This window comes from Silene latifolia, chromosome 10 (genome assembly GCF_048544455.1).
Source record: "Silene latifolia isolate original U9 population chromosome 10, ASM4854445v1, whole genome shotgun sequence".
NCBI classification, from domain to species: Eukaryota; Viridiplantae; Streptophyta; class Magnoliopsida; order Caryophyllales; family Caryophyllaceae; genus Silene; species Silene latifolia.
The window spans coordinates 74239957-74312045 of NC_133535.1; the positions used below are offsets into that span (position 1 = coordinate 74239957).

The 72089-nt window shown below is 40.0% G+C and overlaps 2 protein-coding genes and 1 non-coding gene across 3 annotated transcripts; 1 reads left to right on the plus strand and 2 right to left on the minus strand.

Moving 5' to 3' along the window:
* The first annotated feature begins 10593 nt into the window (after positions 1–10593).
* LOC141609653 (small nucleolar RNA R71) lies at positions 10594–10700 on the plus strand. The gene has a single exon (XR_012527575.1). It is a non-coding gene; the product is annotated as a small nucleolar RNA R71 (small nucleolar RNA).
* A 41221-nt stretch (positions 10701–51921) lies between these two features.
* LOC141607779 (uncharacterized) lies at positions 51922–52737 on the minus strand. Its single transcript, XM_074427129.1, has one exon. It carries the CDS (start codon positions 52735–52737, stop codon positions 51922–51924), a length of 816 nt encoding a protein of 271 aa, XP_074283230.1.
* A 22-nt stretch (positions 52738–52759) lies between these two features.
* LOC141607780 (uncharacterized) lies at positions 52760–55082 on the minus strand. Its single transcript, XM_074427130.1, has 2 exons — positions 54971–55082; positions 52760–54381 (listed from the first exon to the last, which is right to left on the minus strand). Exons 1-2 carry the CDS (start codon positions 55080–55082, stop codon positions 52760–52762), a joined length of 1734 nt encoding a protein of 577 aa, XP_074283231.1.
* Between the last annotated feature and the right edge of the window lie 17007 nt (positions 55083–72089).

Sequence of the window (72089 nt, forward strand, 5' to 3'; positions counted from 1 at the left end):
CCGTTCAATAGCGTGGCCTATGGACGGCAGCGGTTGATCTACAAAAAATTCAATTAAAGCATCCGTGTCAACATACATGGACATACCAGAGAGCCTATCATCAGGAACGCCTAATGAACCGGCTAAATCTGAGCCACAGGATAGATCTGTACCATGCTTGGCTTTCTTGCTCGGAGGACGCATTTCCTTGCCGGCAGCAGTTGCAGCAGTAGCAGCGGAAGCATCAGCAGCAGGGGTGGGCTCTTTTCTTTTACGGACAAGAGGAGACCCCTCCGCATCGGAGTCCTCTCCATTGGTAATGTCAACGATCACCACCATCTCCTTCTGGACTGAAGGGATGGGAGGTGGAACTGATGTGGACGCCGTCGCCGCCGAAGACTTTGTTTTCCGCGTTCGGCGCGGCATGTTACTAGCAACCTTCGCCTGGGCCGCCTCCACATTCAAGCCTTTCAGCTGCTGATCCATGAGATCATTCGGCGACGTTCTGCGATCACGGGCCAGAGCCTTAGGGTGCAAATCAGCAACGGTCTTATCCTTGTGCAGCCCCATTCTCCGGAGGATATCCTCGAGCAGTGTCCGGTCCAAAGTGGTCTGCAAAGGAAACAAAGCAAGAGTTAAGTAGAAGAAATAAATCAAAGTTCAAGAAACAGAAACATTAAGAGCAGAGATGGGCCTCACACCGACCCCACTCACCCTGTGCTAGGGCCGGTATGAGGCCGACATGGCAGAGCAGCTCATCCTGAAGAATGATCTGCGTCGGGGGAATCCATCTTTTCGACACCCCACTCTTGTCCGCCTCAAAAAGCCTCATCGCCAGCTTCTCATCCGCATTAAGAGGGACCTTGCTGGCGTCCATCTTAAGCTTACTCCGGGTGACCCATTTGTCATGCTCCGCCTTAGTCTCGCACCGCAAATTAACTTGGTGCTGGAAGGACCGGGGCAGCGGATAGTCATCCGGCACCTCAACATACACCCACCGATCTTTCCAGTCCTTGCAGGAGGAAAGCTTATCAACTGAGACGTAACCCGGCTCCATTTGCACGTTATACCATCCGACGCGGCCAGGAAACGACGGCCGAAGGTGGTGAAGCCGACGGAATAAATTAACCGTTGGGACCTCCCCCTTGAAGAGACAGAGCCAGACAAAGCCGACTATGGTTCTAATGGCCAACGGGTGCAAACTGGCCACGACGACGTTCATGGCTCTAATGATGGCCATAACGTAATCATTCAGCGAAACCGAGCCCGTACTCCAGGTGCCGGATGTATACGCCGGTGCAACCCGGGGGAGGGCAACAGACGGCCTGACCCTCCTCAGGGATAACAATTTTGTACCCCCTGCCGAAGTAGAAATGGCCCTCGAAAAGTGTTTCGCCGGAACAGCTGGCAAACTTATGGGTCAAAGCACGGTCAGGGCAGACCTTACAAGGGTCGCCGTGATCCATGATGAATTGCCTCCCCTCATTAGGACGAGCCCTTTCAGCATCATCATCGTCATCATCAACATCATCATCATCCTCCCAACCCTCCAAAGCTTCTGGATCAACTTCGGGAGAAGGAGACCTAGGACCCCCGGACCTTAGCGGGACGGCGGCCAGAGCCTCCTCTTCATCAAGACGCGACGAGGAACCCCCCGGCGCACGGTTACTAGGCCCGGCATCAGCAGAAGACATGGTAGAAACAATCAATTAACAAAATAAGAGATTAAGAATTTGTTTGTTTACCTTGAAGAAAAGCACTAGCCGAAGTAACGACTCTGAAGATTAGAAGAGAAAGAAGCCCTTGAAAGTTTAGAGAGGAAAATTTTAGAGAGAATGAACTTGGTGGCCAATTTCAGGGACTAACTGCCCTATTTATAGGGGAAAGCCCATGAAGAAGGACCAATCAGGGCATAGCCCATGAGACGTCAGCCAATCAGCGAACAGACACGTGTCAGACATGCAACCACGGAATGTCAATCGCTGCAACAGTTGAACGTCAATCAATGCAACAGTGACCAAGCGTCTTCAACACGCCCCTTCATATCTCTCTGCCTATTCATCTTCCTCAACAAATTCCTAAAGCGTCTGTTCTCCGCCGGCCACATGATCAACCAAGCTAGGTAGCACCGGCCAGGGGCAATCAAAAACAACCGGCACTCTCAACCCTGGTCTCGGCTAGCGTCACTTTCTTTTCCACATCGGATGCCCTTTACACATCCATGCGGAGGGGGGATAGGGTACAGCCTAAGCAGAACCAAGCCGAGGTAGAAGAAGCCGGGGCAGAAAATTTTGTCTTAAGCACAATATACGCTCAACACACATCGGAGCCCATACCACGGCATAGACTACGCTGGGGGCAAATTGATGGGGCATATTATGCACCCGCTGACCGAGTCAACACATTGAGCAAGGTCAAAGATATCCACAACAAGTCAACGACTTAGACAGCCTAACCGACGCAGCCTGTCGGCCTGTCTCTTGTGCCTCGGCTGGGACAACTAGCCAGCCGGGGCACATATCCGCGAACTCATATCCAAGACCCCTCGGCGGCGAGTCATCAGGGCCCGCCGGCCTGCCATGGGTCCCTCGGCCGAGGGTACATCAGTCTTTCCACCTGCTAGCCACTTGGCCACTTGGCCACTACGTGACAAAAGGTGAAAGTCTATAAATACTCCTCAACCCTCATTGAGGAAAGGATCCACAATTTAACCTAAGAATCACTATTCATCTGGTAATATCTTCCTTATCTCTCTACAATATATACTTCACCAAGTAACAACAACTTATCCCTTTAAGTTTACTGACTTGAGCGTCGGAGTGAGTTCGCTCGGTCCAAAGCCGAGCCCTCAGTTTGTTCATCGTTTCAGGAGACCGCGAGGAGGATTCAACCAAAGACGTCATTCTACAAGCACGGGTGGTAACAAATAACTGCTCTGGAATTACACCCGGAACAAAGAGATTTAGAAGGATATTAGGACTTGATTCTAAGATTGATGATCATCTAGGTAATACAATAGGGTATTTATACTAAAATTAAGAAAAGGGATTAGGGTTACTAAGGGCTTAAATGACGATTAAGACCCTAAGAGAAGCTTGATGATTTGTAAATCCCGAGGGACACGCGCGGGCCGAGTAGCTAGTCCTCAGGGACACGCGCGTCCTGGCCTTGAGTATGCTCGGGACTATAAGGGAATCCGCCCGAGCTTAGCCTTGGGATGCCCGGATCCTGAGCTTGGACGCTCGTCCTGAGGTCGGGATGCTCGTCCTGAGGTCGGGACGCCCGGATCCTGGGACAGGGTTCTTCCTCTTATTATTGGCTGCCTAACAATCTGTGGGGACTATCTTAGGGCTGCGGGGATCTTCATCATTGCCCAATTCACTTGATTTATTTTCTTAGGCCTTTAGTATTGGTCTCCTTATCGATGCTTGGTCATTACATGTGATTCATTTAGCTCCATAAATGCAAGGCTAACAATCCTCTCCTACCAAGGATACAAAATCTCAAAGAATATGCAAAATAGGGAACTAACGATAAGAATTGACCCTAATAGTTGCTAGAAAGCATGGGAACGAGGCTAATTCGGGGACTAAATGTGCAAAAATATGAGTCATATCAAACATCCCCAAACTGAACCTTTGCTCGTCCCGAGTAAAGAGGTGACTAAAACTATGACCTTTATTTAAACTAGCCTACTAATATAGCCGATGTGAGACAATTAGCGGGTCTCACTCTGCCCTTCAAGTCACAACAAGACATCCATGAGGTAAGATGCCTTCTTGCAAGGCAAGGCGGGGCTTGCCAAAATGGCGATACATCCAATCATTAAGCACACAAAACAAGTAATGGATGCATCTACAAAAAGAAATAGCCACTTTTCTCATCTAAGTGGCAGATATTATCCAAAAGGGAAGAAATCTAAGGGTACAAACTCTATTATAGATACGGTTTCTTCAAGTTACTAAGCCTAAGAGGATACCAACAAATCACCTCTAAGTTGTGTCAAGCTAGGGTACCTTTGTCCACAATATTTAAATGCTTTTGTCAAGAGTAGACTCCCTATGGTGTTAGAAATACTGTAGGATCGCGGAATACCCCTTCTTGCCTAGACAAGAAGAAGGGTCGTCCCCTCTCCACCATGCAAAAAAGTGGAATCAATGGATAAAGGGATCAATATGATTTTGATTTTCATAATGGGAGTTTACTTTCGATTTGTTATTCCCCCCATTATTGTGGAATTTGACATTTTGAGAACAATTTCTTACCATTTCTTTGATGTTTGGCATTTTGGTACTTGGCAAAATTTTCAATTTCCATTGTTTGAACATTTTTAAAGTCACCCTAATCTGTAACGAGGGTGCTTTTATTGAAGCATAGAAGTTTTTATTTTTGTACTCCTCTTTTCTTTGATGTAATTTGTGCAAACTTTTTTATTTTCATTTTGGTGCTTGATCTCAAATTGAGAATTTTTGTGCCCATTCCCTTTTTGTGTGAAAGATATGATAGAAGTGGAAGATGGTTGCATGGTTTCAAGAGTCACCTTGGAATAAACGGTAGCCAAGGAGTTATCACACCACAAGGTACTCTTGACTAGGCCTTAGTCCATGGGTCAAAGGATACTAGCATGACACATCCTAGGGTGTTTTGTAGGTATTCTAATGAGCAAAGTCTCAAGAAGAAAAATAGATGACTACATGACATGATGCAACTACATGACATGATGCGGTACAAACCAATGTCTAGCTTCTCAAATAGATGTTTTAACAAAAAATTTCCTAGAATGCAACTACATGACATGATGCAACTAACATATATACAACCTAATGCAGATGCTTCTATCAACTAGTATTCCATATAAACTAAATGCAAGTTCTTAACAACACATTGGTTTGTACCGCATCAACCAAAATAAAGCCACATTGTCATTAACATATAAAAGGAAGAAGGAGATTTGGAAAGATCATACCATGCGGTCTTCTATTTCCTTCATGTCTCGAATGTGGCGTAATTGGTCCAATGTGATAAGAGTGACAAACAAACACAAATATATACACAATATACAATTCTACACTACAAATGAATGAACATGTTTTTGGATTTTTGAGAATTTTTCAATTTTTATCATTTTTCGATTCTTGAAAGGTTAGATTTTCCCATCCCCACACTAGTATGGGCATTATCGTCAATGGTCAATACGATAGGAAATTATGCAATACAAGCTATATGAAAATGCATGATTTCTAAACTAGTATGCAAACTATATGAAATATATAACAAGTGATGCAATCTAATCTATCCTATATGATGAATGCTTTCGATTAGTTGGAGAGCCAATTTGAATTCACTCGCATTCCTTATGAGTGAACTTCCTCAAACCGAACAAAACATTATTTCTAGTGTAGAAAAGAGGGGAAGTTCATGCACAGGGCAAGAATACAATGCATGAATTCTAGTTTGTCATTTTGAATTTTGCAAATGGGAACAAAATAGGAAACACCTCAATGGGACCGAAGTGGGAGTCCTTTGAATGGTGCTAGGACTCCAAACTCAAAATTAACAAGAGCAAAAAAATGACTCTATAAATGATCAAGATTAAAATTAAAGACAAGAGATATAAAGAAAGCTAAAGTAAGGGTAGGAGACTCACAATGGAATAGGTCGATGCCAAACAATCAACCCCGCACTTGTGGTATCCTCCATAAGCATTGTCATCCTTCAATTGTCGCTCATCGCCACATCATCATCATTGGCCTCATTACTGGCATTATCATCATCGGAATTATTATCATAATCATCAACTTCATCATTATCCACCTCCATTGGACCAGAGGATTCACCAACTTCATCATCATCGAAACTCAGACCTTTCTCTTCTTCATGGCATGAACCAATACCTTCCTCATCTTCCTCAACAACAATCTCCCCTCCATGAACCACCTGGCTATCCTTGTCGGCATCTTAAGAAAAAGTAGGGAAGAACACTTTCTTATCCGCCCAAATAGGCAAAGGACATGAAGAATAAAGAAGTCCTTGATTAGCAAGATCTAGTAGCGGTGGATATTGGGCGTGATAAGCATTCACCCAGTCTTTATAAGCTTCTCTATACAGATGCACATCAATTGGGTCAAGTAATCTTTGCCCACCTCAACATTAGAGCCACTTGGTTGAAACCGTTGGTAGGTAAAAGGATAGGGTGGAGTAACAATGGTAGAAGAGGAGGGCTTTGCAATCAGATCTCTTTGTTGATTGATTATCAATTCGGCTTCTTTGGAGACAGGAATGAGGTAGTTGGTTCGAAGGGTGGAGATACGGCAAATCTTGGTTGGCAGGACAATGGACTTGGCTTCCTTGATGAGCCATTCAAATTTATGATCAAGATTGTCATTTTTGACCCAATGAAACTTGTTGATCAAATTACTCATGTCAAGAAGGTTGCTTCCCTTAACCGGTTTGTAAGTATTATCCTTGTTGAACTCCAGGTTAAAGTGTTTAGCGAACCTTGTTACCAAGCTCCCATTTACAATAAAGGCCCCTCCCTCTTTCCCATTATCAATCTCTAACCACTGCTCAATCAATAATGAAGGATGTTGTACTTTCGAGTGGACTTTCCATTAACATTCAAGAAGGACTTAAGGTAGACAAAGTCAAGTTCGGTGAAGTGGTTGGCTCCTTTCCTAGCGATTAAAGTATTAGCCACAAACTTTTGCCAAATCCTTATACCCGGATGGTGAACATACAAGGCATGGCTCTTCCAGAAGGAATCGAATTTACGACCGGTTATAGCCTCCCATAGGGGTGCGGCATCATACTTTAAAGGCTTCTTTTCAAAATGATCATATTTCCAAACACTTTACCAAATTCACCCTTAAGCATTCTTCTATTCTCGTTTTCAAGTCGGAACTCAACATAACTCCGAGTCTCTACCTTGTACTCCCTCCAGGAGCTTATGAACTCCATGGTCAATGAGGGATAAGTCAATTCATTCATTTCAAAGAGGGTTTTCAACCCCATGGACTCGAAAAAATGCTCTAGATTGCTCAAGTACACCCAATTTTTTCAAAGTATCTTGGCAAATAAACTTGGTAGCTAAAACTTTCTTTTTGGTAAGGGATAGAAATGCAATCCTATGTTTATCGGATAAGAAAGTTACCCCCGGATAGTTTGGCAATTGTTCCACAACCGGAATAGAAGGGGTAGCTTCCTCAATGGGATTGACGATTTCTTGTGCTTGCTCCCTTAGTTGAGCTACTACCAAAGCTTTTGATGCTAGAAGAGCTTGTTGCCTTTTTGACAAATTTGGGGTTTTGGGTGCCTTAATTACGCCTTTAGTCCTTGCCATTGTATGCTCCTTATCAATTTGGTATCAACAAACCAAGATTATTCTTGAATGCTCCTTGATTCATCAAATTTCAATCAATTCCTCAATCAATTAGAGATTTTCGGAATTTGCCCCAAACCCTCAAAAAATTGACTCAATTTGTGAGGAAATTGATGATTAAATGGTCTTTTGTTGACGAAGGAGTAATTTAAATTTGTTTTGAGCAAGTTTTAATTTGATTGTGGTGAATTTTGGTGAGAAATTGATGTTTTTGGATGAGGGGATTGAAGGTTCAAGTGAGGAAAAATGTATGTGTTTGTGTTTGAAAGGGGTAAATGAATTGCAAAGAAGGGAAAAAATCCCGTGTTTTTCTATGTACCAGGTCTGAGACGGGCGGCTTGAGCGTAGGACGCGCTGATTTTCTTACAGGAAATTCTGAAAGGGGCAAAGCAGGTTTGGGACGGGCGTCTTGACTTCGGTTCGAGCGGATTATGGATGAGACACTCGGTTCAACTTCGGGACGGTCAGATTTTCTTACAGGAAAATCTCTAAAAGTTGTAGCTTCTCAGGACCCATAGCTCGAGTATAGGACGGGCTTTCTGAGGTTGGAGGACCCGCGTCCTGAAGACAGCTCATGCGGATTTTCTAACAGGAATTTTACCAAAACTTGAAGTTTCTTAACTTGCACGACCCAAAGCCAGGACGGGCGTCCTGACGTTGGAGACGCTCGTCTTACTTTCACCTCCCACGAGCTCAAGTCTGCTCGTGGGGATCCTCTTCCCATGTCATTCCTTCTTCCTTTTCTTGTTAATTGTTCTGGGTCGTATTACAAAGGCTTGATTAGGCTAGGTATGTGCTATCCCCACACTTGATCAAACACTACACATTAAGACAAATTAAAATCCCTCCCTCACTTGCTCTCATGTCAAAACTCTTGTAACAAAGCATAAAAATACAAATCCAAAAATGACAAAGATGCAATAAAGGAAAGGAAATGCTAGTTAAGGGTTAGAATATTTATAAATGGTGGTTTGGGGAGGACTCCACCAAACTCTCCTTTCTTTGATGAGATGTCAAGGGGGCAAAGACAAAGTGTTATTGATGTTGCTCAACACTTTGTAGAAGTAGTCGAAGGCTTGCTCATTCTCATGATAAAGGTCTTGCATAGACCTTTGTGCATTATTTTCTTCATTATTGTAGTCCGAGTCAAAGTGATGACAATGATCCACAAAGCCTTGGTCTAAGGTCATAGCATTTCCAATATAAGGATTGACCAATCCTTCAAATTCATCATCCCATAGACCATAAACTTCGCTTGATTGTTCCCCAATGAGTCATGAGTTGGCAAGAGCAACTCTCCTTTCTTTTGGCCAATGAGGCCTTCTTCATTACTTGTCATGATGGGTGAGCTATTCAAGCTCTCATTATTGTTGTTGAAAATTCTATGCTCTCCGAATATAGCTACTTGAATGTCATCTACTTTCTTCTTCCATATGGGTGATGTTTCGTTACCCTTAGCTTGATCTTTGCATAGAGATTCCAACTTCTTCCTATCACTTTTTCGGCTATAGTGATCGACCATGAAGCATGGCTCATGTAATCGGGGAGCTCTCATGGTTTTGTCATAAGTGAAAGTAATCATCTCATCCCCTACTTCAAGTGTGAGCTCTCCATGTTTCACATCGATTACCGCTCCCGTGGTATGCAAGAAAGGTCTTCCTAAGATGATAGGAATGTTGGAATCTTCCTCCATGTCTACATTGACAAAGTCTACCGGTATGAAGAATTTGCCAATTCTCACGGGCACATCCTCCCATACCCTTAGAGGTATCTTTGTTGATCGATCCAGCATTTGAAGAGTAATGTTGGTGCATTTGAGCTCTCCCATTCCTAGTCTCTTACATACCGAGTATGGCATGACACTTACACTTGCTCCAAGATCACACAATGCCTTGTTGATTGTAGTGTCGCCAATGGTACATGGGATAGAAAAAATTCCCAAATCTTTGAGCTTTGGAGGGGAATTCCCTTGAGGAATAGCACTAGGGGTTTGGTAAAGGCAATAGTTTCCAACTTTTAGATGGATTTCTTCTTGGTAAGAATATCTTTCATGTACTTTTCTATAAGCCGGAACATGATTGATCAATTCCGTGAATGGGATTGAGACTTCTAAGTTCTTCACGATTTCCATGAACTTTCCAAGTTGCTCATCAAGCATAGGCTTAGCTTTGCGACTTGGGAATGGAAGTCTAATCACAATAGGCTCTTTCTCAATTTCCTTAGCCTTCTCCTCATTTCTCTTCTTTGAAAGTTCATTGATAGTAGGCTCGACTTCCTTAGAGTTCTCCACAACTCTTTGCTTGCTACTATCATCCACAATATCTTCATCAATTGGCCTCTTCGGCCTCTCATATCTTGTACCACTCAACAAATGGATGGCGCTAACCGTTTCTTGTCTTGGGGGGTTACCTTGAGGAGGTAATTGCCCCTTTTGTCTTTGGGAGCTAGAAGATGATAGTTGAGTCATTTGAGTCTCTAACATTTTGGCGTGGGTAAGTATGTTGTTGATGGTGGTTTATTTAGCTTGGCTATCTTTTTGCATTTGGCTGAACAATTCTTGTTGGTTTTGTTGCATTTGGAGAACCGCTTTGTGAACATCAAAGCTTTGGTCATTCGATTGGTTGTAGGAAGATTCATTTTGATATCCTTGGCTTTGGTTGAAAAAGGGTCTTCGAGTTGGATTTCTCATTGGAGGTGGGTTGTATGTTGGTTAAGGATTTTGAACATTTTGGCTCTTCTATGAGAGATTTGGATGGAATTTGGTATTCTCATTATAGTAGTTTGAATAAGGAGTGCCATTCTTATATTCTTAGAAAGCATTCACTTGTTCATTTGTTCCCCTACATTCGTTTTGATCATGTCCCATGGTTCCACAACTTTCACATACTCCATTTGGGATTGAGGATGATGCCATCATAGCATTGACATGTTGTTTGGGTGATTTGGAAGTTTCATCGAGCTTAGCCATGGCCTTGTCAAACTTCAAGTTGATGGTGTCGATATGAGCACTTAGTTGAGCACCCAATTGTGTGATGGAATCTACCTCAAGCTTTTCTCCTCTAGTGGCCTTTCGAGGCCTACTATATTGGGAATTCTGAACCGTCATTTCTTCGATTTTGGCCCATGTTTGGTTGTCATCAACTTCCGTAAACCTCCCATTAGACCCCATATTAAGAACATTGCGTGAGTCTTCATATAAGTCATTCCAAAACTGTTGAAAAAGGAATCACTCAACAAGTCCATGGTGGGGCCAAGAACGACAAGTGTCTTTAAATCTCTCCCATGCTTCATATAATGATTCCTCATCCCTTTGCTTGAACCCGGTGATTTGGTCTCTCAACATGTTAGTCTTCTCCGGAGGATAGAATTTCCTGTAGAAAGCAAGTGCTAACTTCTTCCATGAATCAATACCAAGGGTAGCGTTATCTAGGCTTTTTAACCATTGCTTTGCGGTACTGATCAAGGAAAAACGAAATAATACCCATCGGATTTGGTCTTGAGTAACTCCAGTTTGAGAAATTGCATCACAATAGTCACAAAAAGTCTCCATATGTAAATAACTTCACTAGGCATCCCTCCAAATTGACTTCTCTCAACTAATTGTATGGATGTGAATTTGGCAATGAAATTACCGGTTAGATGTGGTGGTGTAGGAGTACCATTTGGTATGTTCTCCTCGGTTGGCACGGAATGAGATGAAAATTTAGGTATTGTGGGTTGATTTTGTGGTTTGTTTGGAATTAGGTTATCCTCTCCTCTTTAAAAAGGGTTGACAAACTCAATGTTATTTGGTTGAATGTCCACAATTTCACCAATACCCACAACTCTTGAAGTACCTCTAGCAACTCTTCTATAGTTGGTTAAGGTCCTTTCAATCTCGAAATCAATAGGTAATGGATTACCTTGTGATCTCTGAGTCATGCAAAATATCAAACAACTAGAAACAAATTAGAACAACCTTGAGGAGATTGACTTCCCTAAGGTAAAGAAAGACAACTAAAAACAATTAACGAAAATCAAATCAAATTGAACACCGTCCCTGGCAACGGCGCCATTTTTGGTGTGTAGTCGTTATTGCTCGTTAAAGCTTTCAACCAAAAAAAATTTATATCTTTACAAACTGCTCTTAGTAGAGCCATAATCAAAGGTTGGATCCCAAGGGACGGGTATCGATTTAAGATTTCAATTGCAAGTAGTTATGTCTTAAGGTGTCACAAATTTGGGTTGAGAAGAGATGTAGTCTAAACTAAGCAACAAGATGAATGTAAATTAATGAAAACAAAGTAAAGCAATCAAAGGGGTTTGTAAACTATTGATTAAGGGGACTAGGGTGTCATGGTTTTATAAGGGAATCATGGAAATAGATCATACAAACATGTTCTCAAATAGAAGCAAGCAACTTATTGTTGTGATGGAATCGAGTTAGTGTATGTCTTACAATTCCTAGGAAGATTTAGGTCCCGGTGCCGAGTCGATCAAGACTTTACAACACCTACAAGTCGACTTAGTCACTTCCTATTCAACTCTATGTATGCTCTAACAAGGCTTGAGTTGGCTTATATCTTACAAGCCTCATTGAAAAGATAAGAGATGTATAAATGCAAGGTTTCATAGTCTAGCATTTCATCAAACATAACATGTGCATAACTTGAAATCACAACAAGCAAGCGTTGAATTATGAAAGCATATTAAATTAAGCATAGATCTAATCCCATGATTGATTCCCCTAATTCCCCATTTAACCTAGCTAAAAGACTACTCACTCATGATCATGTTTAACATGCTAATAAGGATGTCAATCATATTAACAAAGCAAATCATGATGAATAAGTGATGGAAATAATAATAATTAAGTAAAGGTAAAAAGGGATTATACCAACTTGAGATGATCCAAATAATAAAGCAAAGAATAATAGAAGGAAACTTGATGATTGATGGAGAGTTGTCAATCCTCCAATAAACCCCAAATAATCTTCTAATTACCCAACTAAAACTAAGAACAATTTAGAGATTAAGGAAAGATTAATATGTGATTAATATTGAAATGTGTATTACTACTTGGATTAAGACTAAATTAAGAGATTTAGAAGGAGATTAGGACGTGATTCTAAGATTGATGATCATCTAGGTAATACAATAGGGTATTTATACTAAAATTAAGTAAAACGATTAGGGTTACTAAGGGCTTAAATGCCGATTAAGACCCTAAGAGAAGCTTGATGATTTATAAATCCCGAGGGACACGCGCGGGCTAAGTAGCTAGTCCTCAGGGACACGCGCGTTCTGGCCTTGAGTATGCTCGGGACTATAAGGTAATCCGCCCGAGCTTAGCCTTGGGATGCCCGGATCCTGAGCTTGGACGCTCGTCCTGAGCTCGGGACGTCCGGATCTTGGGATAGGGTTTTTCCTCTTATTCTTGGCTGCCTAACAATCCGTGGGGACTGTCTTAGGGCCGCGGGGATCTTCATCATTGCCCAATTCACTTGATTTATTTGCTTAGGCCTTTAGTATTGGTCTCCTCTTTGATGCTTGGTGATTAGATGCGATCTATTTCTCTCCATTTTGCTCCATAAATGCATGGCTAGCAATCCTCTCCTACCAAGGACACAAAACCTCAAAGAATATGCAAAATAGGGAACTAACGATAAGAAATGGCCCTAATAGTTGCTAGAAAGCATGGGAACGAGGCTAATTTGGGGACTAAATATGCACAAATATGACTCACATTAGGTTAAGATAAGATAGCCTGCCACCAAAACCAAAGCACTTATTGTTGACAAGGGTAAAGCAACTGATTTGAGTTAAAGAAAAACCATCCCCCGAAATAAATGTTTCCAGTGTCAAGGCTATGGACACTTTGCTTTGGAGTATCCTACTAAGAGAGCATTGAGTACTTTAGAAGTACTGAAATGGGCAGGAGATAAGATACTGGTTTGTGATAAGGAAGAGGAACCTGAGGTTGAGGAAACAAAGATGGTAGTGATGCCTAACTCAGGCTTGAACTTGGTGACTTTGAAAGTCATGCATATATAGCCACAACCATTAGAGGTGGATCAAAGGCAGCAAATTTTCAGAACCAGATGTACCATCAAGTAAATGGTTTGTAATTTGATAATTTATGGGGGTAGTTGTACCAAGGTTGCTTATACAATCTTAATTAACAAGTCGAGCTTACCTACACAGGACCATCCTCAACCCTGAAAACTGAGGTGGTTGGACAAAGAAGTTGAAGTGAAAGTGGATAATAAACAATGTCTAGTACCCTTCTCCATTGGGAAGGATTACTCTGTTGCAGTGCTATGTGATTTGTTGCATATGGTTACCTACCATCTGCTGTTAGGAAGGCCATGAGATTTTGATAGGGATTGTATGAAACAGCGAAGGAATAACACTTATTATTTCGAGATGGGAATGAAAAATATCACCTTAACCCCCTTAGCATCAACACTAAAGTACACTGTACCCCTTTCTATGGTTGAGCCATCTAAAAAAGTGTTACTAATTGGAGAGTTTGAGGTTGTCGAAGAACTAAATGACATGGGAGTTGTGATAATTCTCCTTGCCAATGGAGTACTAGAGATAATAGAACCTCCCATACCTATGGAGGCCAGAGAGTTGGTAAGGAGTTATAGAGATGTGTTCCTTGATGAGCTCCTTAGTGGACTACCATCATTGAGAGGGCATTAAGCATCACATTGATCTTATCCCAGGAGCAGTACTACCTAACAAGGAGGTCTACATGATTAATCCCAAGGCCATAAGAGATTTGCAGAAGCAAGTAGGTGAGCTGATGGGCATGGGAATTATAAGGGAGTCCCTGAGTCCTTGTGCAGTGCCTGCACTATTGGTATCAATGGAAGATGGGACATGGAGGATGTGTACTAACAATAGTGCAACTAACAACATTATTGTTAAGTACAAGTTCCCTATTTCAAGGCTAGATTACATCTTAGATGAGCTTAGTAGGGCTAAGATCTTTTAAAATATTGATTTGAGATAGGGTTATCATCAGGCCAGGATCAGAGAGAGAGAGATGAGTGGAAGACAACATTTAAAACCAAACTTGCGCTCTATGAATGGCTGGTCATCCCATATAAATTATCCAATGCATCAAGCACCTTCATGAGACTAATGACCGAGGTGCTAAAGCGCCACTTGGGAAAATTTATTGTGGTTTATTTTCATGATATCCTGGTTTATAGTTCCTCAAAGGGTGATCATCTGCAATATTTGAAATTATTGTTTGATACACTTAGAGAAAGCAAGTTGTAATTTTGATAGGTGATGTCGTCGGGTCACATCCAATCAAACACATTTATAATACTCAACAAACAACTAGTTAGTGGTAAGTCGAGGTCGATCCATGGGACGGTGTGCTTTGGGTTCTAAATCTATCTATCTCAATTTATGCTAGTGTCACAATTGATTTGGGTTTGTAGTTGTGTTCTAGACTAATAAAAGCAATAAAGTAAAACAAGCAATAAAAGGAAAGATGTAAACAAATGATAAAAAGTGCTAGGATATCATGGGGTCATAGGGGATTCATGGTGTTGATCATACAAACATGTTTACAAGGTTGCAAGCAATTAATGTTGTGGAGGAACCGAGTTGGTTTATGTCTTACCGTTCATAGGAAGAGTTGGATCCCGGAGCCGAATCGATTAGATTGTACAACACCTACAAGTCGACTTACTTTCCTCCTATTCAACTTCTATGCATGGTCTAACAAGACTCGAGTTGGTTTATATCTTACAAGTCAAGTTGAGTAGATAAGAGATGGTTGTAAATGCAAGGATTCATAGGCTTGGCATTTCATCAAACATAACATGTGCATAAAGTTGACATCACAACAAGCAAGCAATTTAATCATGTGAACATATTAGATTAAGCATGAATCAATCCCATGTTGGTTTCCCTTAATTACCCACTAATCCTAGCTAAGAGACTACTCATTCATTATCACGTTTAACATGCTAACAAGGTTGTCAATCATATTAACAAGGTAAAACATGATGAACAAGTAAGAAAGATTAACAATAATTAAAACAAGGATTAAGAGGATTATACCTATGGAGATTCCAAAACAATAATGCAAAGAATAATAGAAGAAACTCGATGATTGATGGAAGGTTGTCAATCTCCCAATAATAACCCAATAATCTTCAATTACCCAATAATAAACTTGAATAATAAACTTGAACAATAATTATGGAAAGATTAATGTGTAATTTGTGGAAAGAGTAATCTATTCTAATCTACTCCTAATCGAATCTAAGAGAAGGATTGATTTAACCTAATGAAAACTTGATAAAAGGACCCCCCCTTTGATTATTTACAAGTGGGGTATTTATAGTAGAAATTAGGTGGATGCATTAGGGTTAACTAAGGGCTAAACTAGTAATTACACTTTTGAGTTTAGAGCAGGGAGACGCCGGTATTTTTCGAAGGAAGGGCGTCTTTCTTTGAGGCTTGAAGAAGACGAAAATGCGCTGGGCTGGAATCCGAGCGTCTTTGGGAGAATCCGGGAGGATTGGTGAAGAGGAAAAGCGGGCGGATTGGGGAGAAGACGCACGGGTTCCGTGTATTGTGGACGGCCGAATTTCAGAGAATCCGCTCGGGTTGGTCTTCAGTTTACGTTTTCTTTTCTATTCTTCCCTTTCCTTCACTTCCATTTTATTATTGTAGGTTTGGTCTTCAGTTCTTGCTTCCTCCTCATACTAATCCATCAAATGTCGTCAAATAGCTTCCGAATATGCACGAAAGACGGGAATTTCCGCCTTATTCTCTTCTTTCCTACAAAACTTATAGAATGCGATAGAAAAGCAAATAGGAAGGTTTTGACGGATAAAATGGCCAAAGAATGCTATAATAGTATGCAAAATGGGCTCAATTAGGGGACTAAATGTGCGCAAATAATGGTCACATCACTAGGTTTGTAGTGACCAACATGACAGTACAGATGGCTGATCGCTCTGCGGTCCAGCCAATAGGAGTCTTAGAGGACATTCCCGTGCAAATAGGGAAGTTCTTCTTCCCTGTTGACTTCGTGGTACTAGATATGCCTGAAGATGCCCACATTCCTATTATTTTAGGTAGACCATTCCTGCACACTGCTGGTGCAGTTATTGATGTTGGTTTGGGTACTTTGACCTTTAAGGTAGGGAAGCACTCCATTGTCTTTGCCCAGACAGCTAGGAAGAAAGACCTCATGTGGCCTGTCACTTGCAATACGGTTTCTGAAAAGAAATCTTATTTTATACTTCCTGATATGCCTATCTCTACCCCTACTCCTGTTGTGACACCTCCGCCCCAGACTGGGAGCAAAGTGGAGGAAGATTCTTCTGTTTTAGATATTGCAGGACCTGGTTTGGGGAAGGAAGAGCTACATGTTGCTCCAACTGTGAAGGAGGCAGTAGTTCAAAGAGGCGGTCTAGGATGCCTTAGCTATGGCACGGATAAGGAGCCCGAATATGAGCCAGTGAAAACAACGGAGTCTGATCTGGATTCTGACGAGTCCGAAGAGGTCATTGAATAGGAAGAGGTCCGACATGTTGATCCGTTGAGTTCTGCGGATGCTGGAGCTGAGAAGAGTGCAGCTGAGAAGATGAGCATTATTGAGGCTACCTCTTGTAACCAGAAGCCGACCAAGTGGGCCATCCCGTGGCCGTTCTTGATCAACTACTAGTTGATCAAATGCTCTCTCAAAACATTGTTTTTATTGTTTTTTTGTTAAACATTCTATTTTATTGCTTTTGTGTGCGCGAGACTTCGCTCTTTTAAGTTTGTTTGGGATTTTTAAACACTTTAGACTATTGCTTTGGGTTTTGCGCAATTTTGGGCGCGGTATTATGTGCATTTGCAGGTTTGTAGACCATATTAGCTCAAGTTCTCGAGCTAATTCGAAGAAATCAGAAAATTACAATATTTCCATCGATCGACCGCCTACCCTGGTCGATCGACGAGGTGCGACTTCCAGGAGCTTCGTTCTGTTCATTCCATCGATCGATCGCTCGCTATGGTCGATCGACCGTTGTTGCTGTTGTACCTGTTCACGACCTTTCCCCTGCTGTGTTTGGTCGTTTTGCGGAATTGAGGGAGTCTTTCCTCCTCTTTATTTTCCGACATAATTCTGTTTTCTTCCATTTCTTTATCTTTTGCACACAATTACCGTTTCCACATTGCTTTCTTGGTTTTATGCGTGGTATATGTTGTCTTTTCAGGTACTTATTGGTAGCACTGCTGGCTACCGAAACCTCCTAGCTCACGCTGGTTTGGGGAGGTTTCCTTTTGCTGCGCTTAAAGTCTTGTGAGTCTCCTTGTCTTCACTTCATGTCTTGTTTACTTAATTTTCTCGCAAACTCCCATTTTCCTTTTCTTCATTACATGATTTTGCACAATGGGGACATTGTGCGATTTGGTTTGGGGAAGGGTTTTGCGTTGCATTTCATTTGTTTGCATTCACGTTTACATTTTGTCTTGCATTGTTGTTTATTTTCCTTTATATATACAAAATTTCAAAAAAAAAACAAAAAAAAAAAAAAAAAATTGAAAAATTTCAAAAATTTCAAAAAAATGCACGTTTATTTTAGCATATACGTTGAGTCGGAACGGTAGTATTTCAATGATGACATTGCATTTGCATCTGTTTTTGCCTAAGCCTTGCTGATTGACATGTTATTAGTAGAATCATTTGCATAGTCTACGAGTTTTCGTTAATTTATCTTGCTGGACTTGAAACTTGACTTTGATTTTTGGCAAACTACTTATATTTTCTGAGTTTTAGAGCCTATAACTGTTGTCATCCATGACCAGTTCATCTAGGATTGTGAGTAGTACTCCTTATGAGACATGTTACATAAATGTGCATAAATGTGAACTTAATCTGCTTAATACCTGTATACATTCGGTTTGTGGTTAGTTGACACATGTGGTAGAGGTTTCCCTTTATTCATTTTACCCATAAGCTCCACACTGCCAAAAACAGCCTTTTTGTCCCATTACTACATCCTACACTTAGTCTGCCTTTGTCAAGCTAGTAGTTTACGTTCTTGGGGTTGTTACTTCGTTTTTGGTGGCATATGCTCATTTTGAGATGAAGTTGGGAAGTTGGAAAAAGGTAAGAAAGAAAGGAACAAAGAAAGAGAAAAAAAAATGATTCAAAAAAGAAAAAAAAAAGAGTGCTGTACTGTTTAATGCATTCGATCGACCGCTCTACTTGGTCGATCGACTGCAGCTCGAGGAAGAAAAGAGAAGGATCAATTCGCATGATTTAAAGTGTTATTTTATGGCGATTTTTGCTCCCATGTTGCATTTATATCTTATGGGGAGTTGATTGATTATAATTATTTCGAAAATTGTGAGTTTTGTTCTTGCTATAGCACCGTGTGGATTGAAGTTTGAGCAAGAAGTGGATATTGTCATATGGTTTTGTTACGGTACTAGCTTGATCACCTGTACCCCCACATTCCCATAAATGTTTTGCCTTTCCTGCTCATTACCTCACATATCCCATATATATCTCGGCATGTGTCATGGTCATTTGTTCGGTTGGAATGCATATGTACGGTTGTAGAGATTACTTTCATATTATATTGCAGGCATGTTCATATAGGTCGTAGTTAGGTGAGTGTCACTAACAAAATGAATTCTTTCTATCTTTCACATATATTCACCTTGTGCTTATTTGAGTGATTTGAGCGACCCGTGAGAGTCCAATTTAAAAAGTCTCTATAGTTGACGGTTCAGCAGTTTTTGACGACTACATAACTCGTTTGCATGATTCATATTACTAATTGATTGTTAGTTGTGCATTAAATTAGTTTAGGCTATTCAGTTTGCATTTCGCTCTGAGATTGAACTCGTTCCATTAGGTTTTAGGATTGAGTCTAGTTCTTGCTTGGGGACAAGCAAGGGTTTGGTTTGGGGAAGTTTGATGCGTGTCCTAAATATGATGTTTTACACCCCATTTTACACGCATTTCAGAGCTCAATTGTGTAGTTTTATGCTACTATTTGCCCAATTTCGTCTAATTTCGTATTTTATTGTAATATTGCAGAATTATGCGGAAATGAGTAGATATTGAGCCAAATCCGTCCCCGAGTACCTTGCGCTGCATTTGACGTAAAGTATTCACTCAAGGAACGAGCTTGGTGCACATTTCGAGGCCCAAAAGACAAATCCACGAGAAGTTAAAAGCGGTATCATTTCCATACATGGCGATCGATCGACGCCCTTAGTTAGTCGATCGACCAATGCACGACAACTAGACGCTACTGTTTAGAGCTTACCAGTCGATCGACTGCCTATCCTAGTCGATCGACCACACCGCTATTCTGACGAGAATTAAAAGATCGAGATTTCCAAAGCCCATTATATTTATGTTTTAGAAATAAGTGTTACGTATATTTCTATATAACGTAACTGACTTTATCAAGCTTTAATCAAGTCTTTTACCAGAAACTTTAGGGAGATAATTAGGGTTCGTAGATTATTGCTCTTTCATTAATAAAGTTCGTTTTGCAGTCTGTTTTTGATCTCTCTTCTGCAATTCCTCTACACGGTATTCATCTGTTTCAATATTCAGTTTGTTTGCTTTCATTCGTAGTATAGAATTGCTAGGATTAGATCTCCCGAAACCGATTTATCGTTTATGTTATTTGTTTGTTTATTTAATTCAAGCATGAATTAAGTAGTCTATTTAGTTAATTTAGTTGTTGTTTTCATCAATATCATGAGTAGCTAAATTATTCGTGCTAGGATGTAGGGAACCTATAGTTAGGCGGCATTAGAATTAATATGGCCTGAAATCGCGTGTTGTTCGATCAACCGCCATACCTGGTCGATCGACTGGCCACGTGAGGTGTTACCTTCGTTTTAATTTATTTAATTCTATATTTGATGAATCGAGTGCACGCGACTAGTTGAATGTTTAGGTTTTGACTGACCCAATAGATCGAAAGATAGGGGAAGTTACTAGACCACCAATTAAAATGACTAGATTAGCGAGATCGAAAGATATGCTAGTTTAGCCCTTTGAGTCACTTTTCAGGACGAAAGTCAGTATTAGTGATATTAGGGACCTGTAGCGAGATCAAAATATGCTACCTGTTAAGAGTGGACCGAGAGGACCTCTTGTTTTCCCGCCTCACGTGTTTGATTTAGACCTACTTAGTATGCTGCCGCCGAAACTATAATGAACCGACCATCCTAGTACCCTTCTTTATATTTGATTTAATACATTTCTTTAGTTTAATTTATATTCATTGCCTTTAGTTATAGACCAAATCACAGCAAACCTCCACACTCTGTTACGTTAAGACCGAAATTAAGACAACTAATAATTACATCTGCCTCTCTGTGGTTCGACCCTGTTACCACTAGCTTCTATTAGTTTTAATAGGTTTATAAATATTATTTTTGGTACTCACAACGACGGGTATCAGCATCTGAGGATTGTGTTGCAAACCTTGAGGGAGCATGAGTTATATGCTAAGCTGTCCAAGTGTGAGTTCTGGTTACAGAGAGTTGCTTTTCTGGGGCATGTGATCTCTAAGGATGGGGTAGCTATGGATCTGGCAAAGATTGAGGCAGTGACAAAGTGGGAAGCACCAAAGAATGTTGCTGAGATCAGGAGTTTCTTGGGTTTAGCTGGATACTACAGACGGTTCGTGAAGGATTTCTCCAAGATTGCTACACCTATGACAACTTTGATGAGGAAAGATAACAGGTTTCGTTGGGATGAGAGTTGTGAGACGGCGTTCCAAACATTAAAAGAGCGTTTGACCATAGCTCTTATCTTAGCATTGCCTGAAGGGATCGAGAACTTTGAGGTTTATACAGATGACTCAAAGAATGGGTTGGGATGTGTGTTGATGCAGAACGGTAAAGTGATTGCCTATGCTTCTAGGCAATTGAAGCCTTATGAGGAGAAAAATCCTACAAACGATCTAGAGTTGGGTGCGATGGTGTTTGCTCTCAAGATTTGGAGACATTACCTTTATGGGGCGACCTTTAAGGTATTTTCTGATCACAACAGTCTCAAGTACATCTTCACTCAAAAGGAGTTGAACATGAGACAAAGGAGGTGGATGGAGCTGATTGGCGATTATGACATGGATATTATCTACCATGAAGGGAAAGCCAATGTTGTTGCACATGCTTTGAGTAGTAAGAGTGTACATTCTTTGTGTACAGCTTTATCTTTGATGAGGTTGAGAGATGAGGTGGGGAGGTTTGGGATACATATGATGCAGAGAGGGGATGCCATAGGAGATTTGACAATGAAGCCTGATCTTTATGATGATATTCGAGGTAAACAGGTGTTGGATCCTAAGATAGTTGAGTGGAGAGCTGGAGTAGAGAAAGGGACAGTGTCTCGATTCTCTATTCATTCTGATGGTAGTTTGAGGTTTGATGGTAGGTGGTGTGTCCCTAATGATGAGGAGCTACAAAAGACAATCATGACAGAGGCACATTGTACACCATATTCAGTACATCCAGGTGGTGACAAGCTATACAAGGATTTAAATAACACGTTGTGGTTTCCTGGGATGAAGAAAGAAACAACTGAGTTTGTGGCCGTTGTTTGACATGCCAGAGAGTTAAAGGGGAACAACGACGACCACAAGGTAAGATTCAGTCTTTAGAGGTACCTGAGTAGAAGTGGGAATCCATTTCCATGGATTTTATTGAGGGTTTGCCGAAGAGTCAACAGGGTAACAATATGATATGGGTAATAGTGGATCGACTGGCCAAGTCAGCTCATTTTGTGCCAATAAAAGATACATGGACTAAGGCACAATTAGCTATGGCTTATTGGAAGAATGTACTAAAGTTGCATGGAGTCCCTAAGGACATAGTATCTGACAAAGATGCGAGATTTATCTCAAAGTTTTGGAAAGAGTTGCAGGAATCTTTGAGAACGACTTTGAAGATGAGTACAGCATTTCATCCTGCGACAGACGGTCAGACTGAGAGAACGATCAAGACTCTTGAGGATATGTTACGAGCTTGTGTGATGGACTTTGGTGGTAGCTGGGAACAGAGGTTGGATTTGATAGAGTTTTCTTACAACAATAACTATCACACTAGTATTGGCATGGCACCGTTTGAGGCCTTATATGGGAGGAGATGTAGGAGTCCAATTTGTTGGGACGACAGTGTTGAGGCAGTGGTTCTAGGACCAAAAATGGTACATGAGATGGTTGAGCAGATTAAGATGATCAGGGAAAGGTTGAGAGCGGCTCAGGATAGGCAAAAGAGTTATGCAGATCTACATCGCCGGGATATATAGTTTCAGGTTGGGGACAAGGTTCTTCTGAAAGTGTCTCCTATGCGTGTGGTTATGAGATTTGGGAAGAAAGGCAAGTTGAGTCAGAAGTTCATAGGGCCTTATGAGATCTTAGAGCGGGTTGGAGAGGTTGCTTATCGTTTGGCTTTGCCAGCTGCGTTAGAGAGGGTCCATAATGTGTTTCATGTATCTCAGATGCGGAAGTATGTGAGTGATCCGTCACATGTGTTAGAGGCAGAGAGCTTAGAGCTAGATGAGTCCTTGTCATACCTTGAGGTGCCTAAGCAGATTCTTGACCGGAAGGTTAGGAAGACTAGGAGTGGAGAGACAGTTTTGCTCAAAATCCTATGGTCTAACCACGAGACTGAAGAAGCTACATGGGAGGCAGAGGAGGCTATGAGAGAGCGTTACCCTTTCCTTTTTGATCAGGTATGTATGGTTACGGGGACGTAACCTTGTTTCTTTTAGGGGGGTAGGAGATGATCGCAAAGAGTTTTTAGGAGTTTTTACATCTTTTTGGTGTTGTGTCAGTATGGTTAGTAATGGTTTGAGTCGGGTTGAGTTTTGTTAGTAGCATGTTTTTATGTTGAGTTTTGTTATGGTTGTTGTGTCGCGAGTGTAGTAGCATGTCTTTGTTTTGTTGTGGCTTGAACTTCAGGGACGAAGTTCTTTTTAAGGAGGGAAGACTGTATTACTACGGTTTTATGAGTCTCTGGGTACTCTATCAAGTGGGCCTTACTCTGTCGAGTAAGGGTGTTTTGTGATTTAAAATAGTTTCTGACCTGTTGGGTACTCGATCGAGTAGCCTTGATACTCGATCGAGTAGGCGGCACTCGATCGAGTACGCGCTACTCGATCGAGTTGCTTGGTTTACGGGGATGATTTGTCGGGTTTTGTTAATAATGCAAATTAATATTTAAACACTTCCGTCACTTTCATAATACACTTTTACAAACCTAATTACTTTCAAAAGAGAAATCAATCTACGTACTTCGCATTCATCGCATTATTGGCAAATCCCGGAGATTGGAAGGTCGGAATTCACCTTTCTTTACATCTTTGTGATCCTTGCGTCGAGGGTAAGATCTACGTACTGTATTTATGGTATTTTGTTAAAGTTAGTTAAACCCTAATTTGGGGATTTGGGGGTTTTGTTGTCTTTCTTGATTGGTAGTAATTGTATGATCATATGTTAGGAGGAGGATTCGTAGAAGAGGCCTTTTGATAACAGCTGTTGAGATCGTCTGACTGTATTGCATTCCAGGTAAGGTTTCCCTACTTAGTATTAGTCTCATAATGTGTTGGTGGTGATTTGTGTTTGTTGATTGTTATCATACGAGTATTGTGACGGTTGTTGGTTTTGATTGCTGTTTAGTAGTTGTGATTGTTTGTATCTGTCTGTGTTCTTCGGGGCACGTCCCTGGCTGAGTGGAGTCACTTGCGGGAGTGGCTTCACGCCCATTATTCGCCTTCTGTGGAACCCACTACAGAAGGGATGTGCACATTAATGGATTTGGGTTTATCGCTCGACGGATATGAGCGGGGATTAGGTGGGAACGGTTGCGGTCCCTCACTGGCAGCGTGTAGTGACATGTTGCGATGGACACTCTGGCAGGGCTACACACTTTAGTGTGTAGTCAGTATTGTGGAGTTGGTGATGGAGTTCGGAGTATATCTGTGACGAGTGAGCTGTATTGTTTGTTGTGTTGTTGGATTATATAAATTGTGTGATTAGTACTGATCCCGTTTATTGTTTTAAAAACTGTGGTGATCCATTCGGGGATGGTGAGCAGTTGTTGAGCAGGTATGAGTAGAGATACATGGGCTAGCTGGGATGAGTCATCACTGCAGTTAGAAGAGTCTTCCGCTGTTGTCAGACATTATGTTTAGCTTTTAGACATTTGATTTTGGAGAACATGTATTCACATTTTATCAGTTTGGTTTCCGGATTGTAATCTTTCTCTTAACCTTATACTATTTAAATACTGTTTCGTTATTGTCTTATGATTATCATTGCCTCGGGCAACCGGGATGGTAACATCTTCAGACCTGAATGGTCCTGGTAAGGCACTTGGAGTATGGGGGTGTTACAATAAAAGCTTGGCAAACAGATATACCCTATATCCATATATTCCAACTCTGTGAATTGTTATTTCCTTTTATTCAATGTTATTTCTAATAGTTTGAATTTATCTCTAAGTATTTGTCTAGTCCTCTTACCAGACTTGGGCTCTTTAACTTGAAAGATGCTCCCACTGTTATCGCATAACTTGTGATAAAGTCATTTGTAGAGGGATTCACCCTTAATCCCTACGTTGACAATTCTATCACAATTTACTTAGAGTCCTTTTGTAATATTTGCAATGTGCGAAACTAAAACACCTTTTTAGTCTCTTACTCCTTAGTCAACAAGTCATCCTGGGATTTCAACAAATCCTTTTAAGTTTGGAAACTAAAGTTTGTGCAACCCTTAAACTACACTTAATTTAGTTTATCATCCAAACATATAAACAAGTCTTCAATTGTTCTTTAAGGCTTTCACCAGACCATCTTATGAATTAACTTGTTATTGATTTATTGTGCTCCTATCATATGGTTCATCACTGCATGTGCGTCTATTGGCATACATGATCGTTATAGTGGCGGAAACATTTGCAATCGATTACATGTGATCAACAACTTAATAGGTTCAGTGAATGACTATGACTTACCATCATAGTATTTCCACTTCTATCAACATGAATAGCCTATTTTAACCTTGTTGATGTACAACAGATATGAAAGATCTTATCCTCATAAGACTCTCAACTCTATGCCAATATTCTCTCTCATAGATTCAAAATCTAGAATACTTTGCATCCTTTTCAAAGTCTCCAATCACTCTTTCACAGAAGAGAGCATTGGTACATTATTCTCAATAAGTAATATGTTTATCAACATATAAGACATGGAGAAACAATTCCAGCTCCCACTTAACTTCATGTATAATCACGATTCTTCAATCATGTGAATGAAACCATTCACTATTATCACATGAAAAGTATAAGCCTTTAATGCTTGCTTAAGACCATTCTAGGATCACTAAGAAAGCTACGCATAAGATGTTAGGATTCTTAGATCTTTATCTATGGTTTTGTGTTCCAAACACATCCTTCTCTAAATTCCCGTTTTAGAAAAGCGAATTTTTATTTGTCACTCTTCATTAAAATGAAGTGCAGCAGATCCTAACATAATTAATCTTGATCAACGTCTTTATGTAAATCTTATGCATTTGAGTACTCTAAAGCTCTATTTATCTTTAAAGAAACCCTTGCTTTAAGGTAAATCTACTCTTGAGTAACAATTTTCGGATTGTAATGCTTCGGCTCGTATGTAACAAGGTCATGATACTATCACTTTCACAAAGTAATATTTTTAAACAATAATACATGTGCGATAAACTCCCACTGAACTATGCCCCCACTCTATAGTTTAATTACTTTCACAAAGTAACACTATAGGACATGTTTGTAACGATCCAATCTACTCCCACTCTATCTCTCAGAAATACATCTATCTTCTTGAGAGATAGCTTTGTGAGTTACAAACATATATATGGTGGAATTTTAGGAATTTATCTAGACTATGTATTAGCTTTCAAAAGGCCATCGCTAACATGGCAGTTTGATTCATGTAATATACGAGTCTTATCCATGTCATCTGTTTAATAGACTCTCTATTCTAGGTATCTCATGGTTGACCATCTGTTTAGAATAATGTGTCCGTATGGTATCGTAAATTCCCTAATTTATGAGTTCAATAGCTCACCACAACTTTATAATTGTACTTACATAAGTAAGTTGTTACATTTAGTAACAATGACATAAGGAGAATCAAATTCATAGCTTATGGACATATAATGATCTAATCATCATAATCATCTATTTTATCAATTTAAGTTGTCTATCTAATGTTTCACTATGCAAGTAATTTATGATGATGATTTTAGAACAAGTGATAAAACAAGTGATTTGGGTTGAAAACCAAACCACAAATATCCAAAGCATAACAATTGTTAAAAGGATTGCAAACCAATTTCCAAGTCACACAAGGAAATCAAAATAGTTCTAAAAACTTCAAATACATCATAAAATTAAAGACAAAGCAAATTAAAGCCAAGCTTCCATTGATCCATCATCACGGTTGGCTACTCTAGCTTCCCACATGATCCTCTAGGCTTGCTTCTCCTTGCCTTTGTCCTTGATAGGAGCCCCTATTTACAATAAAAAGGGTAATCATCACAACTTGTATCATCATACCAAGGTTGATATTGAAACATAAAAGATAGGGACAGTTATATACCTATTGGAATAATCTTTCCAGCTTTAATATCGCCAAGATATTTGGAACAGTTTCTCTTCCAATGCCCAACACCACAACAGTAGTGGCACTTGTCCCCAGAGGAGGCACTGTACTTGGGCTTGGAGGAGCTTGCTTCATAAGTCTTAGCTTTGTTCCTGCTGGAAGTTCGCTTCTTTTCCTTTTTCCCGCCTTTCTTAAAGGTTCCCTTGCTCTTATGATTGACATTGAGCACATCTTTGGTGGTGCTAACACTTAGCCCCATGTCCCTTTCGGCTTGCACAAGCATTTTGTGCAATTCATCATGGAAAACTTTATTTTCTTGCATATTAAAATTCACCCGGAATTGAACATATGCTTTGCTTTTGTTGAGGGAATGAAGAATTCGATCAATTACGAGTTCATCGGGAATTTCCACCTTATGCATTTTCAAGGTCTCAACATGCTCCATCAACTTGAGCACATGAGGGCTAACTTTTTGGCCCTCCTTAATGTTGAGATCAAAGAATGCGGAAGCCGCTTCATATAATATGACCCTAGGAGCTCGTGAAAACATGTTCTTTAGCTTCATGTAGATCTCATGAGCGGTGCTAATCTTTATAGCACTTCTTTGGAGTTCGGCCTCCATAGCAAAGATCAACACATTTTTTATCGCGGCCGACTCCTTTTGGTAAACCTCATAGGCTTGCCTAGCGGCGGCGGTGGACTTAGGATTAGGTTCGGTGGGAGATGCCTCGGTAAGGTAACAAAGCTTGTCGTTACCCTCCGCGGCCAAGCGAAGTTGCGCGTCCCAATCGGCGAAATTGGACCCATTCTTTTCTAACTTACAACGATCCATGAAGGATCAGAACCATGACACATTGGTGAGCGTGTTGGAGCTAGTGGTTGCGGATGTGATTGGAGTTACCATTGCGATTGATAAAACGATTTTGACTACAAAATACGAAGTGAAGGAATGAATTAACATCTATCGTTTTGATAATACTCGTAAATATAACTACAAGTATTTAAGCATCTATGTAGTGACCTCCACCCAACTAACATAAATGATTCCGAGATCCAAATTCATATTAATACGGGTATGGTGAGCCGAGTCATCCCTTATTAATATAACTCGGTGGTTTAACCTCTTAACCGATTCTACTTTTAGAACTCTCGGTTGATAAAAATTACTCTAATTTTCATCTTTAGCCCGGAACTGTGGACAAGGCCCTCGGGAACTGCGTCCGCGGGATCCACACTAGGCATAATCGACTCGAGGTTCTTTCGAATCGAATTAAGACAAATTAGAGTCGCCACCAAGTTTTTTGGGAACTTGGAACCGTTCAAGTCAACTTTACACCTTTCATCGAAAGGCATAAAGCCAATCGACTACGAGTGATTAAAGATAAAGACTTGTACCCTATATCACTCGATTTGAATGACTCTAGTAATCCAATGGTATTTAGACGGATCCACAAACCATAGATCTTGAGTAAGGGGTGAGGGTACGTGTTGGGAAGCCCATAAGGACACCCAACCCCGCCCGTCAATAACGGCCTCTACTAAGTCAAGTGTCGGAGTTCAAACAAGGTCATAGCTACTACGATATATGATATGCAAACATCGTTTTCAAAACCCTAACATGTGAATTTTCTATGTCGATTTAGATGCAACTAAACTAACTTTGTCAAAGTTGTAATTTAGCATGTGGGTTGATTGATCTAACAACATACAAAGCAAACAAGACTTAAGGGGAATGGGGGAGCCATTGGGATCTATCCTATTACAACCCAGGCATTTCATGCCGACACAACGAGGAATTAATGATACAACTCGATCTAAATACAATTGCTATATACAACACCGTACATGACACATTACACGACCATTCGGCCTAGAAAAACATGCACAAAGGGGTGGCCCACGGCTTACACGACTCACGGCCTTGGGTCACTCCTCGTAATGTGCGCTTTCACTTAATCTCATCGAATTAGACATAAGGCCACGCACCAAAGCATGCATTAGCATAAATCGGGCCATGTTGCTTTAAACAACATGCGATTTACTACGCTCTTACATGCATTAGGGCACAACCATCTAACCAAACAAGACTAAGGTTTTTGAAAGAGGTTTTGACTCGATAAGAGAAAGCTAGCTTGAAAATTACAAACAAACTACCAAACACGACTCGATAAACAAAGTAATTACAAGATATGAAATAACGAGATAAAGATGAGAAATAACGAGAAAAGGGACTACAAGGACACGGCCAAACACGGCCTACACGATTTAGCATACCCTAATCCTTAGGTTAGATTCATTAGGTTAGATAGATGATTGCGAAACGGGATAGGAAACAAGTTAGAAAACGAGTTAGAAACGATGTTGATCGATTGGAAGGATGTCGCGCAAAGGTGTATTCTACACGGCCTAAAAGGGGTCAAATTAGGTCAAGTTCGCTAATTAAGTTAACTCATCGAGTGTTAATAATAAGGTGCTAATCACGCACTCTTATACTAGCGAGAAATTATGTGAAAGAGAGAGATGCATTCAATTATTTACAGAATTGTTAATCGGTTTTAAAAGCTATGTCGATGTACCCTAAAATGTCTAATTAGGTTATTAAACTGATCTAATATCATCTAAACGAGTTATACGTTAACAATCGAGAGTCATACTAACATGTAAATGGTCCTAGGGTGTGTCGAATTACACGAAATAAGAGAGGGGTCAAAAGCGAAGAGCGAGGTTAGAATTTGTTTTATTAATGCCCTACCTTGAACACGAGGATATGTAAATGAGACGGGGGTGTACGACCGACTGATGTAGCGGTTTCTTTCCCATCTCAAGTCAACGCGGGTGTTCATGGTGGTACTTTAACTCATACTCGGACTAAACTAGTTTCGTAGTTAATTAGAACAAGAAACTCGAGTTTTGATGGAGGTTTGAGGGAGGAACGAATTGTTTTTCGAGGAGGACACACAAACAGTTTCAGTTTGTATGTCGGTTTTGTGGAGGGTTTTTGAGAGGTAATTAGGGTTTGTTTCTGAGGTTTAAAGCTTGTGAGTGATGGTAGGATGTGGGGAGAACTTAGAGGAATGGATGTATGGTGAAGGGAGGGTATTTATAAGGAGTTAAAGTAGGGTAAAAGGGAGGAGAGGCAGACGGGCTTGGCTGAGCATAGCTGCTGTCCAGCAGCTTTTGAGGGGTTTTCTAGGGTTCGTTTGGGGGGTTTTATTGGTGATTAAGGTAAGGTAATATGGGTAGGATACTAGGGTATGGGTTAGGGTTAATGGGCACGGGTTTTGGTGGTGTTTGGAGCGGGTTTTGGGCTCGAGATTGAGCTGCAAAACAGGGGGGCTGCTTTGTGTATGCGGGCTGTTTGGGGGTGATTTGGGGTTGGATTTGGGCCGTGGATATGGGGTTCGAACTGGGGTTGGATGGGTAGTGGTCTAGGTTGGTTAGTGTACTCGAGATTCGTGCCAATTTGTAAAGAAAACGGGCTCAAAAACCGAGCTAAAATCGAGCTCAAAAACACATGTTCAAAACGAGTTCTTTTCGATTTTCAAATCGATTTTTCAAATCAATTAACACATTAAAATAAATGATTTTTCAAACCAAATATACCCATAAAATGATTTTTCAAATCAAATATTTATTTTATTTTCAATAAAATAAACTTGGGAAAATAAATTCAAAATAAAATAAAATAAATTGAATTCACCTAAAAAAAGCCATAATTTAAATATCATTTAAATTAATAAAATGAACTCACTTAAAAAAACATTAATTTAAATATCATTTAAATTAATAAAATACTTCATCGACGACGCCCATTCTACATCGTAAAACGAGCTCCAAATAATGACAATGACAACTAAAGAATACATGTGTCCTATCATCATCGGGTGTTTGTCGGGTTCTCTATAAATTCCAATATCGACGGATACGGGTATCTACAGAGCCCCCACTTTGACTGAGGCTTGGACAAGGCGAAAGTCAAAGTATACCCCAGTCCCTTTCGACCCGAGGATTCTCATGGGTCGTTTATAGTCCATTAGACTTGCGTATATAAGCTCGCCAGCCATAAGAAGAGATCATACCTGAAACTTCGTTGGGGATTGCCTCTTGCTTCTGTTGTGTCAAGTTGTCATCGTTGGTCATCGACCCATAAAACTGCATGTATGGTGGGTTGAGCCTTATCCTCGGGCGCCTACGTATCCGTTTCTGACGGAATCAAACCCGCTTCGTAGTTCGACAACTGCTGACACTTGCCCAAAGTTTATCATCTGCTGGCGTATGTCCAATATTCATCATCTGCTGACATTTGCCCAAAATTTATCATCTGCTGGCGCTTGTCCGAAATTCATCATCTGTTGACACTTGCCCAAAGCTTATCATCTCACGGGCAGGTGCCCAAATGGGACGGGACTTTCCAAGGAGGTTGCCGCCGCTTTCATCATTTGCTTTCGCCTACGAAATTCTTCCATTTCATACTCTTGTATTGAATTGAATTCGAGTGGATGTCATCCTTTTATCTTGATAATGGTCTCTCGAAGCCAACGGCCGAGCCCCCCGATTTGAAATGGCTCTAAAGTCGAAGACTTTAGAGCCCCCCAGTTGAAGCATATCCTGCTATATTTGAAACATAAAAACGTACTAGCAATAACCATCACATAAGCACATTCGGATCATCGATCTTGAAATTGGATTATTTGAAAGATTGGGTCATCGACCCGAAAATTGAATTTGAAAATTTTGAATAATTGGGCCATCGACCCGGAGCTTGAATTTGACATCACTTGGAATGTTGGGCCCTCGGCTCTTCAAAAAATTGAATTTGAAATTTTGAATTTCGAAGGATTGGATCATCGACCCAAAAAGTTTTTGGAATTTTGAAATTTTGAATTTTTTGAAATCGAACCTTGATGGGTGAGCAGGAAATACGACTCAGACACTCTGTATGACCCGTAAACAAACGTGGGCGTAGCCCGCTACCGTAAAACAAAAAAGGAAAATAAAACCGTAAGTGTGCCCGGGTTTTAATTCAATTATTGACTTGTTGGGGGTAGAAATGTAAATTGGCCGTTCCGGTGGCAAAAGATGGCAAATGGGAATCACAAGGTCGTCGAACTTGGGACGGAGATTTCGTATGGCATTGGCGTGCTCCCGAGGGCACATGGGAATCAAGATCACTTGACATTGACAAGGTAGATTAAACTCACGGAGCAACAACGTTGGCTTCGCCCAGACACTAAACATGGACTCATTTTATGAGAACACTTAGACATCACACATCACTCTTGTTGGGAACATTCTGTCACTCCTCTCCTCGCCTCCTTTCTTTTCAGCGAGTTTTCATCATTTCTTGCCACCGCCTTCTTTCTTTTCAGCGGGCTTTTACTATTTTTCTTCCACGCCTTCATTCTTTTCAGCGGGTTTTTCATATTTTCTGTTCCCAACACAAACCTACATCCATATGACTCAGCATCTTTGCCTACACCGTTAGATAAAGCTCATTCCGAGACTTGACATTACTCATCTGAACCTATATCCTTATCCTAGCCTACATCGAGTGCTAAGACCGACTCAAACAAAGGTGGCTTTATTAAACTTGGTTAAGACCCGTAATAAACCGACAAGATGACAACTTGGTTGATGAGTGGATTGAATCCCTTATTCTGAAGGACTGCCTACGTTTTCGCGTGGAGCGAAATCAAATCCGACGTAGTTCGATCAAGGTGCATTAAATTGGCATTTTGATTGTGTGTACACACTCGAAGGTTTCACCTAAAGTATCATGTCGTATCCCATTCTAGCCTGTAAAGTACCGTTAAATCCCGTGTTTGGGGTTAGGTGTAAAAGGCTTGGATCTTTTGAGATGTGGAGCTTGGTAATAACAAGTTGGAATGGTTAACCATCATTCTGAAGGTTTGTTTTGTGGTGCTAAGGCCAAGGGCTATGGCTGCTGATGTGGTTGGAATGGGTGTCTCGGGTTTGATGAAACCCGAGTGCAAATGGGTTGGAAAACAATGTGGGTTCAAATCTCCATGTCTGGACCCTAAAGGCTAGGTATAACAACACAAGCGGAATGATTCTCAAAATTCCCGACTATCCCCTTGTAACTGTCTCAGAAAGGACTTAGAGGTAAAGAGGTTACTACTTAAGCTTTTGGGCTTCGCCCATTGAACTTCAACTATGGGTACTTGACTTGACTTCTGGCTTCTGTAACTTCAACATTCAACCAAAAACCTTTTGCAATAACTTCAACATCTTTTTTTTCTTTTTTCTTTTTCTTTCATCACTTTTTTCCTTCTTCTTTTCTTTTTTTTCATTTTTTTCATTTTTCCCATTCTTCTCTTTTTCTCATTCTTTCATTCTTTTTCATCTTTTTTCTCTCTTTGAAAATGATCTTCTATTCATTCTCTTAGTCATAAATGGATACACCTTGAAAACTGGGCTTCGCCAACTAATTTGGGTAAGAACTAACAATTCCTTGTTAGAACGGGTTGATATCTTCTCTCTTCGAGATGGGATGATTTTGTTGGGGAAAAAGTTTGCCTTCCATCATCGATAGGGGAAACAAGGAGCTAGTCCGGGTTTGTCATAGAATCATCTAAAATCTTGTCATAAGCACTGGTTCAGATGGAGGTTTTCTACCACCAGACATGGAATAGGTAAAGGAATCAAACACGGGATCCTAATGTACCTTAAATTTCGAAATGGGACATATTTCTACCCCAGGGATTCCTTTGAGTGTGTTGTGCGTTTTATCATGCTTTCGAAATGATTGGGGTTGAAAACAAGACAAATTTGGAAACGAAACCGGAACTTTTTATTGGAAAGACAAATGCTTAACAGACTCAAAGAAACGATTCCTAGGACACACCCTAGGTCATCGCGGAACAAACGACTCAACTTCAGGAAAAGAAAGTCCTAGACTCGACTCGACTAAGATAAGAAAACGAATCCCGACTCATAATTTTCAAATCTGGTCTTGAGCTTTCTCTTGTTCAACTCGTCGAACTTAGATGCTCGGCTTTTGTTCTTGATCCCTTTGATGGTCTGCCTCCATCCTGAGGTAGTCCTCTGAGGATCTACGCCAGTGATGAAGGTTGGTGAATCGAATTGTCCTTTATTAACTTCGTTAACGAGAGGAGTACATTCTGGAGCAAGACTCCCGACTTGAATTTCATTCTTCGGGTTTGGCAAGAATTCAAAGCAATCCACAAATATCTTCCCGATGAACACCCCTTTCAAGTGACATGGGCGTATAAGATAGGAATAATCGACATTTTCTTCGACAGAAACAAAGTTGGAGTGATCGCCAAATGGATTGGTGATGTTATTAGGTTTAACAGCTGGGATCGGGAGCGTTCCGTTCTCAATCATGTCTTGAATTTCGTGCTTCAGTCGATAGCACCTTTCGAGATATCATGGCCTTTCCCTTGATGAAAGGCACGAGGCATTTGGTTTATACCATTTACCTTGTTGATCAGCAGGAGGGTCCGGAGTTGGACCAATAGGCTTCAGCTTTACTTGGGCTATGAGCCTTTGGAGAGCATATGTATAAGTGCATCCGATATCGGTGAATGCCCTAGGTGTTTGGCGCTGCGAATTCTTCGATGACGAGGTGCTTCATCCAAATGGGTCGTTGCTGGTGCTTTTGCTTTAGATGACGAGGCCCCTTGGTATCCTTTTGGCTTCTCAGCTTCAGCCATTCGGACATCGTCCTCTACCTTTATCCCGATTCTTATCAATTCTTTGAAAGAACCAAAATTCTGGTATTTCAGAGCATTACGGTAAACAGGTCGTAAATTCTTCACGAACTTATCTACCATTTCAACTTCATCAGGCTTCTTAGCTAACTTCACGCTTTCAGCGCGCCATCTTGCGAGGAATTCAGTAAAGCCCTCTTTCTCCTTTTGTGTCATAACCTCCAAAGTTCTTATGTTGGTTTGAATCTCAACATTGTCAAGATAGTGCTTGCGAACTCCACCGTAATATCTTCGAAAGTGGGGAAGTTCTTAAGGTCGAGATTGTAGAACCACGCCTTCGGGTGTTCTCCCGGAGATTGGGCGAAAATTTCGAGAGAGCATATCAGCAGGTACTCCTTCGATGCTAAGTACCCTTTATAGGCCTTAACATGGTGGATCGGATCTTGATGCCCTTGAACTTGGGGATGTCGGTGAGTACCATGTTCGTGGGCAACTTGTCCTGAACTGGGGCATAGGCCCTAGCATTCTCATAGTGGATGTTCTTCCCCTGGGAGAGCTTCAAACGGTCCTCAATGAACTTGAACCGTTTCTCCAGGTCAGTCAGTGGTGGAGGGGAATCTTCACCCAGCTTGGATTCGATTGCATCCATTCGGGTCATCATGAGGTTCACGGCCTCAGTAAGCTTGTTAACAGCATCTTCCATTGCTTGACGTCGGGTTTTTGGCGGCCTTTCTACAAGAAAACCCCGTACTGAGTCAATATTTAAAGTAAGAGCCCCTGCACACTTAAAGACTCGACCTCAACTTGACTCAAACAAAGACTCGACTTGAGATTGATTAAACAAGGGTTCGACTCACGGTTTGAATTAGACCTTGGTTCATTTTAGACTCGACAAAACGACATGACTCAAACTGTCATAACTCGATTCTAAACTGGACTTGGTGTGACTAAACCCGTGATTGGACCAACATAGCCCATGGGTTCGAGCAAAACGTCCATAAGGGCCTAGCTTGGACGTTTTTTGTGGACTATCCTAGACCAAAAAGTCGACCAACATGACTCAAAGCCCAAGAGGTGAGCTTGGGTGACCCAACAAGGTCGTGTTCTAGACTCTTAGAACGAAACACACCCGGCCTAACACGGCCATGACCCGGACACGACTTGACGCATTTCATGCTTGGTTGAGGTTCGAGAGGCACTTTGGATTGATTTTGAAAAACGAAAGATTGATTCGAAAATGAGATTTGAAATGGGCAGCATGCCGGCTATAAAAGCTCATTTTGGGCCGAAAATTCTAGTCCTATTTGGGCAGCATTCCGCGTTTTTAAAACCATGCTATTTTGAAAGTAAGTTGTTCAAAAGTTCGGTTTCGAAAAGGACATGGAAAATTTCGAAAAGACTCGGGAAAACAATTTGCACATTGTCATTCTCATGTTATAAGGATGTATGCTCCTAGACATCTCTAAGTCTCGGCAAGTCTTTTACAATAAGGTTTATGCCCTCCATCCTTTTGCGGTCTTATAGAGCAAGGTGTCTTAAGGTAGAGTACCTAGAAGATCGTCTCCACCATCAAGAACCACGCGAGGTGAAGTGGAAGCGAGCAATGTGCAGCTTCCTAGCATAGTGGGACGTCGCCCCCACGCATCACGAAGAAATCTTTGGGACGGCCCGGCAAGTCCTTAAGGGTTTATGCATGAATCGTAGCACTATGAGTAATGTTTTACTTTCCGACACTTTCTTTTCAAGTTTCACCTCGGAGGAAAAGACCCTAGAAACAAAGTGTAACTAGTCCTCTTTTCCCAAATGGAGTCGCCAAATCGTGGACAAGGCCCTCGGGATCTGCGTCCGCGGGATCCACACTAGGCATAATCGACTCGAGGTTCTTTCGAATCGAATTAAGACAAATTAGAGTCGCCACCAAGTTTTTTGGGAACTTGGAACCGTTCAAGTCAACTTTACACCTTTCATCGAAAGGCATAAAGCCAATTGACTACGAGTGATTAAAGATAAAGACTTGTACCCTATATCACTCGATTTGAATGACTCTCGTAATCCAATGGTATTTAGACGGATCCACAAACCATAGATCTTGAGTAAGGGGTGAGGGTACGTGTTGGGAAGCCCATAAGGACACCCAACCCCGCCCGTCAATAACGGCCTCTACTAAGTCAAGTGTCGGAGTTCAAACAAGGTCATAGCTACTACGATATATGATATGCAAACATCGTTTTCAAAACCCTAACATGTGAAGTTTCTATGTCGATTTAGATGCAACTAAACTAACTTTGTCAAAGTTGTAATTTAGCATGTGGGTTGATTGATCTAACAACATACAAAGCAAACAAGGCTTAAGGGGAATGGGGGAGCCGTTGGGATCTATCCTATTACAACCCAGGCATTTCATGCCGACACAACGAGGAATTAATGATACAACTCGATCTAAATACAATTGCTATAAACAACACCGTACATGACACATTACACGACCATTCGGCCTAGAAAAACATGCACAAAGGGGTGGCCCACGGCTTACACGACTCACGGCCTTGGGTCACTCCTCGTAATGTGCGCTTTCACTTAATCTCATCGAATTAGACATAAGGCCACGCACCAAAGCATGCATTAGCATAAATCGGGCCATGTTGCTTTAAACAACATGCGATTTACTACGCTCTTACATGCATTAGGGCACAACCATCTAACCAAACAAGACTAAGGTTTTTGAAAGAGGTTTTGACTCGATAAGAGAAAGCTAGCTTGAAAATTACAAACAAACTACCAAACACGACTCGATAAACAAAGTAATTACAAGATATGAAATAACGAGATAAAGATGAGAAATAACGAGAAAAGGGACTACAAGGACACGGCCAAACACGGCCTACACGATTTAGCATACCCTAATCCTTAGGTTAGATTCATTAGGTTAGATAGATGATTGCGAAACGGGATAGGAAACAAGTTAGAAAACGAGTTAGAAACGACGTTGATCGATTGGAAGGATGTCGCGCAAAGGTGTATTCTACACGGCCTAAAAGGGGTCAAATTAGGTCAAGTTCGCTAATTAAGTTAACTCATCGAGTGTTAATAATAAGGTGCTAATCACGCACTCTTATACTAGCGAGAAATTATGTGAAAGAGAGAGATGCATTCAATTATTTACAGAATTGTTAATCGGTTTTAAAAGCTATGTCGATGTACCCTAAAATGTCTAATTAGGTTATTAAACTGATCTAATATCATCTAAACGAGTTATACGTTAACAATCAGAGGTCATACTAACATGTAAATGGTCCTAGGGTGTGTCGAATTACACGAAATAAGAGAGGGGTCAAAAGCGAAGAGCGAGGTTAGAATTTGTTTTATTAATGCCCTACCTTGAACACGAGGATATGTAAATGAGACGGGGGTGTACGACCGACTGATGTAGCGGTTTCTTTCCCATCTCAAGTCAACGCGGGTGTTCATGGTGGTACTTTAACTCATACTCGGACTAAACTAGTTTCGTAGTTAATTAGAACAAGAAACTCGAGTTTTGATGGAGGTTTGAGGGAGGAACGAATTGTTTTTCGAGGAGGACACACAAACAGTTTCAGTTTGTATGTCGGTTTTGTGGAGGGTTTTTTAGAGGTAATTAGGGTTTGTTTCTGAGGTTTAAAGCTTGTGAGTGATGGTAGGATGTGGGGAGAACTTAGAGGAATGGATGTATGGTGAAGGGAGGGTATTTATAAGGAGTTAAAGTAGGGTAAAAGGGAGGAGAGGCAGACGGGCTTGGCTGAGCATAGCTGCTGTCCAGCAGCTTTTGGGGGGTTTTCTAGGGTTCGTTTGGGGGGTTTTATTGGTGATTAAGGTAAGGTAATATGGGTAGGATACTAGGGTATGGGTTAGGGTTAATGGGCACGGGTTTTGGTGGTGTTTGGAGCGGGTTTTGGGCTCGAGATTGAGCTGCAAAACAGGGGGGCTGCTTTGTGTATGCGGGCTGTTTGGGGGTGATTTGGGGTTGGATTTGGGCCGTGGATATGGGGTTCGAACTGGGGTTGGATGGGTAGTGGTCTAGGTTGGTTAGTGTACTCGAGATTCGTGCCAATTTGTAAAGAAAACGGGCTCAAAAACCGAGCTAAAATCGAGCTCAAAAACACATGTTCAAAACGAGTTCTTTTCGATTTTCAAATCGATTTTTCAAATCAATTAACACATTAAAATAAATGATTTTTCAAACCAAATATACCCATAAAATGATTTTTCAAATCAAATATTTATTTTATTTTCAATAAAATAAACTTGGGAAAATAAATTCAAAATAAAATAAAATAAATTGAATTCACTTAAAAAAAAGCCATAATTTAAATATCATTTAAATTAATAAAATGAACTCACTTAAAAAAACATTAATTTAAATATCATTTAAATTAATAAAATACTTCATCGACGACGCCCATTCTACATCGTAAAACGAGCTCCAAATAATGACAATGACAACTAAAGAATACATGTGTCCTATCATCATCGGGTGTTTGTCGGGTTCTCTATAAATTCCAATATCGACGGATACGGGTATCTACAGGAACACATGCGACTACGGTCACAAATACTTCCGTTGAGCTCAATCCAAATTTCGATGTAATAATATTTTATTACCCACTTACCCAACGTAACAAGGTTTGTATTATGGTGAAGCCGGCTTAACTCCCTTATGAAATTGGGATTCATGGTTTCTACTATTTGGCAATGCATGTAACATATTAAAAGAAATGCAAAGCAATAAATAAAATAAATTCCTAGTATGGCCTTCCTAAAATAGAAAATCTAATAATCTATTTCATATTCGGAAACCAACTCCTTTGGTCCCTTGAATCTTCAAATGGCACGCTTCCCAAGACACCGTCTTCGTCGGATCACCTTTCCGAATGGCACCGTCTTGAAGATACTCCATAATTACAAATAATAATAATAATACAAAGCTATTCCTATTATACATTTGTAAAATGGAAAAACTAATGAAATAAAAGAGATACGAGATCACATTAAATTACAACCAAATCAATATTCCCTTTCATTACGGGTAATATCGATTAAAACAAAGGTCATACTAAGATAAAATTACATAATTCAAAATTATATAAATAAAAGACATTCAACAATTGAAATATGCAGCATTATAATATGTACCTATCATGCCAAATGATGTGCCAAATCGCCCTATTTAACTTATGGCATATATATAACCCGATTTTATGGAAATGCGTGATAATAACCTTTTATAATCACTAATTAACACTTAAATCACATCTAAGCTCAAGTTAATTATCCTAACACTTTTTAGGACTCAAAAATTAGTCATCACTCAATTTTTGACAATAATTCAACTTGATTTAATTTTATGCTCATTTTTTACCTTAAAATCATAATATTTATGAAATAAATCCAAATTAAATTTTAAAAATTTTAAAATTTGAATTTTAAATTTTTGAACATTCTGGAATAATTCCGTGACACTCATAATGTCAAAAATCATGGTTAAAAGTTTTGAATTAATTTTGAGAAAATATAGTTGTATTTTATCGGTTTTACCTCATAAAACATCTAAAGTATCCAAAACTAAATCCAATCAACTTTACAATCTTAGATATGATTAGTGGGATATTTATGCAACCTAAATAATTTTCTCATGCCATGCAAATCGTTTTAGCTATTTATGCTAAAATAGTCACTATTTATGCCATTTTTACTCTAAAAAATCATAGATCATGCTAAATGAGATACTTTAATCTCGAAATTTACATACACTCTGTAAATTATGCATGTGACAACATATTAAAATCTCATGGCCTAATTCGAAACTTAACTATTTTTAACCATTTTACCTCTTTTAATCCATTTTATCTCATAAAAATCATAAATCATGCAATATTAATCCAATTAATACGAGATTTTACACACAACTTGTAAAATATGCATGTGAGGTCATATAAAATTTTCAAGGTCAGAGACTTAGTTTAACTATTTTTAGCATTTTAATTCCCATTTTAGTCATAAAAATGTAATAAAATGACCAAAAATCATTAAAATGAGAACTAAATTTCAATAAATCATAAAAATGACCTAAAAACATTTTAGGACCAGAATATATAACATGCATGATTATTTCGTGGCTTATACTTATAAATCACAAATTTTAGTTTTATATGTTAACTTTTTAACTCGGAAAAACATTAACCGATTATGCATGCAACAACCTTATGCTATGATACCACTTGTTAGGTTCATATACCTATTATTAGACTCCTCTAATAGTGAACTAATTAACTTGTTAATTATTTATTTTTTAGAACTAGTGCATGCATAACAAAAGGAAAGATTTATAAGAAAACAATGTCCCTTACATTGTAAATTTCGGATTTGTGGGCACAAGTAAGGTATCCTACCTTCACTTATTCTTGAGCTATAATGAATATAAGGATGATCCTCCAAAGACTCTAAGTATAGAAGCCACTCCTTAGTGTTGCACCCAAGACGTACCCTTAAACTAGTATACTAATTAACTAGATTATTATACTAGTACCCTTAAAATGATTCTAATATTGTTACTATTACTACACTAGTAATCTTATTGTGATATTAGAATGGATGAACAAATGCTTGTGAATCTCAAAACCTTGTTTTAGAGAGATTGAGAGAATAAGAGTTTTTGCATGTAGGCAAATATGAATGAATAAGTTAAGTAAAATGAGAACAAAATGTTCTCATATAGAAAGCATGCAACCGGTGGGAAGAGGCCAAGGGAGGCATCTTGTGCCTTTTTCTTTTTGTCTTCACAATGCATTAGATGTGTAAGACATGTAAGTGTAGGTGTAAGGCTATAAAGCATATAGCTATAATTATTTATCATAAAATAAATCAACCTCACACCATCACTACTCCCTCCATTCGGTCCATACACATAAAATGGACCACCATTTTATTTTGTCAATTTGTCATTTGTCACACAATATGTCACATGTAGTATGTTACGTGTTATTAATTAATTTAATGCATATTTATCACATAAATATCATTTTACAAATTAATTAAATTACATACAACAAATTGACTAGTGATACTTGATCACATAAATAAAATGGGTCATATAATTATAATTCACAACATCTTGTAATTATAATTAACCATTCATTCATATCTCTATCGTTTCTCAAACAATAAACAATTTTAGTAATAAAGCATTTTTATTACTAAAACAAATCTTATTTAATCCCATTACAATAAGATATCAATATTCTCTCTCACAAGTAAATTGTTTAATTTTAAGGAATTGATTACCTTGTATTGTCATACAATTAATCAATTTATTAATAAGGGAATTGTCCTTTAGGTGTGACCTTAAGGGATCAACTCACCACCACCGTCACACGACAGTAATGTCAAACTCTACTCAGCCAATCATTACCAATTAATGACGATCAGTTGATTATATAATAAATCATCCCTCACGTATTCTTAATATGAGATTTAATTATGATATTTAAATCATGTGATCGCACTATTGTTGAGGACACATTTTCCAACAAATCTGAGTAGATCCTCCATAGGACGTTCGTCCCAGACCTTAAGCCGCTCGTCCTGAAGACAGTCCGCGCGTCCTGGCATGCTTCAAAATTATAAAATTATCCTGTAAGGAAATCTGCACGTCCCCAGGATAATCCGAGCGTCCCCATTAGGAATTCGCTCGATCTAAGACTGATTCGCGCGTCCTGACACGGGTTTGCAATTCCAGAAAATCCTGTAAGGAAATCCGCGTGTCCCATGCTTGATCCGCCCGTCCCTATCTGCTCGTATAAATTTGCCACAAGACAGAAGACGCTCGTCCCGTGTGCGATCCGCGCGTCTCCCTCCCGTGCTGCTCTTCTACTTTCGACAAGTGTATTCTTTCCTCACCCACACATATTGGGACACCTCACCCTTCTTTCCTCTATAAAACATAAAATCCTCTCCCAAATGCTCGAAACACACCAAAACACCCAATTGCATCTCCAAGTTAAAAACCCCCAAAATCTAGGGTTTGAAGGGATCTCAATTGCAAAAATTAATCTTCATCATAGACAAACAAAAATCTCAAGATCTACTTCCAAGATGAGAACAAGAGGATCCCTTCCAAGAGAAAGAAGGAGGACAAGGGTCATAGGAAGCTCTTCTACCTCCCATCTCAACACCTTGAGAAGAGAAAATGAAGAAATTATTGATCTTTCAAGACTTAATGAGTTCTCCAACATAGAATTTGTCAATGATTCTCAAAGAATCGTATTTCATCGTCTCCTTGGTAAGAATATTCTTCCAACTAAATTCATTTGCCATGAGACATTGAGAAAACTAGGAATTTATTATCAAACTGAGGCACTCTTTGAACTTTTTGGTCTTTCAACTATGTTCCAAATGCATAAGCTCACATATCGACCACTAGTCCTCGAATTTTTGAGTTTTCTGAAAATATCAACCTTAAACAAGACGATTTGTGTTGAATTTCGACTTGAGAATACAACACGAATGATGACCCTTGTGGAATTTGCGAGTTTGTTGGGACTTGATGTATCGCCTACCTATACATCAAAACCTCGGAATTATAGCATATCACCTCTATGGCAAGCCCTGATGGGTCGCGATTTCTAATTCATTAAGGACTGCTCGGCCTCTTATATCCAAAACCCCATTATTCGGCTCACTTACCGGTTTATCACAAGCACTCTCATAGCTTGCCGTGATCCCGCGTTTGTGAACGAACTCGATCTACTCTTTATGGAGTCTTATTTAAAGATACAAGGGAGAAGCGGTTATCATTTCAACGCCCACTTAGTACTTCTTGAAAGGTGGGCAAATTTCTGGAATGGAGATGATGATGGCATGATCCATATTGTCAACGGAGGATTAATAACAAGACTTGTAAAATTCTTCAATCCCAACTTTAACAACAATAATGCTTATGTACCTCTTCCGGGTACCACCAAGATTGATGAAATGTTAATTTTCCGACACCACCATTGGATCACCTTTGAAGGCTATGAGCGAAAGATCAAGTGGCTCACCATTGGGAGCACCCCCTTTTTTTTCCAATGGAAGGTTGTTGAGTTCCTTTGATTGATGATAACAGGCCCATTTAATGTGTGTTCTCCTAGTTTACCTTTTCAAGTTTTATGATCGAATCAAGCGCGGATTAAGATGTGTTGAATTGTTGATCGCCCAAAGTATAGAGTCATTTGTGTCATCTAATGTACAAGTTAGGGAGTAGAGTATTTAAAAGCAATAATAACAGTTAAGACTATTGTTACCCTTACAAGTAACAATAGCCTGAACTGTCACCATGATCCGTAACACTTGAAATTCATTCATTTTTCAAAAATCCTTTTTGTATTTCTAAAGTGACTTGGACTTAAATGATAATCTTCAGATTTTTCTCTAAGGATTTGAGTTTCTAAAAAAAAAAGGTTAAGCTAATTATCCATTCAAATTGTTTCCTCTTTGTGCCAATTTGACTCCTTGGTCCTTTGTAAAACAAAGATTGTTTTTTTGCCATTTTGGTGAAAACTTGTCACCTTGTGACCTTTCTTTCACTCCTTATTTTCTGATAAAACTAAGGCCACTTTTGGATAATTACAAAACTTTTTTTCTTCTTTTGCCTTTTGAAAGAGTACCTTCTTTGGTGCAAGTTTGGAGAAGAGTTGGTCTTCACCACATGTGTTGACCATTGAATTTCAAAACCCTAAATCAACCACCTTGTTTGCCCTCTCTATAAAAGGAGTGCCTCATCTCATTATTTCCTTAAGACTTTTCCTGAGAATTCAATCAAGTTTGCAAAAATTGCTTTCAAAGTTTAAAAACCGTGTCATTGTTTTGCAAAGCTTTCAAAACTCTTCAAGTGTTACAATCATAGCCACTGTTGCTTTAAAGTACTAAACTCTCTCACTTATGAACCGTTTGATCTTGTAAAGTTGTCCATATCAATTCTTGTTAAGAATAAGTCCGTGGAAAATTGATCCATAAAAACGTTCTAAGTTAGTGTGTAGAGTTTAGGACGGAGTAGTCCTTTGACTCTTTAGCAACCGGAGTAGGTTGCGAGGTACCTTGTTCTAGGACGGAGTAGTTCTTGAACTTGTGTCACAACCGGAGTAGGTTGTTGGTCTTTTTATTGTACGGGTTTTTAGTAGTCGGAGTAGATCACTAAAATTAATCAATAAAAAGTAGATTGGACGTAGGCACTTGAGTTCTTGCCGAACCAATTCAAAAATCTCGTGTTTGATCTTCATTTGTTCTTTATTCCGCTGCTTTCATATTGTTTAGTTTTATTTGCTTAACTCTTGAGTAACAGTTCCACATAATGTCACATTCGGTCTGTAGCCTGTACTTCATACACTGAGATGAATAACAACAGTCAGAACCATTGTTATCTTCAGACTTTAGCAAACTTGTTTTTTTATACTCGTTTAATCTTTCAATATTAATCGATGTATTCACTTATCTTCCATATTATCAAACAACTTACTTTAATTCAATAAAGTTTAAGTTGAAATTTTTAAATAGTACCTAATTCACCCCCTCCCCCTCTTAGGTACTTGAATCCATAAACTCTTCAAAGGTTTAACAAGAGTATCACCAAGAAGGGGTCCCCTCTCACAAGTGCCATCCTAGCTTATTCCAACTCGTTCAAGCCAAGCAAATCAAACCCCACTTCCTACTCCACCTCAACAAAATGAGCCTCAAGCAAATGAACAATAAATAATTGTCATCACACCTTACCCCTTTCCATACCAACCCTACAACCACCAAATCCCTTCATCCTTCCTAGAGATGACTTCATAACGGGTCTACTCCAATATTTACACTGAAGGCAATATGAAGATAGAGTAGACAATTACTATACTCTTTATCTACAACTCCACCGTTTGGCTAGCCGAGGGCACATCAATGAAGAGGGAATGCTTCCCTCTTGGGCCCAAATGGATATCCTCTTTCCCAAATCGGAGCACATGGAGAGCATGGAGAAGGAGAATGAGTGGAGTCTAGTGGTGGCAATACGGTGGAGTTGAATAGCGATGGGGATGCGTTTATGGATTTCTATGAGAGCGATGAATCACAAGCACAATGGGATGATGATCAAGAAGGAGAGGAAGACGACTAATGAAGATGTTCATCGGCTTGGTGGAGCGGGCATGAGGCACCCACCATGGCATAGGTGAAGCTCCTCTATTGCCTCTCATTTTTCATGTCAAATATTTCATGCTTTTCTAACTTGATTAATGATTAATTGTTTCAAATTCTAGAGGTGTCCTTGTAAAAATTAAGGACTATTATTCCACCTTAGCAACATCTAGGTGATGATAAATTTATTCTTCCCACCTTGTACAATCCAAAATGACAATTACTTTCATGCATTGCATACTTGTGCATGAACTTCCCTATTTTGACACTAGAAATAGTGTCTTGCTTGGTTTGGGGAAGTTCAAACACAAGGAATGGGAGTTAATCCAAATTATCTCTCCAACCAATAAAATCATGCATCACATAGAGTAGAATAGATTGCATCACTTATATATTTTTTTTGCAAAAAATGTATCATTTCATTCAAGAAAAATGAAATTACAAGGTATTTTGCAAAACTAAGTAGCACTTGAGGACAATGCTCATACTAGTGTGGGGATGGGAAATTCTAACTTGAATTCTAAAATCAAAAATGATAAAAATTGAAAAAATTAGAAAAACACAAAAATATGTTCTTTTATAAAAACAAAAACTATAAAAATTCGAAAATTTTGAAAAAAACCAAAAACATGTTCATTTCCTTAGTAGTGTAAAATTGTATATACTTGTGGTTGTTTGTTTGTCCTCCTATCACATTGATCGACTACGCGACATCTGAGGCATGAGGAATATGAAGACCTCATGGTATGATCTTTCCAATCTCATTTTTCCTCTCTATGTTAATGACTATGTGGCTTTATTTTGATGAATGCAGTATGAACCAATGTGATCTTAGGAGTTGTATTTACTTTATATGCCATACTAGTTGATAGAAGCATATGCATTAGAATTGTATAAATGATAGTTGCATCATGGCATGTAGTTGCATTTTAGAAAATTTTTGTGAAAACATCTATTTGGGAAACTTGACAAGTGTATATAAGGCCCTTGTAGATACTCTTTCTTCTTGCGACTTTGCTCATTAGAATGCCTCTAAAACACCCTAGGATGTGTCATGCTAGTATCCTTTGACCCATGGATTAAGGCCTAGTCAAGAGTACCTTGTGGTGTGATAACTCCTTGGCTACTGTTTATTCCAAGGTGACCTTTGAAGCCATACAACCATCTTCCACTTCTATCACATTTTGTCAACAAAAAGAGAATGGGCACAAAAATTATCAATTTGAGTTCAACTATCAAAATGAAAAATCAAAAATTTTGTAAAATGCATCAAAGAAAAGAGGAGTACAAAAACAAGAACTCCTATGCTTTAAATATAAGCACCCTTGTTACAAATTAGGGTGACTTTGAAAATGTTCAAAAATGCAAAAGGTTGAAAATTGGCAAGCATCAAATTGCCAAACATCAAAGAAATGGCAAAAAGAAATTGTTCTTAAAAATGTCCAATGCCACAAGAAATTGGGGGGAATAACAAAATCAAATGCAAACTCCCATTATGAAACTCAAAATACATAGATCCCTTTTTTCCATTGAACCCACTTTTGTGCATTGTGGAGAGGGGACGACCCTTCTTCTTTTCTAGGTAAGAAGGGGAATTTCGCGATCCTACAGTGCTTCTAACACCATAAGGAGTCTACTCTTGACAAAAGCATTTAACGATTGAGGACTAAGGTACCCTAGCTTGACACAACTTGGAGGTGATTTATTGGTATCCTCCTAGGCTTAATAACTTGAAGAAACCATATCTATGATGGAGTGTATACCATTATATTGCTTCCCTTCTAGATAATTTCCGCCACTTAGATGAGGAAAGTGGCTATTCATTTTTGTAGATGCATCCATTACTTGTTTTGTGTGCTAAATGCTTGGATATGTCGCCATTTTGGCAAGCCCCACCTTGCCTTGCAAGAAGGCACCCTACCTCATGGTTGTCTTGTTGTGAATTGAAGGGGCGGAGTGAGACCCGCTAATTGTCTCATATCGGCTATATTATTAGGCTAGTTTAAATAAAGGTCATAGTTTTAGTCACCTCTTTACTCGAGACGAGCAAAGGTTCGGTTTGAGGATGTTTGACGTGACTCATATTTGAGCACATTTAGTCCCCGAATTAGCCCCGTTTCCATGCTTTCTAGCATATATTAGGGTCATTTCTTAGCTTTAGTTTCCCATTTTGCATATTCTTTGAGGTTTTGTGTCCTTGGTAGGAGAGGATTGCTAACCTTGCACTTATGAGGTGAAATGGAGCTAAATGGATCGCATCTAATGATCAAGCATCAAAGAGAAGACCAACACTAGAGGCCTAAGTAGACAAATAAAGTGAAATGGGAAATGTTGAAAAGATCTTTGCATCCCCGACATGACCCCCGCGGATTGCTAAAGAGCCAAACGAGAAGGGAACCCTGTGCCAGGATCTGAGCGTCCTGAGCACATGACGAGCGTACCAAAGAGCCATGATCCGAGCGGCCTGAACCCAGGACGAGCGGATTGAAGAGATATTATCCGAGCGTCCCCCTTGTGATCCGAGCGGATATTCTTACAGGACAGGCCGTGCATGTGCACAGGACGAGCGGATCGTGATGGGAGTAGCAGCTTGATCCGCGCATGTCCCTCGGGAGTTCCATTTCCTCAAGTTTTCTTAAGGTCTTAATAGTCATTTAAGCCCTTAGTAACCCTAATCCTTGTACTTAATTTTTAGTATAAATACTCCGTTGTACTACCTAGATTAGCATCAACTCTTAATCCTATCTTAATCTAGTCTTAATACATCTTAATCCTCTCTTAATTTAGTTGTAATACATTTCTCAATATTAATCATATCTTAATCTTTCAATTGTTCTTCCTTTTATTTTGGATAATTAGAAGATTATTTGGGTTTATTTGGAGGATTGACAACCTTCCATCAATAATCAAGTACTTCTATTATTCTTTGCTTTATTATTTGGATCATCTCCATAGGTATAATTCCTTTTTACCCTTGTCTAATTATTGTTAATCACTTTACTTTATTCAACATGTTTTGCCTTGTTACTGTGATTGACAACCTTATTAGCATGCTAAACTTGATCATGAGTGAGTAGTTCTTTAGCTAGGGTTAATGGGAAATTAGGGAAAACAAACATGGGGATTAATCTATGCTTAATCTAATATGTTCTCGTAATTAATTTCCTTGCTTGTTGTGATTTTAACCTATGCGCATGTTAGATTTGATGAAATTTGAGACTATGAAACCTTGAATTTTTTGACCATCCCTTATCTCTTCAATGAGGCTTGTAAGACATAAACCAACTCGAGCCTCATTAGATCATGCATAGTGTTGAATAAGAGGATACTAAGTCGACTTGTAGGTGTTGTACAGTCTAGACGACTCGGCTCCGGGACCTAAATCTTTCTAGGAATTGTAAGATATTCACTAACTCAATCTCATCACAACAATAAGTGCTTGCATCTAATTAAGAACATGTTTGTATGATCTACTCCTATGAATCCCCTATGAACCCATGACACCCTAGTACTTTTAATCATTTGTTTACAAACCCCTTTAATTGCTTTACTTTGTTTTTACATTCATCTTGTTGATTAGTTTAGAATACATCTCACCTCAACCCAAATTTGTGACACCCTAAGACATAGCTACTTCCAATTGAAAATCCTACATCAATACCCGTCCCTTGGGATCGGACCTTTACTTACCTCTTTACTAAGAGTAGTTTGTGAAGTTACAAATATTGTTTTGGTTGGTGGCTTTGACGACGAGTTTAGTCCACACCAATTTCGTAGAGGAGCAGTTCTAGCTTGCTTGATTGTTTATCTTTTGGATTTGCGAATAAGGTAGGGTTTCCGTACTCAGTCTTTTGTACGAACGTTTTCAAGTGATGTGATGTTGTATGATTTTTTATTGTGATAGTATTGTGGTGACTTGATGTTATTGGCACTATTGGTATTGATTGTGAAGCCATTGTCGGAAGATGGTCTTCACCCTCATGTTTGCCCCTTGTGGCTCCCGTCACAAGGAGGATGTGCACATTAATGATCTGGGTGCACTCATTGGGATTAGTGGGACTTAGGTGGGAAGGTTGCGGTCTCTCACTCGCGGTGTAGGTACCTATTGCGATGGGTAGCCTAGAAGATCTGGGCTGCGGTTCAGATGATGTACTTGGAGGTTGAGGATTGTGTTGTTGCATGACTGAATTGGATGGTTTATTGTTGTTGTTGTAGTTCATTCTTTATTGTGCAGTTGACTGACTCCTTTTCATTGTTGCAAAACCTGCGGTGATCCGTTAGGGGATGGTGAGAAAATATCTAGCAGGTTTTGGTTGTTTGAGCTTCTCGAGGAAGCGATAGGAAGATCGTCGAGTCTAGATAGCTTCTGTTATCGTGTCAAGATTAGATGATCACTTTTTATTGGATTTGTATTTCAGTTTTTGGTACTTTGTTTTGTAATCGACTAAACATGTATTTACTTTATTTGAACGTTCTTTTATGGTCCATTTGATATAATTTACCTCGGGTAACCGAGATGGTTGGACTTCCATTTGCTAAGGTAGGCCTTGGTAAGTCACTTTGGTAGATGAGGGGTGTTACATCCAAACCTAGAGTTCACCTAGCTAGAGACACGGCGATCAAAGAATTATCACCCCAAAGGAGATGGAAAAGGTGGTCAAATGCACGCCCTCGTTCAGGCTGATTCTAATAGGTCGATGATCTGTGCTAAAGAGATACGCCATAAAGTATTTCAAGCCTATTCTACTAGTTAAGGGTAAAAATGTAGAACAAGTGACTAATAAAAATAGTATGTGCTCTTATTTTATTTATGTGACTCAAAGAGGAGTAGGATGACCATGTTAATTAGACACTTGGTGATGTAAAAGACATGTTTTTTTTTTTTTGGTAATGTCATTTATAGAGTTATGAGATTATTAGACTATGTGAGTGATTTTCCTCGTTTTGTTGACATATTTGTGTTTACTCTTATGAGATTCCTGAAAAAATCTCTTTTTTGAAATAAATAAAAATAGGTAGGAGTCGTCGGTAGTTTTATAAAAACATACAAAAACAGTTTTAACGGAAAAGGCTCCTTTTGATCCATGATATTGGGACTGATCTGTCACTCCGTTCTGAACCAAAGATTGTGAATTCGAGGGTAAAGGTACGGTCAGGGAAGGTGTTAGGCACCCGGACCGCCAATCAAACTAACGACCTCTACTATTTATTTGTAATATTATATATTTGACGAAATTTAACGAAGATAATGCTAACAGAACAAATTTATACAAAACAATACATATTATATACAGGGACAAATTAACCGTGTTATATTATATACAATTATACAAATTACGAAAAATAAAGAAAATAAATAAAAAGAAAGAGTAAAGAAAACTTATTTGATTTTGGTGCCCTCATGCCTATTTAGATTTTGACTATAAATGAATTTCGACTTTCTCGTAAATTAATTGTTCTTATGCGCTGATATGAAACTGGGACAATTTAAAGTATGGTTTGAAACTAGAAAAGTATATTTGAGACGATGTATGAAAGTAAAATTTATGAATCTGGCTTTTGTATGTCACTTGGTGTATTAGTGTCCTCCTCTGCCTCTTGCTATTATTGTGTAACCCCTGAATCTCGTCGTCCCTTAAAGTGTGAGATAGAGTTGAGTACCTGTACTAGATGATACGTATTTGGGTGAGATTGGAGTATTACAAAGATAGAATTTTATTCACTGAGGTTAATTTATTCACTTGAGCAAGATGACCTTGCGCTTATCCTTGACACGAAATCTAATACTCCTCCTTACTTTGTTACTCTCTTCATACCATATCAATGGTAACACTTACCTAATAAGGCAGTACTATACTAATAGTAACATTTTTTATTTGGCCCACAACATTACCAAATTATCCTTATACCTATTTAATATTTACATAAAATATCATTACATACTCCACCTATCAACCAGGGGCGAACCCAGGATTTTTAATTTGGTGTAGCGAAATTCTAACATTGATAATATTAAAAAAAAAATGTCAATTACAAGAAAAATTAAAATATTACTACACTATTCGACGAGTTCGCATATCTAAAAATTGTTTTACAATTTCATCATCGGTCACATTCATGAATACATCACGTTCTAGAAATGTAACCAAACAATCATTCAGGTATTCATCGCCCATGCTATTACGCAATCTGTTTTTGATAAATGACATAGCTGAAAATGCTCTTTCCACCGTCGCGGTTGCCACCGGAAGAACCAACACAAGCTTTAGAAGCATGTAAACCTTTGAATGAGTCAAATGTTTCATTGTTTCAACAAGTTTCATGGAAAGTTCGTTAAGAGTTTTGAGATTCCAAAATCTATCATCATTTTGAACATCATACTTGAAGGTATCAAGTTGATATTCAAAATACAACAAATCTTTACGGGAAAATTCAGAAGGATAGAACTCAGCAAGTTCACGGAGCTTCTTCGTATCAAAAGAAGCAAATCGATTTTGAGGATTAAAGCAAGACATACATACCAAGAGTTCTTTACTTTTCTCGTTATATCGATCGTTAAACTCTGACAAAATTTGATCAATAACGCTCATGAAAACCTCAGCTCGAAAATGTTTAAGATTATCTACTTCTCGTCGACCACGTCTATGTCTTCCTGGAATAACATACAAATCATTCATATTAGGAATATCAATGCCATGCTTCAAGCAAAATGCACTAACCTTTTCCATGTGAGCATCCCATCCATCATCTCTTATCCTCTGCAATGAGTTTTTTGTCACATCCACAAGCTTTACCGCATTCACAATATCTTGCTCTTTTTTTTGCAATGCAAGGTTTAATTCATTTGTTACCCCAAAAATAGTCACCATTAATTGAGCAACAAATACGAAATCAAACGTCCTCAAAGCATAAGAAATGGACTCTCGCCTTTACAAGATTATACGCCCCACTAGAAATCTCTCCAATTGTATCAATCGCATCAAGGATGGAAGAGTACATAGTAAGCACACGTAAAATAGTTTTAAAATGAGAATGCCATCGAGTATCACCTGGTCTGCTCAAGCCCAGCTCTTGATTCAAACCACTTCCTGATTCAATTTCACCTATCTCAATTTCTTTCAACACATGTTCAGCTTGTCTTTCTTTAAGAATTTCTTTTCGCTTGGGTGAACTTCCAACCAAATTCAACAAATTTGCAAGTGTTTCAAACAACCAGCTACAATCATAATTCTTTTTAGCAACAGCAACAAGTATTAATTGGAGTTGATGAGCAAAACAATGAACAAAGTACGCACTTGGAGATTCATTCAAAATTAAAGTTTTGAGCCCATTAGTTGAACCTTGCATATTACTAGCACCATCATAACCTTGACCCCGAACTTTTGAAAAAGTTAGAGAATATTTCTTAAGTAACTGATAAATAGCTTCTTTCAATGTTAAGGACGTAGTGTCACCTACGTGCACAATACCAAAAAACCTCTCTTTCACCTGTCCTTTTTTATCAACGAATCTTAAACAAAGAGCCATTTGTTCTTTATCAGCTATATCAGCCGACTCATCAGCAAGAATACCAAAAAAATCACCATCAAGTTCTTTCACAATCTTCATAGTTGTCTCCATTGCACAAGCATTAACAATTTGTTTTTGAATTTTTGAAGATGCCAATATGCAATTTTTAGGAGCATTTTCTAAGACAACTTTTGCTATATTTTGATCATGTTGTGCAAGAAGTTTCAAAAGCTCAATAAAATTTCCCCTATTCAATGAAGTCTCTTTTTCATCATGACCACGAAATGACAATCCTTGTAGTAAAAGAAACCTTGTAGTTTTAATAGAAGCTTCTAAACGAGTAAGGTATGCACTTTTAGTTGCGGTAGAATGATTTTCAAATCTTGATACTATGGAATATTTTTGCTTCTTGAAATTATCAAGATCTCTCATAGCATTATTGTGGGTGCTCTTGTGATTACCAACATGGTTATTAAAGGCATCAGTTCTACTCCAAGTTTTAAACCCATTACTAACAAAGGCATCACCTCCTACTGCATTATCCTTTTTGAAAAGATAACAAACAAAACAAAAGGCAGCATCTTTCGCTTGACTATATTCGAGCCAAGACTCAAAGTTTTTAAACCACTCAGCCTTAAACTTCCGTTCTGACTTGCTCATAAGTTTTTGAGGAAAATCATAATCTTTAGGTTGACAAGGACCTCTACGAATATATTCCCTTTGGACTATTTCCTTATCATTAGGATGATAATCTGATATTCTTTTCCTCAATCCCGGATCATGTGGAAGAGACGCAATCTCAGTTTCACTTAATCTTAATACAATAGAAGGTTGTGATGTCGGGTTTGAATTACCTCTCTCGTGAGTTTCACCATCTTCAGAATCAACATTAAGTGGCAAAGAACTCGGCCCACCTGATTGAGTTGATTCTTCGTTTAATTTGGAAACCTTTTTCGGGAAAAAACTTGTAATTACTCCATTTCTTGTTCTTTTTGATTTAGAATCTACAGTCATATGCAAAATAATGTGCAATTAGTCGACTGAAACTCTGAATGTTCAACTATGAAAAACAAACAAATTCACCAAAGCACTTAAGTACATTAGCTTTGTCGCAAGATTCTAAAACAAGTGCACAAGTAATTGAATTAATTAAGCAATATTATACAAATCTACTTGACTACTTGTCTACTTCCACTAGGCAAGATTCGTTGATTGCCACCATGCTCTTTGAAGACAATCAATTAATCAAACAACTCATCTTCCAAGTAACAGGCTGCCTTAATTCGGAATCTGGCCAAATATTCTTTTCAAAAGTTGTTTGATTGTCTCCAAACTCCCAAAGATTTGGTAAAATTTCGATAACCAAGTTTATACCCAAATCACAACAATTGCAATTTGTCACTAAAATTTTCAGCAATTAATCGATTACTTAAATTGCAAAATTTAACCATCATTTTAATTAACCCATTACAACATGTCTACATTGTGTCACTGTAAATCAACAATCAAACTCTTCATTCTTCACTCAGTACAATTGTACAAATGAAATCGAATTGCTAAAGACGGCGAATAAGAGGTACAAATTGAAATTACCTGTCGGATTTGTGGTGGTGGGGCGATGCGGCTGTGGCTCGATTGTCGACGGCGAGTTAGGCGTCTGATGAAGCGGTGCTCCAGTGACGCTCGGAGTCGGAACATCCGCCATACTGATTTGTATGTGAAGAGTTTGAAATTAATAATTTTGAGAGTATGATTGAAAAGATATGAATGTTTTACAGCAATTAAAAGTGAGATTGCAATTATATTCTTCATTTGATAATTAAATTTCAAAAAGGAAGTTGTAGAGATTAGATTTTGATACATGTGAGAAATCAACGCAGTAAATGTATTCATCAACCAGATTTTTAGGAATATGGGTAGATAATTTAGGAATTGTTTGACTACTTTGGGAAGTAGAATAGAAAAAGATACGGAGAAATTTAGGAATATGGTGTAGCATTTAATTATTTCTTAATGTTTTTTTTTTTTTTGGTGTAGCATTTGCTACAGGTCAGCTTAGTGTGGGTCCGCCCCTGCTATCAACCGACAATTACATACCCCATCTATTTTTTTCCCTTTTTACCCCTGCTTTTATCCTCTTTTCTTAAAAACCCCATTTTTTACCATGTTATTATTGGTTAGGTATGGAGGAATATTAACTTTGCCTCATCCACTAGTTGGCATAATAAAGAATATTAAGTGTATTTCCAAATGATCTATCTGTGAGTCTGTCAGTCTGTCACCAACACTTTCCACATGATAAAGGACAATTTCTTATTCATAATCCTGGCCGTGACTATGTGTATTAACGGATCACGTTTTGGGCCACTATAATCACTGCAATTTAACGGTAAGGAGAGTTGCGTTTGAAATCGCTACATTATGAACCCGATCTGTTTTAGACGGATAATACCATTTTGACTATTACGTCTAGTTTATGGTGGTGTTTGGCCTAGCTTTAAAAGTGCTTTTGCAATTGAAAAAGTATAAACTAGGCCAAACATTATAAATTAGGGAGGATTAAAAGTGTTTTTAAAAAGCCAAAAGTTGATAACTAACCCCTAAAAGTAGAAGTAGAAAATTGTTACTTCTACTTCTACTTTTTACTCTTAGTGCCTAAAAAGCCCAAAAAAGTAGTTAGGCCAAACATAATTATTTATTAAAAAAACGTTTTTACAAAAGTTTGGCCAAACAACCAAAATTTTTCTGAAAAGTAACTTGCAAATAAACTCATTTTAAAAAGAAAAAACTATTTTACATAATCAAGGCCAAACAACACCTAAAATAATGCTTGTAAAAATATAAGTGTCAAGGTGAAATTAAATGAAATGGAAGGTTTTCAGATGGTTTCATGTCATTTTGAGTAATTTTAGGGGGAAATAAGGTAAAAAGCAGGCAACTTTGAGGTATTTACAACTCTCTTTTTTTTTCAAATTGATTGACATGACTTTAAAGAAAAATTTGGGAGAATTGTACTAGAATTAATGGAATGACTCGATATATAAGAGGACATATACAAATTTCTATAATGAATCACAAATAAGTTAAAATATTTTTAGTAAATTATCAAAGAAAAGAAAAAAAAAACGAAATTAAAAAACGTCTTTTTCTTTTTAAATATGAATAAGGCTCTGTTCACATCAGATCCTATAAGTTCAGTTCAGATCTTATAAGTTCAGTTCAGATCCTATAAGTTCAGTTCAGTTCAGATCATATAAGTGCAGTTCAGTTCAGATCCTATAAGTTCATTTCAGATCCTATAAGTTCAGTTTATTTCAGATCCTATAAGTTCAGATCCTATAAATTCAGTTTAGAAAGTTATATGCAAAGTATTATTTTTAAAAACTGACGCAAAAACATTTGACATTATTAATTATTCGATACATATATACATTGTTATTTTTAAAACAAAATTATCACTCTTCTCATTATTTGTTATCGTAATGTAACCGTAGTATAATTTATGAACAAACAATTGTATATAAAGCGGAAAAATGTTATTTTCTTACCTTGTGTTTTAGACTATATTTTCTTATCATTGTTTCTCTTGGCTGCCCACTAAATTATCCGTCAAAAAAGTCGTGTTTGACAAAAAAAAAAAATTATTAAAGGTTGTGTTTGACAAACCTTTTTTTGAAAGATGGTGTTTGAAAATATTTTTTTTTAAAGGTTGTGTTTGGCAGAAAAACCATAATAATAATAATAGTAATAATAATAATAATAATAATAATAATAATAATAATAATAATAATAATAATAATAATAATAATAATAATAATAATAATAATAATAATAATAATAATAATAATAATAATAATAATAATAATAATAATAATAATAATAATAATAATAATAGTGAGGAGAGGGGAGAGGGAACGTGCGATTGTACTGCCATCGCCTTTTTCTGCCGTTACCCAGGTCTGCCACCACTGTCATCCCTTCAACGCCACTGCTCATCACCGGCCTTATTGTCGTCGGTCGTGGTTTAGTGTTGGATAGGGTTTCTGCATTTCGCTGGTGATTGCGAGTGGTTTTCTGTTAGGGCATCGGTTTTTACGGACTTACAGCCACCGTTGACGGCCGACCTCCACCCACGTCGACTTTTATACTTCGCGTCGCTAGTCAGGGGTGATTGTTGTTGGCTGTTTGTGCGGCGGTGCTGATGTTGAGGGGATTCCGTGTTGCGGCTGTTATCGAGGGTCACTATCGACTCCCTGCGGTCGGTGTACACCTACACCACCACCCTTTGGCATTTAGACCTCAAGTCGCCCGTCAAGGTTGTGGTGGCTGACGGCCCAACCCGCTGTTTCCCTCCGGTGAGTTCTCTGCCAGTTTCGTTTTTCTTATTTCTTTCACGTTTTAGGGTTTTATTTTCTATTGCTTTTCTTCAACGTGGTTGCTGCTGGTTTTGGCCTTGGTGTTTGCTCGTACTGTTACCGTCCACTGTCTGCTGTCGCTGCCTGGTTGTGGTTGTGGTTTATGGTGGGTATTGCGGTGTGCTAGTGTCGTGTGGATAGGGTCGCTTGTGTTGATTGTTGACCATCACCGGAGTGGGTGGTGTGTTGGTGGTTAACTTGACCAGGAGTGGGTCTTGCCTCTTTTTGCTCGAGCGGTTGCCTGTGTGATGGTTTTCGTGCGGGTGTTTGTTTTGGTGGCTATATTGGTTTTTGTGCAGGTTGGGTGTGGGGTTTCTTCTTCCTTCATGCCCGAGCTTGTGCGTTACCATTATCCTTTTTCGAATCTGCATGCTTGTCGGGATGGGTTTGGTAAGGGCCTTACTAAGGCTGCTTGGCAGAAGCATTTTCAGAACCGGCATTGTAATGGTGGTGCGTTGGGACTTACGCGTCAAACTCTTTTTGATAGTTTTGACTGTTTATTCCAATGCCGAGAGTACTTTGAGACGGATGGGGCTCTGGCTGTGTGGGGTGTGCTTTAAAACCAGTAACTTTCGCGCTAGATGTCAGCATAGTCGGGGTGATATTTTGGCGCCTCCTGAGTGTGTTGACGGCCTCCATAGTTTTGTCATTCAGGGTATACCTCGACCTCCGGCTTTGTCTCCATCGGTTATTTCGTCTGATGCTGGGGTTGAGCTTCTTCCGTGGCCCATATCTTCGCTTGATCGTTTGTTATCTTTGGGCCTTCGCACCGTGAAATCTATACCTCCTAAGTGTCGGCTTGGGTTTGCTCGGGCTTTGAGGGGGGCTTTGGATGACGTGGCTAGTTCTCCTGGTGACCTCTCCTGCTTGATTCGTTTGCTTGTGTTGCCTCTTTGTCTGCTTAGGACCTTCTCTCCTAGGAGTAATCTTGAGTGTAGGACTGCTATTCGGCGCCGGCGTCAGGAGGAGAGTATTACTAGGGCTATCCTCGCTTGGGGGGGTGCCTGTGAGTTGTTTGTAGCTGTTACGGGAGTGTTTGGATGAGGGTCATTCTTCGTTCCGTGTGGAGGAGGATCTTGATTTGAGTGAGCTTAACCTCCGTCAATGTCGACGGAAGATTTGTGACGGTCACTATACTGCAGCTGTTCGGGTGCTTTCTTCCTCTGGGGTTGCCCCTTACTCCGATGCCACTCTTGTGGCCTTGCGTGAGAAGCATCATGTCTCCCCGCCTCCTTCTTTGCCTCCTTTGTCTGGGGATCATCATCCTCTGGTTGCCTCTTAGACTGTGGTTTTCGATATGATTCGGAACTTCCCACGTGGTACTTCTTGTGGGAGGGATTGTTTTCGTGCCCATCACCTTATGGACTGTTTGAGTGGCGCTGCTGTGGCTATCTCAGATGATTTGATCACTTCTATCACTAGGGTGGTTAACCTTTTTCTTGAGGGCCGGTGTCCTCTCGCTCTGGGTGAGTACATTGCCAGCGCCCCCCTCACGCCGCTTGTTAAACCGGGTGGTGGTGTTCGTCCTATTGCCGTTGGTACTGTCTGGAGACGGCTTGTCTCTAAGGTTGGTGCTTTTATGGTTGGCCCTTCTTTATCTTCCTATTTTGCTGGTCTTCAGTTTGGGGTGGGTGTGTCCGGTGGAGGAGAGGCTATCTTACATGCCTTGAATCGGCTCATTGAGGCTCCGGGTACTGAGGTGGGACTTTCCATGTTGTTGGTTGATTTCCAGAATGCTTTCAACCTTATTGATCTTACGACCATGCTTCAGGAAGTCCGCCGTCGTTGCTCGGTTCTTTCCCGTTGGGTGGAGTGTTGTTATTCCAGCCATGCCCGTCTTTTTTATGGGGAGCATTGCATGTGGTCTTGTCAGGGTGTCCAGCAGGGTGATCCTTTGGGCCCGTTGCTTTTTGCCTTGGTTTTGCATCCCTTAGTATGCAAAATCCGGGACACTTTTGACCTCGCTATGCAGGCATGGTACTTGGATGATGGCACCACTGTGGGGGATACTTTGGAGGTGGGGAAGGTCTTGGATTTGATTATGGCGGATGGCCCCCATTTTGGACTGCACCTTAATGTCTCCAAGACGGAGGTTGATACGTGCATTTTATATAGTCTTTTTAGCCTATTTTATGCACGTATTTTTATGCTTTTATCGTGGTTTTACGCTACGAAATGCCCCGAATATGCTACTTTGGTGTATTTTGTCTTAATTGCAGGAATGAACCAGAAAGTAGCGAAATCAAGCCTTTTACCGTCCATTTAGCATGCATTTGGAGGAAGAGTAGATTTGGAGCGGGATATATTGCTGTCTTGGGATGCGTGAAGGTGTTCCGGGAGCTAAAAGGACGAGTCAAGGCAAACTAACGAGAATCACAAGCTGCTGAAGGCAAGATCCACTCGATCGAGTGTTTTATAGGTCGATCGAGTGGTTAGGATTCAATAATAAGTCGATCGAGTGGTTAGTTTACTCGATCGACCAGTTCTTTTTATGCATTTACTCGATCGAGGACATTCTAAGTCGATCGAGCAGGTTTTTGTGTTGAGTTCATTCGATCGAGTGACTTAGTTGGTCGATCGAGTGGGTTCGCTGACGGGTTGGGCTTTTAAGCTTTAATTCGTTAATTAGGTTTAACCCTACTCTTAATTTCTTATAAATAGGAGTTAGGGATGTCATTTGTAATCATCCAATAACCCGGGAAGGATCACGTTACTCCCTTTCCCTTCTTTTAAACACTGTTACTTTGTTCTCTTATTTCCGGATCGCTTAATTTCAGTAATTCTTCCTCCCTTATTCACTTTTAATGCTTATCTCTTCTTTTATTATTGTTCTTGCTTATTTTATCATGAGTAGCTAATTCCCCATAGTATGTTAGGATTAGGGAAGCCGTGGTAGCAATGCTTTAACTGTATTAAATAGATTAGTCTTGCGATAGAATTGTATTAGGCAATTTAATTGTTATCAGGTCGAATGAGTGACATGCAGGAGACCAATAATTTTAGTTAACCCCGACCTAGATCGAAAGATTGGAAGGGAAGGCTTGCTTAATTACAATAGGGTATTGCAGTGAGGGCGAAAGTTAAGCTGTTTACACTCTAGGGCGGTTCAAGGACCGAAAGGTGACGACCATAGCTCTTCTTATCAATAGTCTAATCGCCTTAATATTCATGATAGTATAAGATCCGATAGCTGCCACGGTGGACCGACTCTTAGCATACTCCCTTCTCTCTTACTGTTGATTTCTCCTTTTATTTTCCTTGCTTAGTTTTAGTTTAGTTATTTCACAATCAACTAAACCCCCACACTGTGACACCCTGACAGACCGAATTAGACAGATATTTAGCAACTTAGCCTCCCTGTGGAGATCGACCCTACTTGCCGCTGACTTCTGTTAGCAGTAATCTAGGTATTTTATTTTTGGTGTAGAAACGACCGCATCAAATTTTGGCGCCGTTACCGGGGAGGCGACGCTTTTTATCTGTTTTATTTTGTTTGTCCTTTCGCCTCAAGGGAAGACTAAGTACCTTGAGGCTGTTCTTATCTTTCTCTTTAGTGCTTTTTTTGATAGGCTCACGGGTTTATTAGACAGACTCACGAGGGAGATTATCGAAGGGAAGGCTTGAGTACCTTCGATCCCTCTTGCCAAGATGACATCTGTTTCCCGATTAATTGCTCAGTTTGAAGCCCAAGCTGAGAAACCTGCTAGTTGGGAAAGGAAGAAATCTTGGGGATGTGGTGCTGCTGAGCACAATGCAGCCGTAGTTGTGCCGCCACATCCACCCCATCAATGGCCACCGCAAGAAGATCCTCGTGATATAGAGAAAAAAGAAACCGCGGAGCTGAAATCCTTAATTCTGGAATTTGGTAGACATGTGGGTGCTCAAGTCACCGAAATTGCGGAGTTACAGTCCGAAATTGCTCGGTTAACAGCTGGGTTGGATGAACGGAAATCAAAAGAGGTGTGCTTGACCAAGAGCGGTTTTTCCCATGAAGAACCCGCGTTGCCCAATGCTGAAAATGATTTTTATATTTCGGATGACGACTTTCTATCGTATTTCCAGAACGTATGCAGGGATGTCAGCGCTGTACAGGAAGAAAGTCCTCGATCGAGTAACATCTCTTCTCGATCGAGTGACATACATGAGGAAAGTGCTCGATCGGGTGAACATTCTGCTCGATCGAGTGACGGTGTAATACCCGCCCTTTTAGGGATCCTTTGACCAGCATTGACTGTCCTTGGGGGAGTGGGAGTAACCTTAGGGAAGCGTGCCAGACCATCTTGGGGTGCGTTTTAAGAGTGATACTCGATAGAGTAGAGGCTACTCGATCGAGTAGCTAGGGTACTCGATCGAGTAGGGGGCCACTCGATCGAGTAGGTTGGGTACTCGATCGAGTGCCCGGATTTCACGGGGTTTTATATCGCGTTTTGTCAAATCCGCAAATCACTTTCATTACTTTCCTCCTATCCTTCAGCCGCCTCCTTCCCTTCCCTTCACCTCAAAACTCCATGAAAGCCCTTGTGAAGATCCTTGTGCCTTAGAAGAGCGTCCTTTGAGTCGGGTAGCGGTCTTTTGACCTTGTCTCTCCCTAATAGGTATGTCACAATCATCGTCCGTGCCTTTGTCTCGTTAGTTAGGGTTTGCCTGTTGTAATGAATGTTTGTGTGGTGCTAATAGGCTCTGCTTGTGCGCTGGATACTTTGTTTGTTGGCATGGATTGGTTGCGGATGCGTAAAGGTAGGTTCGCCTACTCAGTAGCTGTAGATCGTCTAGTGTGTCGGTCGTTGCGATAGTATTGTGGTTGTTTGTCATAGTAATTGTGTTGTGTTGTGATTGTGTTTGTGATCGTTGTGTTGGTTCTCGAGATGCGTTCTCGGCTGAGTGGGGTCGCTTGCGGGAGTGACTTCACGCCCTAGTTTCGCCCTTCGTGGAACCCGCCACGAAAGGGGATGTGCACATTAATGAGCAGGGTTATCGCTCGTTCGATGAGCGGGGCTTAGGTGGGAACGGCTGCGGTCCCCCACTGGCAGGGCTGGTCCAGTGGACAGCCAGTGACAGGTTCGGTTGGATGGTCGAGGTCGTGGTAGTGACTAGTGTCGTTGGTTGTGTTGTTGTTTGTGGTTGCTATTGTCTTGTCTTGTCTCAGTACTGACCTTGTGTGGTTGTTTGTTTGTTATGTGTCTGCCGTGATCCCTTATGGTGAGCAGTCGGTCTTAGCAGGTGTTGATGTCGTTGATAGCTGAGGTCCGGGCAGGGATGAGTCTTCACGAGATACGGTGGTCATAACGAGTAGCCTTTGAGTTGTACCTTTATGTTGTACTTTGGTTGGAATCACTTGTAAATTAACGTAATAGTTCTTTTATTGACGTTTGATAATTACTCTCCTCGGGCAACCGAGATGGTAACGCCCTTATATGCTAAGGAAGGCCTAGTTAAGGCTCCTCTGAATATGGGGGTGTTACAAAGTGGTATCAGAGCGACGATTTTGGAACCTGTAACAAATAAACGTAATGAACGTAGAGAGTCTAATAAAATGAACCTGGTGTATGTATGATGGGAGCCCCGGCTGATGCTAGATTTTGGGTGAGTAGGCGCCCTCATTTCAAAATCTTGGCCCCATGACACTTAAGCCAGTCACATGGGATGGGAATGTAGAGTCCGTGTGTCTATATGTGCTATGTATGTTAGTTGTGCCGGAGCTACCTCCGGTTAAGCTTTGGTTAGAATTAATAGAGGTGCGGTAGTAATGTCTAGGTTGAGTAGGGAAACTAGTGACGAGATTGTTTAAGCTCGTTGTATAATTAGTGAGCTTATAGGATAGCTAGGAGTTATGTGACGAGATTATACGTCATGTAGATGCATGAAAGTGTGAATTTGAATGTGTTATATGAATAGCAAACGCGTAGATGTTTGTCATAAAATTTATGATGACGGAAGTTGTAAGTGAGCTTGTAGACCATACCGCGATAGCTATAATGAAAATTATAGAATGGATGGGTAATAATTCGGGTCACGATATATGGTAATGTGTATATGCTTTATTAGCTGGTTGAAATTTTCCGCTGCGAAATATTTGAATTATGCAAAATAGATTGCTTAGAATAACGTATAATACCTAATTGATTAAGTGATTGGCAATGTATATAATTATGTGACAAATAAATATGGGGATATTAATGTTAGTCATACGTTTGAACTTGATGTAAACACGAGTTTAGTAATAGCATGTAAAGTAAGTAAATGTAATAATATGGCACGGCTAGGTTTATACAAAACTCGGTGACAGGTAGACCGAGTTGGGTAATTTGTATAACGTAACAGGATATGTCCCTTAGTTGTTGGAGAGTTGTATGTCGTGTGACGATGGTTATAAAACGTGATTGAATGCGGTAACTAGTGTCGAATTCCGAACTTAGTTGGAACCGACACGCGATGATGTTTTTGCAGGAACCTTCAAATTACTTCGTTCTTTCGATCGAGCACTTAGCTATACTTGACCAAGTGCGGGTGCGTACTAGACCGAGTAGACCTCACTCGATCTAGTTAGGAAGCTATAACGTCGGAATGCGGGAAATTTCCGCAGATTACTCGATGATTTAGCTCCTACTCGATCGAGTAGGGTGGTACTCGATCGAGTACCCTAGGCACTCGATCGAGTAGGTTACTGTGCAGCATTCCTACGGGTTTTCTTAAAACCCTTTACCTTTCTATTTCTCTTTCTATATCCCCTATATCTCGACACCTCTATACCTAAATCACTCTCAATTCCTTGTTTCCTCTCAAATCCTCTCTATCTCTTGGGTTGGTAGTGATTATTTGGGTTAATTCCTCTTGTTTAATTCGTTTCTTTATCTTACTAATCAATCAAGGTATGTAATTCTTCTCAATTTGTGTGATTTGTTATTTTGAATATGTCAAAATAGTGTAGTAATCTGAAATTTTCGATTATAATGAGCAAATTGGTGCGTTTAATTGTTGAGATATGATTCATATGACTTCTTTTTCATGGTTGTTGGTGACTATATGCTGTAAATTAGATTAGAAATTGCAATAGTAGGACCCGAAATTTCTAGGGTTTCCAATTTGAAATCGATTTTTGGCTGTTTTATAATGATTAGATAGTAAAATTGAGCTTTAATTATGGTTTATATCATGTTGGAGGTTAGATTTTAACGATTTTACCCTTAGAAAGTTGCCTTAAAACTCCGTCTTAAAAATGTCTTATGGGAAATTCGTGACCTAGAATGAGAAAATTGATGTTGTAATTGACAATATAAGCATGAATAGAATTCCAACATGATAAAAGAAACAATGATTGATGAATACATGCCACAATTCTCACAGCTGTAAAGACCGTCTGAAAATTTTGATTGAGTTGTTTTACATAATAGTGAGGAGTGATATTGACTTGTCATAAATTATACATTCTCTCGAACTAGTACCATGTATCTAGCAATGTACTGGAACAACCCTCAGAAGCATGGTAGGGTATTCAAATTCGCTGAACATATGCGGCCATCATGATAATTACTTACACCACTATGCCTTATGAGTAGTAATAATATGAACTAGTGTGTTGAAATCGTATGAACTGCTAAAGAACATGTATACTTATTTCCATAACCAAAGTAACAACGCGAAATACGTGCTTCACATGCTGAGAATGGTTGGAAATTTGGTGTGTACCTAGCTGAGCAACTAAGTTTGAAAACATGAATTATGTGCCTTAAACATGGAAATTGTTTGATGAATTAGTAAACTTACTAAGTATATAGAACCCAATTTACATGATGTATATGCCCACATGTCTTATACAAATTGCTTGAACTGCTATGTCAAAAATTGGAAACCGTTGATAAACATGTGCACTTATCTTAATATTCAAGTTTAATAATATGAATTATGTGCTTCACATGTCAAAATTGTTGGGAAATTCTGTGCTTAGCTGGATATGTGAATTCAAGTAACATGAAATAATTGTTTGGATGTTTATACAAGTTGTTTGAACTTATGCCTAAACAGATGCCGAGACTAAACCTTGGAACCCGTCAGAGTAAACGGGGAAGGGTTGATCCACTTGAGAGGGGGGAGGCTAGTGGACCGGTAGTACCCGCAGTTTCTGAGTACCCTTCTGTTGTCTTTGTTGACTTTAAGCAAAGGGAGCGTTTTGTAGCTTTACAAAAACGCAAGATGAGACCCACAAAGTGTATAGACACCGGCGTGTTAGAAGAGTTGGAAATAGAGACGGATGTCCGTCATATATTTGAGACCTTGGGTTTTACTGGTTTGTACCGGCTGAGGAAACACACTTACCCTTTCCTTACCCTAGAGTTCATGAGTTCCTTTAACTATGACCCAGCGGGGCAGACTGTTGAGTTTAGACTGATGAATACCAGTTTCCTGTTGACCATGGATTTGTTTGCCTCTCACCTTGGGTTGGCCAAGCCTCCCAAGAACTCCATCATCGACATTCCAGCTGAGTGCGGCGTGTGCCGCCTAATGCCTTGCTACCGGGAAGCAAGCTCCCACCGCGAGCAATATCTTTGATTAACGATGTTCAAAGACATCACCTTGAGAGTCTTTCTTCGTTCCCTTTCAAACCTCCTCTATGACCGAAAAGATATCAGTAAGTTGAATAACCATGAGGTTTTACTTTTGATGTCGTACCTCAATCCGGAGCGGGCCAGGAAAGTGGTCTTTAATGCTCCTTCCATAGTCTGTGCTGCTCTTGCCTTGATGGCTTCCTCTACTTCTCGGTACTGAGTTTGTGGTGCCATTGCCACTCGGTTAGGTGAAAAGCTAACCTCCTTTGAGGCTTCTTCGAGTACGTGCCTCTAGCTACCCCCGTGCCTACCATGGATCGTGAGTACTATCTCGACCAAAATGGTTGAGAACCTTGGCTGACGGTAGCCTAGCGTGGAGAGTGCTTGGCATGAGTTGGATGAAGATTCCAGCTCCCGAGCACCTCCCGACCACGAGCCCTTGGAGCCGGCGGTGGTGATCGTGGATGGAGACGATGAGGAGGAGGAGGAGGAGGATGAGGACACACCCCGCCACCGCAGACCTATCTCATTGATGGCACGATCCTCCGGAGATGCCGGAGCCGACGAAGGGCGAGAATGCGGAAGTTCAGAGGGGTGGAGAGACCCAGAGTGGTGAGGGGACCCCGTCGAGTGAGGGAGAGGGCCCCGGAGGCTAGGCCACAGCCAGTAGCACCACCGCAGCAGCAGCAGCCTTTCCCGTACTACCCTTACCTTGACACCCCGGAGACGCGATCCAGTTACCTAGCGGAGAGAGTGTCATCTGCCTTGACACTCCGGAACATGCATGAGATGGCGTACACTCGGGGATAGGGACCGAGGGACCACATCCGATCTGGTGGAGTGGCGTTGGGAATTACTCGGGGGTTTTCCATGCCTACGGGGTGGAACAGTCGACATGGGGAGCACCTCGGTCCTTTCCTTATGGAGGCTTGACGCCTTGGTACGTGGGCCCGGAGCGGGAGCGGGGGTGATGCGGGAGTAGGTTCATCCGGTGGTGGTGGTGGTGATGATGAGGTGATGTTCGAGCAAAGAAGGCGCAGAAGCAGGAGTGATACTCCTTGTTTTATCTTCGTTCGTGGGTGTTGATAGTAGTTGATGTTAGATGGTGGTATTGTTGTTAGACTTTGATAGTTGTTTCCTTTTGTTTTGAGACTTAGTTGGACCTGTATGATTGGCCATAAGGCCGAATTTGATATTCTAACTGTTTTGCGGGTATTAGAAGTCGGGGAGTCGTCCCGACCCGATTTTATATGTCAAGTATGCGCATTGGTGTTAGCTCGTGACAGATTTATGAGGAGTTGGCCTGTAGGTACTCGATAGAGTACCCCGTACTCTATCGAGTAGCTGCAGGATGACATGAGAAAAAGCATTCTGATCTCGGGCTACTCGATCGAGTAGCCAAGACACTCGATCGAGTAGCATGGCACTCGATCGAGTACCGATACTTACTCGATCGAGTGTCACTGTTACAGGGGGTTTTTGAAAATTCAAAATGTTCAATTGTTTTATAATTGCAAGTTTAATGTTTAAAGTTGTTGCAAGTGCATAGTAACGCCTTTGAGCCGCTAATTTCTGACATTACAAGTCATGATTGGAATTCTATAAGCATAGTTGTTACAATTGGTGATGTGGTGGTAATTTCTTGTTACGATTAGTGAAGCGGTAATCATTTTCTGGTTACTCTAATATGGCATACGCCTCATTACGATCCCCTAATCGGAGCTGTAACTCCGCCTATGATTGTGCATATCATTTAACATGAGTTGTCAACGGTAACTAGTTATTCCGGTGATTCATGTATGATTTCGAGGTTAGTGAGTATGTAGTTAGCGAGTAATGTCCACAACAAATAATATGATCCTCCTTAATGGTTAAGATGCAGATAGTAATTAATATGCGTAATAGTTTAGGTGGTGAACTTCGGGGACGAAGTTCCTTTTTAGAGGGGAAGAGTAATGTCGCGGAATAAAAAGGTTGTTTTCGTATAGTGTTTTGCTGATTTATAATATTGTTAGTAGTTGTTTATGAAGGGGTTGGTGTCTTGTGTAAAAAAAAAAAAAAAAAAAAAAAAAAAAAAAAAAAAAAATATATATAATATTTACTTTGTTGTTGAATTATAACGACTTATTTTCTTTGGTTCTTTAAAGTGAGTGTGATTGTATCTGAATCATGTTGCCAAGTAACATGGTGGCATTAGTTGTACCACATGAAAGTTGATATGAGACGTGTTCTAGATTGACAATTTAATAGTTATTATTGTATGCTGGGAGATCGTGAGCGACGATTCGCATTCCGAGTTGGATGCTTTAGATGTGTGTAAAATAACGGTCGAATGTGATAAAGCTTGCATGATAGTGGCAAAAGTCAATAGGTTTAAGTATGGACGGTGATGATGATGACATGGGGAGGGAAATAGTATTTACAAGGAGTGACGGTCGGCCAGGAAGTTGGTGAGATTGGGTTGGATCCGTGCCATGAGCGGGAGAGGTGAGTTGAACTTCGGGGACGAAGTTCTTTTTAAGGGGGGAAGACTGTAATACCCGCCCTTTTAGGGATCCTTTGACCAGCATTGACTGTCCTTGGGGGAGTGGGAGTAACCTTAGGGAAGCGTGCCAGACCATCTTGGGGTGCGTTTTAAGAGTGATACTCGATAGAGTAGAGGCTACTCGATCGAGTAGCTAGGGTACTCGATCGAGTAGGGGCCACTCGATCGAGTAGGTTGGGTACTCGATCGAGTGCCGGATTTCACGGGGTTTTATATCGCGTTTTGTCAAATCCGCAAATCACTTTCATTACTTTCCTCCTATCCTTCAGCCGCCTCCTTCCCTTCCCTTCACCTCAAAACTCCATGAAAGCCCTTGTGAAGATCCTTGTGCCTTAGAAGAGCGTCCTTTGAGTCGGGTAGCGGTCTTTTGACCTTGTCTCTCCCTAATAGGTATGTCACAATCATCGTCCGTGCCTTTGTCTCGTTAGTTAGGGTTTGCCTGTTGTAATGAATGTTTGTGTGGTGCTAATAGGCTCTGCTTGTGCGCTGGATACTTTGTTTGTTGGCATGGATTGGTTGCGGATGCGTAAAGGTAGGTTCGCCTACTCAGTAGCTGTAGATCGTCTAGTGTGTCGGTCGTTGCGATAGTATTGTGGTTGTTTGTCATAGTAATTGTGTTGTGTTGTGATTGTGTTTGTGATCGTTGTGTTGGTTCTCGAGATGCGTTCTCGGCTGAGTGGGGTCGCTTGCGGGAGTGACTTCACGCCCTAGTTTCGCCCTTCGTGGAACCCGCCACGAAAGGGGATGTGCACATTAATGAGCAGGGTTATCGCTCGTTCGATGAGCGGGGCTTAGGTGGGAACGGCTGCGGTCCCCCACTGGCAGGGCTGGTCCAGTGGACAGCCAGTGACAGGTTCGGTTGGATGGTCGAGGTCGTGGTAGTGACTAGTGTCGTTGGTTGTGTTGTTGTTTGTGGTTGCTATTGTCTTGTCTTGTCTCAGTACTGACCTTGTGTGGTTGTTTGTTTGTTATGTGTCTGCCGTGATCCCTTATGGTGAGCAGTCGGTCTTAGCAGGTGTTGATGTCGTTGATAGCTGAGGTCCGGGCAGGGATGAGTCTTCACGAGATACGGTGGTCATAACGAGTAGCCTTTGAGTTGTACCTTTATGTTGTACTTTGGTTGGAATCACTTGTAAATTAACGTAATAGTTCTTTTATTGACGTTTGATAATTACTCTCCTCGGGCAACCGAGATGGTAACGCCCTTATATGCTAAGGAAGGCCTAGTTAAGGCTCCTCTGAATATGGGAGTGTTACAGACGGACAGGAGGATAGTACTCGATCGAGTGATTGTGTTACTCGATCGAGTGAGGTGCGGAAGGAACTTGGTCGATCGAGTGAGCAATTTGCTCGATTGACTGAATTGGCCATTGATGGGAGCTTTTATTCGTCACTTGGGTTCATATTGGATGACGGGTTTGACGATGATGAGGATTACGGTGAACCTCCCTTATTCACAGCCGAGTCGGATACACTTGAAGCTGCGATTTACGGGATGGATTCCACTGAGGAGGTTGACGAAGAAGCGGCTGAGACGGTAATTGTTCCTAGCAGGGATGAGGTAATCCATTCCTTTGTCAGTGATTCCGTTGTTGAGAGCAACCAACCTGAGGTAGTAAACGATAACTCTATTATTGTTCGTTTTAATAGTATATTGCCTCGATTGACTCGCGCTATTTCTTTTAAGGTTATACCTCCTCTCATGTGGTCGATTAATTTAAAGATTTTTCACCGTCCTTATCATTTCAAGTTCATTAATCTGAGACGATACCCTATTTCATTGACGACTGCTCCCGCGCTCCTATATTTTGTGGACAAATTTAGGAGCGCCCATAGGAAATTTGTTAGACTTAAATGTTTACATATTCTTATTTCCTATTTCTGTAATCCACTTCGGTGCTACTTATGCTGTTGTGTAGCACATGCGCAGGCTTATGATTTAATGCTGCGCGCTTTGAGCTGTTTTGATTGTGATTAATTAGAGAGGCTCGAAGAAAAGAAGGTCGAGCTGGGACCTGACTGAAGCTAGCGCTACCCGGGAGGCAACCCGGCGATCTATTTCTGCATTTTTATTCAATTTCAGTTGTAATAAATGGTTTTATACCATAAAACTATCTCAGTGTGCTTGTCTTGTTAGTTTGCAGGCTGTTTTCATTTGCATTTTGCAGGAATTCATCGAGCATCACTCGATCGAGTGGTTTTTTCTACTCGATCGAGCACTGCAGCTGAAGGATTCACTCGATCGAGTGATTAATCACTCGATCGACCCCCTGCAGAATGAGAAACCACTCGATCGACCCATATTCCTGTCGATCGAGCAGTTTTTGCATGCCCATTCACTCGTTTGACTTGGATTAGCTTCCTGAGACGGTTTTCCAGGCCCTTGGCAACCTCCCATTTCATGGTCGGTTTGGGGAGGTCCCCTTATTCGCGCATTTTGTGAGTTTTCCGCTTTTACTCTCTTTCTCCTTTAGTTTGCATTTCCTTTCCATGTTTTGGTACAATGGGGGCATTGTACGGTTAGGTTTGGGGAGGTTATGCATCCATATCTGTGTCTGCATATTGTTTTTATTTGCATTTCTGTTATCACATTTAATTTTCTGTTTGCATTGTTATTTATTTCATAAAATTTAAAATTCCATAAAAAATCAGAAAATTGTTAAAAATTCAAAAAAATCACGTTTATTTTTAGCATATAGGTTGAGTCGGAACGGTAGATTTCTATGATGAAATTGCACTGCATTTGTCTTTCTGCTTAAGCCTTGCATTGAACTGTTACCTTTTAGCTTTGTCTTTTGCATAATCTACGAGTTAATGTTAAATTTAGCTGAACGAATAGACTTGACCTGAAATTTTGGCAACCTACTTATAATTTCTAAGGATTAGAGCCTTTTAAACTGGTGTCATTTATGACCAGTTTCATGTAGGATTGTGAGTAGTTACTCCTTGCATAACATGTTCATTAATTTGCACGTATATGAAATTCAATTGCTTTTTGCCGTCATACATTCGGGTTAGTGGTTGGTGTCACATGCAGGGAGGTGCTTACATTCCCCTTATTTCATTTTTACCCATTTAACTCCACATTAGCCAAATTTGCCAGTTGACCCTTTAGCTACATCCAAATTTAGCCTGCCTTGTCAAGCTAGTTTAGATTGTTGTTTTGCGGTATATATTTCATTGTATCAAATATTGGCGCATAATCTATT

Bases quoted from the DNA above. Each gene is read 5' to 3' on its own strand.
- LOC141607779 (XM_074427129.1), bottom strand. From the start codon at position 52,737: ATGGTGACTATTTTTGGGGTAACAAATGAATTAAACCTTGCATTGCAA.
- LOC141607780 (XM_074427130.1), bottom strand. From the start codon at position 55,082: ATGGCGGATGTTCCGACTCCGAGCGTCACTGGAGCACCGCTTCATCAG. The intron at 54,382-54,970 runs GTAATTTCAATT...ATATGACTGTAG, and splicing joins CACCACCACAAATCCGACAG to ATTCTAAATCAAAAAGAACA.